The sequence below is a fragment of the Ananas comosus genome, linkage group 8 (assembly GCF_001540865.1).
Source record: "Ananas comosus cultivar F153 linkage group 8, ASM154086v1, whole genome shotgun sequence".
Taxonomy (NCBI): domain Eukaryota; kingdom Viridiplantae; phylum Streptophyta; class Magnoliopsida; order Poales; family Bromeliaceae; genus Ananas; species Ananas comosus.
In genome coordinates, this window is record NC_033628.1 from 4,872,018 (window position 1) to 4,941,883 (window position 69,866).

Consider the following 69,866-nt stretch of genomic DNA (forward strand, 5'->3'; position numbering starts at 1 on the left):
GAGATGGTGGTGTCTGGGTGGTAGAAGGCGGAGAATGGAGAGTCACGGTGGATGATTGGAATGCCGAATCCCTGGCTGCTCTTGTTGGTGGGATAAGATGCTTGGAGAGAGAGGGAACGAACAAATGTAGAGGAGAGAAAAAGCAATAATTGGAATGTTAGTAAGAATTCCATGGTTTAATTGCTAATTATCATTATTTAATTTGCGCTAGTATCGGTTGGGACTAGAAATAGATAAAGGCATTATGCGAATTAAGAAGAGCATTAATGTCTGATTTGGACCTAAATTATTAGGTCATTACCTACATGGAAGTTCGGATTCTTGAAATATTGCCAGGATGACAAATATGTAAATTTAAAAAATATGGTGTGATTCTGTAAAAATACAAAATTAATAAATTTTTTATGCAAAAATATCAAAAACTAATGACCAAACATGAATTTGTCCAAGAAATAATAGTTAACAATCAAACATAATTTTATTTTGAGGAATGCTTCAATACACTATAAATATTAAAATTTAATCTCTTAATTAGTAAAAGTATAGTTGGAATTTGCATGAAGTAACATGTTGAACACGTTACCGATTTGAATTAGTTAACATGACAATATTGGAAAAAAAATTAGTATATACCAAATTTGTCACAATCCTTTAAATATTAAATATCTTATTTATCTTAATAACTTACCAAATTAGATGATACCCAATTTGTTAAGTATCCAGCTCAAAAAAATATTGAATTTAAATTTAATTTTTGAAATTGGTATTGTAATGTAAAATTTTAATTTTGAAATTTATATTAAACTTTTAAATTTGAATCTAAATTGAACTTTTAATCTTAAAGCCAAATTTTAATTTTTGATTTAAATTGAAATTTTGAATTGGAACTAAAAGTTTTATTTTAAATCTGTGTTTTATATTTAAAAAAATTAAATTTGATTTATAAAGTTTTAAATGTTGTTTTGAATTTAAATTTACAGTTTGGTTGTAATTTGAANTGTTGTAGTGTCCATTCTATTAGAATGGTACTATATGCTGCTAGGTGTCACTGGTGGATTGTGAGACTCATGAGAATTATCTGGATAGTGATCATAATATATCTCACTATTAGATAGAATAGAACCAATGGCGTCACACATGTAAGAGGTTGCGACTGATCAAATAGCTGGAGCACGATTTTTGAATCGCCGGAGGATCTAATTGTTAATATGTTGATAATTGGACTAATTTGTAATTGTTACAAATTAGTAGTATTAAAGTGCAAATGTTGGTAGAGTGGACATACAAATAGTTAGTAAGTTGTGAGACTACTTATGTGAAAATGTTGCATTATTAATTTCATTTGATCAAATTAGGATTGAGCTCAAGCCGATTTAAATTAGGATTTAATCGATTGAACCAATTAAGGAAAGCATAAAAATAAATCTAGATTTATTCTTATTCTTAATGATAATTATATTACTAGTGTAAGCCCGCGCTTCACGGCGGAAAATTTATGTAATTTAACAATTTGAAAATTTAAATTTTAAAAAATACATTTTATCTTAATTCAGTTTGTATATTTTGAATATATGATTTTATATAGAGTTTTGTTGATTTCTAATTTTTCTAATTCTAAACTTTTATATGCATCGAATAACTCGCTATAATTTTGAATTTTTAGGAATTCAGCTAGGTAATTTGACATTTCATGATATATTTAGTAAATTAATATATGTAATTTTTAAAATTTTAAACTTTATAATTCGAATATAAAATTTAAAATCTACAATTTAGAAACTAAAATTTAAAATTTAAAATAGGGAAATTTAAAATTTAGTTTTAGTAATTAAGGAAAAATATACAATTTTAAATTTTAAGTTTTAAATTTTAAATTTCAACATTTAATATTTTAAATATTAAATTATAAATTGAATTTTAAGAAAATCAAATGTTAAATTTTAAATGGTGAAATNTGATCAAAATTTATACGGTGTATCGAAGTATTCCTCTTTTATTTTTATTCTTTCTTAAAGTTGCTCTAGAAGTAAAGAAAATCAATCTTAACACCGCCTTAAATAATTAACTAGTCACTGTTGCTTCTAGAGATTTAGCAGCTGGCGACATCTTGTATATAGAGCCTCCTGTTGATCACGTCATACCCGACGTTCTTATTCTGCTGCGCCATGCTGCCAAAGATGGACACGTCAGTAACAGACACCATGGCGAAGCACAAAACAGATTTGTCTTTCAAATTGAAGAAGTTTTCGGGCGGCAACACGACATCAAGAAGCGCGAAGTGGAACGTGAGGTTCGGTATCTTCCCTCCCTTCAAATCAGCCTTCGTCCCCTGGTAGCACAATGCCGGCGCATCGTCGCCCCCACCGATGGGCTTCAACGTTATTTTGCCTGCCAATTTCTTCACAATCAAGTCATACGCTGCAGGGAATAGATATGTGTATGTTGCGCCCGAGTCGATTAAGATGCCGCCGCTGTCATTAGTAGCTCTTTTAAACGTTCCGGGGGGCAAGTATAACCTCTCGGAGTCAACACTGATGTCCGTGAGGCTTAGGTAGTAAAAAACGACTCCGCGCGCCCGCTCTACGAGCTCCAGAGTGGTGTAGCCGCCTGCCATCAGCGCGCTGCTGCCGAAGACCAGCTGGCTGCCCTGTGACCCCGGTGGCCCTAGACAGTACGAGAACTGTTCTGAACCCACCTGGCTGGCAAACGACAACGGCCCACCGCTCAACCCGAGTATGCCGGCTTCGTTACGGGTGAAGACACCCTTGTTGTATTCCCCGCAGCCGAAGGCCACGTCGCTGAGGGAGATGTCCTTGCCGCTGTTGGACCCGACGGTGAATGTGTCATACGAGAAATAGCCTTTGCTGTAGGAGCTGTCACCATAGAAGACGCTGTACAGGCACTTCTTGTCCAAGCTGCAGATGCTTTTGGAGAGCTCATTGCAGCCAGCGGAGTTGCAGTCGTAGATCCCGTAGGTGGACGACTTGTTCGGGTCGAAGGGCGGGTAGCTTTGAGGGTAGCACTGCGGGCACGGGAGGCACTGGGTCCATATCAGGCTACTGCCGGTGTCGATGTTCAGGTAGAGTTTGTAAGGCGGCGTGCCTATTGCCAGCCGCGTCAGGTAACTGCCGCCGTCGGGGAACACTGGCGTCAGTACGTCATCAAGGGTAGCCGAGAGGATGTAGTTGTAGCGTGCGGTCGAGCGGCGGCGTTCTGAATCCCAGTGTTCGAAGATGGTGGCGTCTGGGCGGTAGAAGGGGGAGAGCGGAGAGTCACGGTGGATGATGGGAATGCCGAATCCGTGGCTGGTCGCGTTAGTCGTATAAGAAGCTTGGAGAGAGAAGGAACAAGCGAATGCAGAGGAGAGAAAAAGTAGTAATTGGAATGTTACTAATAATTCCATGCTTAATTGCTAAATTTTATTTTTATTATTTAATTTGCGTGAATATCGGTCGTGACTAGAAATAGATAAAGGCATCATGCAAATTAGGAAGATCATTAATGTCTGATGATTTGTTCCTAGATTATTTGGTCCTTACCTACATTTAATTTTGTATTCTTGAAATATTTACTCGGATGACAAAGGAGGAAGAGAGTTATTGCTTAGATTTGTAGATTATTAAACATTGATTTGCTTGCATGCAATTGAATATTGGGGTCTAGTGGATTTTCTTTCGGAGTGCATGGAAAGTAGAAGGCACCCGTTTCTATTGTCATTTATATTAGATTTGGAGTAGAGAAAATATAGAGAATTAGTTGGGTGTAGTTGAGGAATCTTAGAAATTTTTACCTTATTTTAGTCCTTATACACACTGACCAATATTAGCTATATATATTGTACTTAATCATAAATAAATATAATAGAGAAGTTATTATTTCAAACTCTCAAATTCTTGCATGGTATCTGTTGGTCGCCGTATTTTCCGACCCCTGACCCGGTCAATGATCCTCCTCGGGGAGCGTGTTAGGGTGAGGAACGGCTGTGGATAGTGACCCTCAAAGTTTGCGCCCTTCGACAGATCAAGCGATTCGGTTGACGAAGGATCGAGCCAGCCGGGTTCGAAAACCACTACTATTTGCTTCGGTTCGGCTGGAATGAGCCGAATGTACAGAGCAGGCCGGAAACTAAACCGGAAGAAGAGCCGAATGGTTAAAGCAACACGAGATTTGGTCGGCTTGAAGAGCCGAAATAACTTTCTATTAATTGACTGATGGGAAGTACAAGGATGGGTATGTAGTTTACAACGGAGTGATGCTCGTGGGGCAGACAGACTCCAGGGTTCTACTTAGCGAACTACTCCTAGAAAAAGCAGTAAAATTACAAGTAGACTACTCTTAGAAAATGCAGAAAATTGTGAGAAAATAAGGATGGTCTTTTGTTCACAGGGAAAAAGACCCCTTTTTAGGGCATTATTGACCTATTTATAGATCGCCCCTTGATCAGTTATTGCTCTTACACAATCGGCTACTATCTCCTAAAATCCCGGAACACCTCCAATCGATTGGACCCGCTTACAACTGCTTGCGGTTATTGTAACTTCCTTCAATTGGCGCGATGATTTTCTTTAAAATTTTTCCGGTGCTCCTGGTGCACGACCGGATTAATGCTTTTGAAGGGAATACCAGCATACCACCTGTCTGCGTCTAATTGGCTCAACAATTACCCCCTCATCAGCTTTCAAAGTAACACTTCGGTAGCTGACGTGATCCGAGACGCGATTACTTTTCAACTTCCTGGTATGGTTTCGTCTCAACCGTCTCTTTTTCTGCTGCCGAAATCCTGCCATCGCTTCAATAACAAGCCGATCCGAGGCGTGGTTCTCAGTCCAATTAAATTCAAATTCTCTGTACGAGTCACTGACGTGATCTGAAACATGATCCTTTGCATGGTTCAATCTTGGCCGTCCATTTTCTTTTTTACGGCCCCGATCTCGCCCTCTACTTTTGTCTTATCTGCGGCATTAATTAGGTCATCTTAATTACCGCCATCTATTCATCATTATAGCTGCTCTCGGAACTCGCTTCGATGCGACGGTTCGACACGACGGCCTTTTCTTCTTCTCCAAGCTTCTCATTCCCTTTGTCTTTTCTGTTCGTTTTTGTTTCTTCCTCGTCTTCTCCGACGAAACCTCTCCTTCGCTTCTCTTTCTTCTTCTTCGTCTTCTCTTATTTCCTTTAATCTTCATCTCTCATTCACAGCTTCTACTCATTCCATAGTTTCTTTTCACTTCGAGTAATGGTGCCACTCCCGCCTTTACCTACTCGTCTTTCGCTGGATTTTACCTTGCTTAAATCGTATCTCAAAACGGACCCTACTAGATTCATTTTGGGTCTCTCTTTTACTGAAGACCCGCTTGCTGATGACTTCCCTTATTCTGACGACGATCTTCCATTAGTGGCCAAATCCATACATCTCCATTCTTGGTACCCTTCAGCTTCAACAGAAAAAAGTATGCGAACTTGGCCTAGTGTTTCGGATGCTTATTTGGCTTGGTCAGATCGAGTGGAAGCCGCCTATGGTGATATCTGGCGGGACATTGGGGTCTATGAAGCTATTCGGCTGTCTTGGAAACCTCTGGTAGCCGGCAACCTTCTTTTGGCTTCTGCTCTCTGTTTCTGGTCCCCTGTTTTCAATATTTTTCTTTTTAAAGGAGGACCTCTTACTCCGACTCTTTTAGATGTAGCAGCCATCATTGGTCTACGGCCTCATGGTGTTACTCTTTTCATGGCCTACATTTCTGATGGCGTAACCGATTTTGAGGCCCATCTTGAACCCACTGATTTAGCCTACTCCAAATTTCTTCTTAAATTTGCAGGTGAATCCCCTGCCTCTGTCACTAAGAAAGAACACACAACATTCCTTCTATATTGGTTATGTCATAACCTCTTCTGCACTCGTTCATAGAAGATTAATCGAGATTTTGTCCCCATCGTCGTCGGTTGTCTAACAACGATAAATTAGCTCTTGGGCCTTACTTTCTTGCTTTTGTCTATAGAGAAATTTTTGATTTTCTCAAACCACTACCCTCTGGAGACGGGGTAACAATCAATTCGGGTTGTGGTGTTTTCTGATTTTTACAAATGTTTTTGCAGATTTATTTCCCTAATTTGTGCCGAACTCCTTTGAATAAAGATTCGGCTGCTCATTTTGATTCTTATGGGCTTGCTCTCAGCTGTCCTCCGTCGTTAACAGCAGGCCGTCCTTCTGACTTTATCTCTTATTTTAAAATATTTTACGAATCTCGTCTTCATTTCTCCATTCATTGATCTCCATTTGTTGACCGTGTCACCGGTCCGTCTTGGTTCTTAGCAAGATACGAAGCTCTTCAAGGCGAACTTGCTTCTTCTCGCGCCGGCGAGTATGCCGATGTTTGGTACTCTTTTTTGGCAATAAGAGATTTGCACATTGGCATGAAATCGCGCTCGAAATTGTTGCCTAGTACTGAGATTTATTCTCCTCAGCTCGTAGCGCGTCAATTTGGATTTACCCAAGCAGTCCCTGCTCCAGCCAAGTTCTTCACGGCCAATACTACTGTTGACCGACCCCCTACCAAGAGTATAGCCGATGCTGATCGGATCTCGGCTATAGGAAATCGCCTTCGGCGGTTCTTCAAATTAGCAAGCTTCAGGCCGAATTACACAGGGGTGGTAGGCTTTCGATATACCGTCACCTGGGATCATTTTGCCGATCGTATTTTCAATCGATCAGCATTACAAGCATTCCGTCAGACTATTCTTCCACTTGGTACACCTCTTTTGCTTATAGTTAGTTCTTCTTTCATTTTAAAATCTATTAAATTCTATTTGTCTCTCAGATACAGCGGTCCCTATTCCAATTGATCCCACTGCTTCATTTGTACCAAAAGAAGAACCAGAAAGGACTTCTGATATTCCAACTCCTTCTGTAATACATTTTGCTTTTCTTTGGACTTTTCTTTTCTTACTATACCCAACACTTATTTTGCCTTTATTCTTTTGCCTACAGTCAATTCCAGTTTCTCCATCGGCACCCGCCTCAGAGAAAAGGCCGATTGAAACCACACAATCTACCCCTCCGCCGCCTTCGAAACGACGCAAGTCGGTTGCCAAGAGACCACATTCACATTCTCAACAAATCGAAGGCGCTTCTTCTGCTGACGTTTTAAAAAAAAAGAACCGAAGATGTACCTTCGGTTACAATTTCAGAAAGAAGAGCCGAAAAAGCAACTTCGGCTAATGTTCCAATAGAAAGAACCGAAGTACCTTCTTCGGCTGCTGAACAAAGCTCTATTTCGGATGAGCCGATTGAGATTGAGATAAACCAATTTAGTTATCTGTACTCAATCCTTTTGTTTTTTCATTTATTTATTCTTTTCTCTTAATAAAACAGTCCTCTCCTGAAAGAGTCCATTTTGCTCCTTCTTTGAAGACGTAGATGGATAGGCAACTCCGCCGAGAGGCTCGCCTCAGAAAGAAGCAAGAAGTAGAAAAAAAGAAGGCAACTCAAGAATTGAGCCAAGAATTGCCTACAAATGATGTAGCATCACCTTTGTCTATTCCAATTCCAGTAACAGAAAGAGAAAAAGTAAATGCACCTTTGGGAGAAGATGTTGAAGGAGCACGAACAGAGCCTTATTTGACTTCTAAAACTTCTTCATCTGTTCCAGAAGATCCTTTGTCTGCAACTCTTTACTTTTTCTTAGTTTCGAGTCCAAATTCTAATGAAGGAGATGACTCAACTATCATTGTGATGTCGTTAGACACTCAACAACAATTTGATGACTGTCTACGATTATATAGTCAAGGTCTCCTATATTTGGCTAAGAATCCAGAGCAATTTGATCAGCTATGTGCTCTTTCACTTGACTTGGCCGATCGGTCAGACATCTTTTCTGCCGGTAAATGTTTTGTAGAGATCCTATTTTCTCAACTTTCTTATTTTCTAGCTCGGTAACAATCTTTGGGTGCCGAGCTTTTGTCTTAGGATCAACATTTTCACCGCGTTGATCATTTAAGAAGACTATTTCCGAGGTAGCAGCTTCCATCACCGAAGTGAGTTAAGAGGATCGTGTCTTAGCAGATCAAGAATCGGCTCTGCATCAGTGCATTTTAACTCTTGAAGAAGAATTGGCTGCAGCCAAATCGACTGTAGCCCATATTTCTGAGCGTCGGCTTCAATTGCAACAGCAATTGGAATCTAAGAAAGAAAAGGGAATAAAACTTCGAGATGAACTCTCTCAACTCTACAAAGTACATTCCTTGATGAAGCGCCGAAGAAAAGCTGCCGAAACTGCCCAAGCCAACCTGATAGCCGAATGGAATCAACTCAGAGATTTATTATCTTGAATTCGGCTTGTAAAACTCTAACTCTGATTTTGATTATCTTCCCGCATGGATGGGTAGTATTTCTTTAAATATTTGCCGTTAACTGGCCTCTCATTTTCTGACCCATATCTATTTTTCAAGTAATATACATTTCCTTTTGTGATTCTGCTTATTTGAAATGGTTCTTTCCAATTTGGAGACCATTTACCATATAATCGATTTTTTCGACCGATAGGGAATAATAGCCTAAGAACTAAATCATCAACCGCAAAGGATTTAGCTGTCACTTTTTTATTATATGCACCACACACTCGGCTTTGATAAGCTTGTAAATGATTTAATGCCATCAATCGAGTTTCATGTGTTTCCTTTATTTCTTCATTCATCAACTTACTGTATTCATTAGTCGACAACTCTTTTTGCTTTTCTACTCTTAACGAAGGAACTGTTACTTCGGCTGGAACCACTGCTTCATAACCATATACAAGTTGGAACGGCGTCATCCCGGTTGCCGTTTTCACTGAAGTCCAGTATGCCCATAATACTTCGGATAGTTTTTCATTCCATTTTCTTGGATATTTTCCAATATGTCTCTTCATAAGGTTTATAATTACTTTGTTTGCTGCTTCGGCTTGTCCATTTGCTTGAGCGTAATAAGGAGATGAATGGAGTAGCCTTATCTTCCGAGATTCAATGAACCGAAAGAACTGTCCACCCGTGAACATTATCCCTTGATCGGTCGTAATTGTCTCGAAAATTTCAAAATGATGAATTATATAATTTTCAATAAAATCGATGATTTCTTTTTGAGTGACCAACCGAGCGGGCTTTACTTCTACCCACTTAGTAAAATAATCAACGACCACTATTAAAAATTTATGGCCAGCCGAGGAATTCGGCTGAATTTCTCCAAGCAAATCCATGGCTCATCCTCTAAAAGGCCATGGTTTAATAATTGCATACATTTCAGAGGTAGGAACTCTTTGTACCGAACCATGAAACTGACAATCCTGACAACCCTTAGCATATTCTACGCAGTCTTGATGCATAGTCGGCCAATAATATCCTAAGTGTCGAATTGTCCATCTCAATCTTTTTCCTGCCAAATAGGCTCCATACAAGCCTTCATGTATTTCTCCCATCACTAATAAAGCTTTTTCAGGCCCTAAGCACTTTAATAATACTTTTTCGGCTGTTCTTTTATAAAGTTGTCCATTCAATAGACAATAGCCGAGTGCTCTTCTTCGAATATTGTAATCACACTTTTGATTGGGATCCTCTAGATATTCAATTATGGATTTTCTCCAATCCTCTTTTACTTCTATAGGGGCAATAATCGGTTCTCGCACATGAACCGAAGGTAAAAGCCTCTTTTCTACCTTTTTAGACCTTGCTTCGGCTCTCTATATCCTGAAGCCGATTGGGCTAACTCGTTCACTTGTTCATTTTTCTTCATTTTCTTGGGCTAATAAACACCCAAGATTTTCTTCTGCAGCCGAAATGTATAATTTCATCGGCTGTGTTTGCTTAGGAGGCATAAGAATCGGAGGATTTGATAAATATTTCTTTATACTTTCAAATGCTTCTTGTTATTCCTCCGTCCAAATAAATTCTTCCTTGCTTTTTAGCCGAAGCAATGGAGTAAAAACTCCTATTCTACCGGCCAAATTAGATATGAATCGCCGTAAATAATTGATTTTCCCCAATAAACTTTGCAACTCTTTTTTGCTTTTTGGAGGTGGCAATTCTAATATAGCCTTCGCCTTATTTTTATCGATTTTGATTCCCTTCTTATTTACCAAAAATCCTAAAAAATTTCCTGCTGAAACTCCAAAGGCACATTTCAAGGGATTCATCTTTAACTTGTATTTTCTCATCCTCTCAAAGGCGAGCTTTAGATCAACCCAATGTTCGGCTTGTGATTTGGATTTTACAACTATATCATCGATGTAAACTTCCAACATCTTGCCGATCAAATCATGAAAAATAAAATTTATTACTCTTTGATAAGTAGCTCCGGTATTTTTCAAGCCGAACGGCATAACTACCCATTCAAAGGTTCCAGTAGCCCCCGGGCATCTAAAAGCCGTTTTAGCTACATCATCCTCAGCAATATAAATTTGATTGTACCCAGCATGTCCGTCCATAAAGGACAGGATTTCATTACCGACAGCTGAATCTACTAACATATCGGCTATTGGCATTGGATATTTATCTTTTGGTGTAGCTAAGTTTAAGTTCCTAAAATCGATGCAAACTCTAAGTTTATCATTCTTTTTTCGTACTGGAACTATATTAGATACCCAATCAACAAAACGAGCCACTCTAATAAAATCGGCCTTCAACAGATTTTTAATTTCATTCTTAATTTGGAGTACAATACTCGGCTCAAACCTACGAGCCGGCTGTTTGTAAGGCTTGAATCCCTTTTTAATGGGTAGCTTATACTCTACTATTTCTCGACTCAACCCTGGCATTTCTTCATAACTCCAGGCGAAGCAGTTCTTGTACTCCTCCCGCAATTCTTTCAGCTTCTTCTGTTGTTGAGCCGAAAGCTTAGCACTAATGTAAGTCGGTCGCTTGTCTTCGTCGGACCCCAAGTTCACCTCGATTAGTGGATCTTGTGTCTCCAATTTCTTTTCACTGACTTTGATAGGCGATTCTTCTAAGTTCAACTTGTTGGTTCGCCTGTTTGCTTCATCCGATATACCTTCATCGGCTTCTTCTGCCGATTTCATCACCTTTTGTGAATCGGTTTTAGCAACCGATTTCATCATTTCATTATTGGCCTTTTCGGCCTTCTTGTTGTTCACCACCTCTTCGGCCTTTTGGGCTGAATTTATTACACAGCCGATCTTATCGATCGGCTCTTCTAGCCGAAGCTCCTCTAAAGCTTCGGTTCTTGGTCCTTTGCATTCCATTTTAACCATTTTGGTAGCTCCTCGGCTGCCACCAAAGCTCCTACATCTCTAGAGAGGATCAACTGGACTCCTTCTTCTGTAACTCTTACGAAGGAAATTTGATCCGGATCCGAGTCGGTCCAATTGATGTGGCCGACCTCCTCGATGTTGATGTCTACTATTTGGGGTCGTCCTTTGGCCCGAATTTCTTCAACTTTCTTCCCAATCCACTGGAATAATTTTTCATGGAGGGTAAAGGTACGCACTCATTCACATGAATCCAATCGCGCCTGAGTAGTATGTTATATTGACTATCCGCGTCAACCACAAAGAATGCAGTTCGTAAAGTTTTAGAACCTACCGTGATTTCAGTTGTGAGCACTCCTCGAGCTTGTTGACCATTTCCAGTGAAATCGGTCATAATAATGTCAGTCGGCTTCAATTCATCCTCATCCTTGCCCAACTTTTTGGAAAATGAAGTGGGCATAACGTTGTCCATCGCTCCGCCATCTACCATAACTCGGCCTACTGGCCGACCTTCAATTAAGGCCTGAATGAACAACAGCCTCACAAATCTTGTTTGCATAGCCGATAGTTTCTCAAAAACCACTGCATCGGCTAGTTTAGTGTCTTCTAATTGTAATTGGGCCACGGTGAGCCCAAACTCTTCTTCTTCTATGAATTCCTCGTATTCTGTATGCTCTGTTCTAAAAGATTGAGGCAAAGTTTAAACCATGTTGACGTCGGCTGATCCCTCATCAGCCGATTTCCCTTGGATTCTCTGCTTTTTCTCCTCAAACTCTTTGGCCGTCTCGGCTGAAGAGTCGCTTTTCATCCGAGCCTCTCTCTCCTTAGGAGGCCATCTTTCTCTTTTGATGATCATTTCAAGAGAGGCTATTTTGTCCTCTAACTCCCTCCTCTTATCTTTTCTTCATGTTCGGTCGCTATCGGCCGTTCAATCTTTGATTTTAGCCACGGGGTAGGCGATGAACCGCCTGCCTCATGATCATTTCGCATCGGGCGGAAAGGGTGTGGGGGTTCATCAGGTCGTTTCCATACGTTCAACCTTATCCCTTTCGCCTCATCAATTTGTTGTCTCACCTCGGCTTGCATCCTTTGCTGCTGACGCTTTTGTGTTTTTGTTAACATCGGCCCCTGCCATCTGGCCGATGGTTTCACTTCTACTTCATGCCATTTATCTACCGGCACATTTGTCGGTACCTTCACTGTTCTCAAATGATTTTTAATATTTCTCTCCTTTCCCAGGGTCTCGGCCAAGGCTGAATGCCGAGCGCATTGACTAATCTACGACCAAGGAATTCTATGTCTCCCTCGGTCATTCCCTCGAATTCCGATTCTGGTCTTGGCTTGGCTTGATGCTGCCAGTGTGGCCGATACCTAGGGAACCTTCGCCTCGAGCCGAATGGTTTCTCCGGATAATTCCATCGGCTCTATCGTTCTTCTCGTCGGTTGTGGTAGTAGTCATGCAGAACTTTCTGCATTAACAAATCCTTTTTATGTTGAACCGAATCGACTTCCGATTCCGTTCCGTTGGAGGCTTCATCTGAGCCTTCCTCTTCTTGATCTTCACCATTAGGAACGTCATCCCATTTCTCGGGAAACGCCATCAACTCATTCCACTCGTAGATTTCTAGGCCTGGTTCGAACTAGGATTGCAAGCTGTTGGGCTCCTCACCGAGTTCAATTGTATTGGACCCGACTGGAGGAACTGGGCATGGCTGAGCTATCGGCCCCGTCTATATAGATTCTTGCATGATTGCAAGTTAGGACTCAAAAAATAGGATTTTGTGATTTGTTCGGTATTAATCTAAATTGATCAAGTGTAAACCTAATTGCTAGGTATTTAAACGCATTGGCGAAGGCGGTTCGACGATTCGTCGAGTGGGTGCAAAGTTATTGGCGAAAAGGACTTTCCGAGCTTCGTTTCCGCCTGGGAGGCCGAGACGACGTCGTAAAATCGCCGAACTTCATTCTTAGAGTCATGACAATGCCAGAAGGTGGGTGGTGTCATCCCGAAGCAACCGGGCTCCTCTTTATGTCTTAGTGCATTTTAAATCTTGCATCTCTTGCATATATGCATTGTAGGATAAATGTGCATTTTCATTTCCTTATGCTTTCCTAGATGATATTATAGTATGAGTGGAATGCTTGATATAGTGGATAGATGAGGATTTGGTCGAGACATTGAATCCTATAGTGCTAAGATAAGAGATCGACTCGATGGTTGATAAAGACATAACGAGTGGCATGTAAATAACAATGACAACAGAACGAGTGGCATAAAACTTAGAGTAAAGTGGCACTTGACATGTGAACTTAGGAATAGGCGGATTCCCTAGTGATGAGTCATTGAACAAGAACTTAGTGTAGTTAAACACTTGCATTTGGACACTAGGATAGGTGGATTCCCGGGTGATTGTTAGCCTTAGTGGATAGAGTATCCTCGAGTTGAGAGGATTGGATCATACTCACTGTCTGTTCAGAATTTGTGGTGGTCTCTCCACCCAAGCGTGCGCTCCGGAGTTTTGTCACACGAGGGATAGCTTTATGGGGTCCTAAGTAGAACCCTGGTGTCTGTCTGCCCCACGGGCATCACTCCGTTGTAAACTACGGGATTCGAAATTCTCTGAAAAAATTCTAATCCAAGGGTTCAATTAGCATAGTCAAAAGGCGTTGGATTTTTACGTCATTTGCAGCATCGCAAGAAGAGGGGAGGGGAATCTTTGTCTTTTGAATTTGCTCATTAAGAGGCTGAGATGGCCGAACTAGAGAAGATCCTTGCTGATAAGTCGATTTTAACTGAAGTCCAACTCTCGCATTTCGAGAATTCACTTTCTTACATCCTTCCCACCTTTAAAAGAGTTTCGTCCTCGAAATGAACTCAATTCTCAACCAAAACTCGAATTCAACTCATGCCTTACTCACTCCTCAAAAAGATGAGGGTACTGCGCTTTCATCGCGTCCTCAAGTTCCCACGTAGTTTTCAACGAAGAAAAATTTGCAGAATTTGAGGCTGACAACGAAAGCCAACCGGTTGTGCCATTGGTATTTGAGGAAGCCGATGCAGTCAACCCAATCTCTTGATGGGTTGCGAGTGATCTCAATGCCGAGAAAATATTTCAGAGGGCCGAGATCCTTGATATGAAACCGGCTGGCCAAATAAGTTTTGAAACTTTGACATTGACTTGAATCATTGCATGCTAATATTAAGTCATCTACATAAACCAAAATGGCTATGAAAGTGGTGTCCTTACTATATGTGAATAAGGAATGGTTGGCCCTTGACTGAATGAACCCATAATCATGCAAGGCAGAAGTGAGCTTCGCAAACCAGTTTCTAAGGAGCTTGGTGAAGACCATAGAGTGACTTTCGAAGACGGCAAGCTTTGCCGCGCCCCGTGACATGAAAACCCGATGGAATACTCATGTATACTTCCTCTTCGAGGTCACCATGTAGAAACGCATTATGTACGTCCATTTGATGAAGTTGCCACTTTTCAAATATAGAAAAAGTCAGAAGGCAGCGTACACTCACCAATTTAGCAACTGGTGCGAATGTCTTATGAAAGTCGAGTCCCTCGATCTGAGCGAACCCCTTTGCGATGAGACGAGCCTTATAATGCTCCACACTGCCATTGGCCCTACGCTTCACCTTGTATACCTCGCAACCGATGGGTTTCTTATTTGGTGGTAGATCTTCCATGGTCCACGTACCGTTGTCTTCGAGACCATTTATCTCTTGAGCCATAGCATCTCGCCATCTAGGATCTTTCATCACCTGCGAATAATTTCTAGGCCCGATATTTTCATCAAGAGCCACTACAAATGCTTTATGAGATTGAGATAAGTTATCATGACAAATAAAATTTTCTATAGGATGGACCGTACCTGAAGTCGCCGTAGAGCGGAGTGGCATGCGGGAGGGGAGGGAGGGTTCTTTGGGTTCAATGGCATGGCTCATATAGTCTCGTAGGTGGGTTGGTGTTTTGCGCATCCTTCCAGGCTGTGTGGTTTGGATTTCTGTCAAATCCAACCCACCATAGGCTTCAAGTTCACTCCCCCTGTCCAACGTAACTTCATAAACCATAAACCAAGTTCATGAATCAAGAATCAAGTCCATAAACCAAGATTCAATACCCATCCTTGTACTTCCCATCAGTCAATTAATAGAAAGTTATTTCGGCTCTTCAAGCCGACCAAATCTCATGTTGCTTTAGCCATTCGGCTCTTCTTCCGGTTTAGTTTCCGGCTTGCTCTGTACATTTGGCTCATTCCAGCCGAACCGAAGCAAATAGTGGTTTTCGAATCCGGCTGGCTCGACCCCTCGTCAGCCGAATCACTTGATCTGTCGAAGGGTGCAAACTTCGAGGGTCACTATCCGCAGTCGTTCCTCACCCCGACACGCTCCCCGAGGAGGATTTTTGACCGGGTCAAGGGTCGGGAAATACGGTGACCAACAATTTTTGGCACGCCCGATGGGACACATTTTAAGGTAAATTTATATTTTATATAAATTATAGCTGATGATAACGCTATGAATTTACGTAATAGGGCCGTTCCTATAAATTCTGGGAGCGAACAGCCCAGTAATTCAGAGAATGCTGCAGAGCGCCAAGTAGTCTTACCTACCGAGGGTGAGACCAGTGGTCAATCTGGCCAACAAGAGCCTAGTTTGGCTTAGGCGCTTGGACAAATGACTCGGGTCCTGCAAGTTTTGGACCAAAATAGTCATACATGTACTGCACGGTTAGATCGTCTTTCTTCTTTCTCGCGAGGTACAAAATCTATCTATGAATTTCTTCAACTTATCAAGACAACAGCTGATGAGCTAGCTATAGTGGATTCTCCACTTGATGATATTGATCTTGTCATTTATACACTTAACAGACTAGGTCCAGAATTTAAAGAAATCTCAGCTGCTATGAAAGCACGAGAGAATCCAATTATTTTTGAAGAATTGCATGACAAACTAATAGAGTAAAAAAAAATTTTGAAGAAAGAAGAAATGTCACATGATGCAATAGTCCTCATAGCAAATTTCACTAGACAAGCTAGTGGCCAAGTCCAATTCCCTTGGCCGCAACTATAATCGACAAAATCCAAGATCCCACAATAGTCAAGGCAACAACAATCAACACGACCCTTCTCAGCCACCTAACTTCTATCGAAAAGCAGAATTTCCTCCATCACATATGCAGCGACGACAAGGCATCGACCAATTGCCTACCAATGTTACATGTCAATATTGTGATCGTCCAGGACATACGGGCAAGAAGTGTTGCAAACTGCATCCACCTTATGTACCCATTGTCAACTTTACATCTTCCAACCGACCTGTTGCTCAAGATTGGTTTATGGACTTGGCTGCAACGCATCATGTAACTAATGATATGCAGAACCTTTCACTTCACTCGGAGTATCATTGTCTAGACAAGATTGTAGTGGGTGATGAATCAGGTTTGCCGATTACACATACTAGTTCTTCTCTTCTATCATCACATTCTACCTCTTTTGATTTATCTAATGTTCTTTTAGTTTCTTCTATAAAGGAAAATCTTATCTCTGCTTCAAAATTTTGTAAAACTGATAAGGTCTCTATTGAATTTTTTTCCTCTCATTTTGTTGTAAAGGATTTGAGCTCAGGGGCGCCTCTCATGCACGACCCTAATGACAATGACATTTATTGATTCTCTCAGACACCTAGTGCTTTGCCGGTTGCATTTACGAGCCTCAAAACTTCTATGAACGAGTGGCATAGATGACTTGGGCATCCTTCTTCACGTGTTCTCCATTATGTCATCAAGCAAATTTCTCTTCCTCGTACGTCAAGATCTAATTCTATCGAGAATTGTGAATCTTGTCATTGTAATAAAAGCCATAAACTTCCTTTCTCTTTATCTAGTCTTACAAGTAGCAAACCTCTTGAACTTATCTTTACTGATGTTTGAGGGCCTACACCAACTGCCTCTATTGATTACTTTCCATATTATGTCATTTTTGTTGATCATTTTACTAAATATATTTGGTTCTATCCTATGCGACAAAAATCAGATGTTTTTAATATATTTTCTAACTTCAAAGCACTTGTTGAAAATTTCTTTAACACTCATATCATCTCACTTTACTCTGATGGTAGGGGGTGAATATCTAAAGCTACAATCATTTCTCTCTAAATATGGTATTTCTTATTTTCCCGCCCCACCTCACACACCTGAACACAATGGCATTTCTGAACGTCGCCATCGTCATATTGTCGAGACAGGTCTCACCCTCTTACATCAAGCATCTCTGTCCTTTATAGTTTGGTCACATGCTTTTTCTGTAGCTACTTATCTAATTAATCGCCTTCCTAGTACTCCTATTTTAGACTTCAAATCTCCTTTTGAAAAATTATTCGGTTCACCTTTTACTCTAAGCTTAAGGTCCGTCCTTGGATGCTTATGCTATCCTTGGCTTCGTCCTTACTCTGAACACAAACTTGACTCATGATCCTGTCTATGCTTTTTTATTGGCTACTCTCTTACGCAAAGTGCCTACAAATGTTTTGACCCAACTACTAATAAAGTATTTATTTCAAGGCATGTAGTATTTGATGAATCTCAATTTCCTGCTGTTTCTATTTTTTCAACAACTTCACCTTCAAATTTCGTGCCTTGTTCCACAACCTCCATACCTAAGTTGTCGTGCCACTCCAATATGCAACCAATGCACTTAGCATCACATGAGATGTTACTTGCTGAGAGCAATCCCCCAAGTTCAAACTCTTTGCCATTAGCTACCAACTCTAATTCTACGCACCAACAGAGCATACTTCTCCCAAGCAACATGATCATTCTTTAAACCTTGAACCTTCACCCACAAATGACTCCTTACCACTCTCCCCTAATCCTATTGATACGTCCTAACTTTCAGCCTCCATCATCACAACGGACCTATCATATGGTCACACGATCACAAAACAATATTTATAAACCAAAACAAGTCTTTGCCACCATCACACATCCATTACCTCCTTTTCTTGAACCCACAACTATCTCTCAGGCTATGAAGGATCCGAAATGGCGAGAGGCAACGCTTGTTGAGTTCAATGCCTTAATAAAAATTGCACATGGGAACTTGTTCCAGCAACATCATCCCAAAATCTTGTCGGTTGCAAGTGGGTATTTCACATCAAGTGACGTTCAGATGGAAGCATTGATATGTATAAAGCTAGACTCGTTGTGAAAGGATTCCATCAACACTCTGGCATCGATTTCAAGGACACTTTCAGCCCGATAAACAAACCAACAACGATTCGCTTAGTCTTGAATATTGCTCTTGCTAAGGGGTGGTGTATTCAACAAATAGATATTAACGATGCATTTCTTCATGGTACTCTTCATGTAAGATGTTGAATCCTCGTTGTAATAAACCACTTTTGGTCAAAGTGACCAAAGCATAGCGAGACGGATGCTTGGACATGATCCATTTGACATTTCAAAGATGTTGGAAGGGTCAAAGTTGAGTTCTAAAAGAGATTAACAAGTTTTAGCATTTCTCGGCATGAAATGAAGCTGGAGCAATGCTAAATTGCAGTCTGGGCATTTGTTAACCGGTGACACGTTGGGGTGGTACCGGTACCAGGCAGGCACCCGAGAGCAGCAGCTCTCAGGTTCGGGTGTTTAAGGCTGTTAAACCGGTGACACCCCTGGCGTGTACCGGTACCAAGCCGGCTACCCGAGAAGGCAGCTCTCGGGTTTGGCCTCTGCGTAGCTGTTAAACCGGTGACAAGAATCCCGCGTACCGGTACCAAGTGAAGAAAATTACAGATTTCAGTGTGTTGCAAATAGCAATTGTTGATGGGCTTTTCTGCAATTGTGGCAGCCTATAAATGGACCCTATCTCTCCCTTTCTTGTTCACTGCTAGGAAAATATCCCCTTTACTCTTTTTCTCCCTTTTTCTCTCTAAAAGCTCTCTCTCAAGGGTGGAGGTTAGAGTAAGGGTTGGTGGAGATTGAAGCTTGAAGTGGATTTTCATCTTCTTCCTCACCGTTGGAGCAAGCTTAAGAGGTAAGCTACTTGGAGCTTTAATCGTGGATTTCTAGGGTTAAGTTTTTATACCTTAGAATTTATCTTGGGTGAACCCTAGGATGCTAGGTAGATGATTATTGCTCGAATCGCTAAGCTATGCGTCAGATTCTCGTAATAATTATGCTTTAGGGTTCCAAATGGGGGTTTTGTTAAAATGAGATCTAAAGTTGGGATTGATCTCTTTTCTATCTAATTGCTACGTATTCTAACGTGCTGGTAAAGTCGGATCGGCGATCCGTCGAGTCTGCGTGAAGATATTGGGAAAAAAGGACTGTTTGAGCTTCGGTTTCGCCTGGAGGGCCGTGACGACGTCCAAAAATCTTGAAATCGGATTTCTAGCGTCGCGACATCATCTAGAGGTGGGTGGTGTCATCCCGAAGCAGTTGGGCTTCCTTCTATATCCGAGTTACATTGTTGATCACATTCTTGCATGTTAGCATTATGCATGATAGGGTGTTTGGATAGTTGCATTTCCATTCTTGCATGCTTCCATGGAGTGTAGTATTGAGGCTTGACACGTGAACTTATGATGCATGAGAATAAAGTGTTGTGACATAGAACCCTATAGTGATAAAGATAAGTAATGAACTTGATCTTGTGATGATGAAAACCAATGAATGAGTGGCATGTAAAGTAGTGAGGTTGATACACTTATAATATAATGATGTAAACGAGTGGCATTTGAAACTAGTGTAGTAGAACACTACGGCATTTGAATATAGGGATAGTTGAGTTCCCGAGTGATTGTTAACCCTAGTTGATAGGGTATCCTCAGTTGGCGAGGATTGGATCATACTCACATAGTCTGTTATGCGCTTGGTAGTAGTCGCCCCACCCAAGCAGTCCGCTTCGGAGTTGTCACGCGAGGGGCAAACGTAGTTGCCTCACAGGCGGTCTCGAGTGGGATAAGAGTGGGGTAGCTCCCCACCTATGAGACTTGAGATATGAGTCGAGGCAAACCTTTGGGTTAGCCAAGTGATTGGGTTATAACATGAATGACATAACTTCTTGAACATAGTAGCATGATAGCTGACTTCATTACTATGTAGATTTCATTCATTTGCTATTGATTAAGGCATAGTAGCATGTTAGTGGAATACATATTATGTTAGCAGTTCAATTCCATATTTTCTATCTATCTATCTGCTTATGCCTGCTTAGACCTAGTGGGGAGATCGGCGGAGTCGGCGGCCGAACCCACTAAGAACTATATTTATATAGTTCTTACCCCAGGGCCGAGTACGAGCGGACCGGGCGAGAACCGCGGTAAGGGCATAGCGCCCTAGTTAGCTAGTAGCTTTTCCTATTTGCATTAGAGTACCCTCGTGTACATAGGTGATGTATATGATGGTGAGAATTTTGGAGAGCTACTTATGTATATAGATGATGAACTTGTAAACCATGTATTACATTTTCAGAGATAAACATGTAATCAATTGTGTAAATGTTAAATGGTTGTAATATTAGAACTCTCTCTCTTTTGCTCACTTGTATGCTTGTGTAATCGCTTACTTGTTATACTCGCGTTGATCGTGTACGTTGTTCAAGTTTTTCATGGGCAACTTGATGTACATGACTTGTTGTTTAGCCTTGAGTTGACAAGGGAGATGCTGTCCGTTCGGCGTCTGTTCGACAGGCCCGCAACCGACCAAATTGGTAGTTGCGGGGCGTGACACTTCATGAAGAGGTTTACGTACATGAAACAACCTCCTGGTTTTATTGATTCGGCGCGCCCTACTCATGTGTGCCGCCTTCGAAAAATCATTTATGGGTTTAAGCAAGCACCACGTGCATGGTACGCTGAACTTAGCTCTTTTATCACTGCCAATGGGTTCGTCCAGTCTAAATCAGATGCTTCATTATTCATTTATTTTTGCGATGGCGTCATTATCTATTTGCTAGTATGTGGATGATATTTTGATCACTGGTAATAATGTCATCGTTATCTCTAAGTTTATTCATACTCTATCCAATAAACTGAAGGACCTTGGACCACCACTATTTCTTGGGTGGTGAAGTGATTCCTACTCCAAGCGGGCTATTTCTCTCGCAACATAAGTACATTCGTGACCTACTTGACCGAGCAACTATGGGCGGTGCTAAGCCGGTGTCAACACCAATTTCTTCCACTCCACTGGCTCTCAATGACAGCTCATGTCCAATTAATGCTATAGAATATAGACAACTTGGAGGAGGCCTTCAATATCTCTCTCTCACTCGACCGGATATTTCCTTTACTGTAAATAAATTATCCCAATTCATGCATGCTCCAACTCAAAATCATTGAACTGCACTAAAATGTCTACTTTGTTATCTTAAGACTACTATCTACCATGGTCTTCATGTCAAGAAAAATTCTTCACTTCATCTACAAGCCTTTTCGGATGCTGGTTGGGCTGGTAATCAAGATGATTATATCTCTACTGCTGCCTATTTGGTATTTTTGGGCTATATATATCCTCTCTCTTGGTGCTCTCGTAAGCAACGTTCCGCAGCTCGGTCACCAACAAAAGTAGAATATAAGGCTGTTGCTGCCACCACAGCTGAAATAATATGGGTACAATCCCTTCTTCATGAACTTGGTATCAAGATCAACAATCAGCCAACTATATACTGCGATAATGTTGTCTTTACTTATCTTTGTGCTAATCTAGTGTTCAACTCTCGTATAAAGCATATCTCTATCGATTATCATTTTGTTTGCGATCACATATCTAAAGGGTCACTTTGGGTTTCTCATATATCATCATGTGATCAACTAGCCGACGTGCTCATCAAGCCACTCTCCGCCAATCGATTTCATCTTTTACGATCCAAGATGGGCGTATCTGACGGATCCGCCATCTTGCGGGGGCGTATAGAAGGAAACAAATTTCAATCATATTCAATGGAGCAATCTAATCCTCAAAATCAAAAAATAAATACAGCAGTGCCATAGAAAGAAGCTTTTCTAATTAGCCCCATTTACAAGGAAATTGATTGGATCATCCTATAGAAGGAAACATATCAAGCTGATAATTATGTGCCATATGTTTTATTATTTTCTTGTAAATTAGTCTCTAGAATATTCTCTCACTAGTATAGGACCCGGCTTCACGGCGGGTAGATAATATTTCACTAAATTAATTTATATAATTTTTAAACTTTTAGCATTCATAATTTGAATATAAATTTTAAAATAAAAAATTTAGGAACTAAAATTTAAAATTTAAAATAATAAAATTTTAGTTTTAGTAATTAAGGTAAAATATAAAATTTTAAATTTTAAGTTTTAAATTTTAAATTTCAAAATTCAATATTTTAAAATATCAAATATTAAATTTTAAATCGAATATATCCTTATTTCGATGGATTACGGGCAAGCGTCTTTTTTCTTTTTTTTTTTTCTTTTCTAACTTTTTTTATTTTGTAGGATTGTGGATCACATATAAAAAAGTAAAATTAAAATTAAAATTTAATATTTGATATTTTAAAATATTGAATTTTGAAATTTAAAATTTACTAAAACTAAAATTTTACTGTTTTAAATTTTAAATTTTAGATCCTATATTTTAGATTTTAAAATTTATATTCAAATTATGAATGCTTACAGTTTAAAAATTATATATATTAATTTACTGAAATATTATCTACCCGCCGGCTCCCCGGGTTTGGGGTGCCCTGTGTGTCCCACTTCTTTTTTAAATTTTAAATAATATAAAATGTTGAAGTTTAAAATTTAAAATTAGATTTAAACATTAAAAAAATTAAACTTAAATTTAAAAATTTAAATGATAACAATGTAAACATAGAAATATATTCTTATATATACTTTTATTCTAACTTTGGTAAATAATATTAAATAGTCTATTCAAATATTTTAGAAATTCCGTAAATTTACCGCCGCGAAGCGCGGACCTTCACTAGTATATATAGAGGGAGAGAGAGTAAAGGGGGTTTGGGGGGACACGTGTCACCCTTTGGTCCCCAAACGCTCTTTTAATGTAGAGAAAATAGAAAATAGATGTTTANGAGAGAGGGGGAGAGAGAGAGAGAACCGGGTAGAGGGGCGCCCTGCCATGTGGGCGCGACTCGTGCCCGGCGCCCGCTTGCGCTCCTCGTGCACACGCGCGCGCACGCGCGCGCACGAGAGAAAGAGAGAGAGCCGGGAGGTGGGGAGAGGGAGAGAGGGGGAGAGAGAGAGAGAAAGAAAGCCGGGGGTGTGCGCTCGGCCATGTACGCGCGACCCGCGCCCCCCGGGCGCTCGCGCACGTGGGCGAGAAAGAGAGAGAGAGAGAGAGAAAGAGAGAGCCCTAGGGGGAGGCCTGCCATGTGCGCACTGCGCGTGACCCGCGCTTGCGCCTGCCCGTGCTGCCACTTGCGCGTGACCCGCGCCTCGCGCGTGCTCGCGCCCCTCCCGCGCCCGCACCCGTCTAAGAAGAAACGGTAGAGAGGGGGGCACTGAGAAGCCGACACGTCGGCCACAGTAAAACTCATGATTCATTATATCTATAGATATGTATATAAATATTTATCCTCCAGAATAATTAAGGTGTGCAAATCTTTTAGCCCAATGCCTTTGTAATAAGGGGAGCCATAAGGTGACATGCATATTCTTCTAAAGCTCCATTATCCTTATTTTTCTATTATTTTATCAATTCATTTAAATTATTTTAATAGTTTTAGCTCTAATTTTTTCACAAATATAGTTTTATAAACTAATATACTTCCTGATAATTCACTGTTACCAAGCCTTTTCAATTACTTTATTTTTACATTTTCACGTACTTTTTTCTATAAAATTATCTAATTGCTGACATGTAACATACCAGATTTTGGTATAAAAATAAAAATAAATAAAAATAGTGTGAAAAACTATTTTTATTGAATTTATAGGAGTAAAATATAAGTTAGAAATGACTTGTGCTGAAATCGGACTGGAAACAGAAGATTTAGAATTTTCTGTTGGAAACGGGACAGATAAATTAGCAGAAAATGCACAGTCTCAGAAAATTATGAAAATTGGAGGATAAGTCAGAAATATTTTTATGAGGCTAGATTTAAAGTTTCATATTTTTCTGACACCCGTAGAGTAAGAAATAAAATCCGAGAGTTATCTGATAAAGATTACAGTTCGGTACAGTTTTCGGTGACCAAATGGTGTCGAAACTGAAAACTTAAAATATATTCTTACTCCGTACGTTAAACCGAGCTTGTCTGTCAAATTTGAGCTTAAACGGATGTTCAGAAGGGCTCCAACGAAACTTATCAGATTTGAGGGACTAAACTGAAAGGTTGTGTAGTAGTGGGGCTGATTTGTAGGGATTAAATTCCTTTCTTCTTCTTCCTCCCAGCCGAACACAACCCGCACACACACACGCAACACACACGCATGGAAAGGAAAAGAGAAAACCTCGCTTTCTCTCTCTAAATCTCTCCCAAAATTAAAGAAATTGGTGGAGATTGAAGCTTGGAGATGGATCATCTTCATCTTCTTCATCTTCTCCATGGTTTGGAGCTAAATTTGAGGTGAGCTTCTTGAGCCCTCTCATGGTAGATCTTTAAAGCTTCATGTATAATCCATAGAAATGGTTTATTTGGAATTCTAGCATGCTAAATAGAGGATAAATGCTAGAATGTAGGATCAATTTAGTTAATTCTTGCATAGTTGCAACCTAGGACTCCAAAATGCAATTTTTGCTAATAGATGGGTTTGATCTAATTTGACCCTCCGTAAACCTAATTGCTAGGTAAACGAACGCGTTGGCGAAGTCGGTTCGGCAATTCGTCGAGCCGTTGCGAAGTTATTAAAGAAACGGACGTTTAAGCTTCGTTTTCGCCTGGAGGGCCGAGGCGACATCGTATACTCATGAAAACGGATTTGAAGTATCGTGGTACATAACCGAAGACCTTTAATTTCCGGATCGTGAATTGGAGGCCGTTCGGGTGGTCGCGCGAGAGATCGGGCCAAACCGGATGCCGGGTGCCGCGGGAGGCCGATTGCAAGTGTCGACAAGCAATCGGAATGCGAAATGAGGTGGATTGTGCTCACCGAAGCGACTAGGTCGCCTATATGTCTAAGAGTAATGGTTTTCTAATTGATGCATATAGTTGTGTTGGTAGGCTTACATGATGATATGAATGCTTGAAACATACTATGTAGTTGAGATTACCTACCAATGAGATGAGATGCATAATGAATTAAATGCTAAAAGAATGCATGAGATGCTAAGTATGGACTATTTTGGATAATGCCTATATGTATGATGACATATTATGAATTAACATATTGTGGATTATGTTAAATAGAAAAACATACTTGATGACATATTGTCATATTGTGGAACATAGTAGATAGAAATGTATGCATGTTGATATATCTTGAGATATGAGTTGATATATATGCACGTTGATATATTGTGGACTATGTTAAATAACATATGCATGTTGAACTTAGGTCTATAACTCTTGGATGGTTAGAAAACTCGACATTGGAAAACAATGACATATGAACTATGATATGTGACGTGGACAATCTATATATATTAGATCGAGTGGCATATGATTAGTATAGTGGAAACACTTATGGTATGTTGAACACTTAGAAAACAAGTGTGGCACGAGTCCGAGAATATAGTAGTGTATATGACACAAGTGATAGCAAAGAATGCAAAGAAAAGAATGATTGAAATATTATGACATTTCAACTCTAGAGTTAGGGTCATTTGAGCATAGTTTTCCTAAAGTTAAGGAATTGATTGAACTTGACATCCTCAAGATTTTGGATTTGATCATTGATCATACTCACCTTTAGTCCTTGCTCGAGGTTGTGGTAGCTCCCCCTCGGGCAATGTGCTCCGGAGTCGACATCACTGGGTTGTAGCGGTTATCTCCCCAGAGGACGGTCCCACCGGGTTGTAGCGGGTATCTCCCCGGTTAATGGGATTTTGGGTTGGTGAGTTTGTTGAGGGCGAAACCTTCGGGTTAGCCAAGAGATTGGGTAACAAGCACATGAGCTATAATAATATCCTAGTTGAGTGGACTTAAGGCTGAGGTGCAAGTAAGACGTCCTTCGCCTCGAGCCTGCCTTTGCGCGGTACTCCGCGAATGATTGACTCGAGACCGAGTCGGGTTGATAGTTGGTAAAGGTAAATGAGACCCTATGATCAGAATGGTAATTGATATTAGTTTAAAATAGAGAAATAACTTCGAGGTCAATTGAATGAGCTATGAATAGCAGGATTAAAGTAGTTTCGATTGAACTACTAATTGGTTGCATAAATCGCATGATTTTCATATTGCATGGTTGTGAGGCATGACATATATTTCAATTATCGCATATATATATATATATCTGTTGGATATTTGTTGGACTAACATGTTGCAGTGCCTCCCTTGGACCTATTGGTCGAGCTTTTCCCTTAGGTAGCCGTACCCATTGGAACCATCGAGTTGGTTCTCACTCCACGTTGTTTTGGGGTGTTACAGGTTCACACATGAGCAGCGCAGCGGCGCGAGGCGAGGGCGTAGCTCCATAGTTAGCACCCTACCACCGAGACCAGAGATAGCGGTACCCCGAGTCAGCCTAGTTAGGGGTGTAGAAGAAAAGAAAAGGAAAGAATGAACAATGTTGTAATAATTTTGATTGTATTTGGAAGTTAAATGTAAAATGTAATTGTGATGTAAAATATATCTAGTGAATGTGAATGCTTGTAATAACAAGTAGATTATGTTTTTGATACTTCCTTATGCAATCTTTGATTGAAATGTGTTCATAGTTGGAACTTTGTACATTGTATTGATTGCGACGCCTTGTATGTATAGGGGAGACTCTGTCCGCGGTACCGGAAAAACTCTGTCCGTTCGGCGGTCTGTCGGCGTGCCCGAAACCGGCCAAATAGGCGGGCTCGGAGCGTGACATGACAAGACCCTTTAAATTTTTCTCTCACATATATTTTAATTAAATATATTATATAAATATATATCTATAAAAAATTTCTTTGTTTCATTCTACCGTAAATAATTTTGAGTTGTGATCAAATTAATTTTCTTAGATATGATTAATTAGTTATTTACTTACACAGTTGCTAATATGCTCCTATAAAAATCTAGCATCTTACATATGCACATTTAAATTAATTAAATTAAAAACTGGCCAAATATAACTCTACAAAAGTATAGAAAACAAACTTAATATAACTGCAACAAAATTTTTATGCCCACCCGATCGTTCGCCCAATTAAGCTCCCAAAAAAGACAAAAGTTACGTAGGAAATGAAATGAGCACAAATTAAGTAGAGTGTAATAAAGTATATATTAGTCTTATATTTATGTTAGGTGCTCTAAACTGGAACCTGTATGTCTCTAAATCATTTTTCTTCTAAGAAAGGAAATGCCGTACAGAGTCCTCTACTTCAAATCGTGTTGTGGATATTTTCTAGCTAGCCTCACCCTAAAAAGAAAAGATAATCATCATTTAGATTATTGAGTATGAAACCATAGAATTTTTTGAAAACAAATTTGTGGCCTATTCTTAGAATTAGGGCCTATATCTTGCCTGCATGGAGTTAAATTTTAACAAAAGTTTTAAGAGAGTTTTTGTTAGATGTCTCGAATTCTAAAACTATAAATTTTTATAAGCCTATTCTATTTTAATCATTCTATTAAGTTATGTTTAGATTATGCCTAATTTTATTGGGATTATTCCTAATCTTATTAAATTTGTATTTCTAGTTGTATTATGATTTAGTTACTATTATAAAGAGTCTGGCTACAATGCTATTAATAGCACCCAACAGTTGGTGCTATACCATGTTTGTCACGCCCCGGATTTCTCATTTTTTCGGGCACGCTAACAGACCCGCTGTATACATAAAAAATTTTCCTGTATACGAAGCGAAACTGTACCTGTATCTGTAATCAAACAATACTATAACCAGTAGTATAGAGCTGCTAGAAAGGAATTTCTATACATACATAGCATCCAGGTACAAAAATACTCGCTCCAGCGAGGTACAATATCAGTATGTAACGAACCAAAAACTACAACTACCTGTAGCTGGTATTCCTCTTGCTCAGCAACTCGTCTGGACGAGCTTTAGCTAACTCGTAATGCCCTTGCTACGATCAGTCTCGGTAGTAGTAGCAGCCGGAACAGGAGGCTCTGCAAAAGATCCACAACTGGGCGTGAGAACTACTGCAAAAGAAGTAGTCCTCAGTGGGTACGGCTACCGACCAAAACGGCTCACCAACGAAGTCTATAGAAGGGATACACAATGATAGTAAGGAAATTGGAAACAATCTACAGCTACATGCCCTATACTATCATGATCCATACTAGCTATCAGTAGAACAAAGCCATCTCTGACCCAATCTCACTAGGGACTATAAACATACCCGTCCCAGGGACTGTGGACACACCCGTCCCGCCTGTCGAAGCTATACAGCTACCTCCATGCTAAGTAGTCCGTGGAGAGCAAGTCCAACCAGGACTAAACGACACTAACGCAAACGCATAAAGCCCGACTCTCGAGTGGCACTCGTGGGCGCTACCCAACCGAATATGCAAGCGTATCTCTATCAAGCTCAATCAGGCTCTCACAGGCTATAGTCAAGTAAACAGGGTCTAACTAGTTTAACAATCAAACTCACGTGCCCTCGGCACAATCTAATGCAAAAACAGCAATCTGGGTCCACCGTTAACCATAACGGCATCCGACAGTCCGGAACAGCCTAAACACTGCTGTAAAAATAAGCTCGGCATCCTAACACGAGCGTAAATACAATCTACACTATCCTGCGTATCCACCGCCCTCCAAACTGCGGTGATACAAACAACTACGACTCCTAGAGCTAAATCTGGTAGTTTTAACACGTGACAGTGTAGAAACGCCACTTTTTTCCTAAGTCAATTTTCAAGTCCAGCATGTATATTTAACTAACATTTAAACCCCAAAATTCAGATTCACTAAACATGCAAATCCATTAAGTTGAGCTAATTAGCATGATACATGATAACCGACATTCATGCTGACAACAATACAACTTAGGAGGAAATCCGCAAAATACGGTAAGCATAACATTATCCCACCTCTAACGCTAATCTACGGCACAACTAGAAGTCGCGAAGCCGCTGGGATACACAACCGAAACCACCCCTAGACCAGTAGCAAGGATTCTCTAAGAACTAAAACAACAATACCACTAATGTTATCAATAAACTAAAATTCAGCCCCTACGCTCAAATTCCTTCAATCTCAATGTCAATTTCACCTTTCGATCTTCAAATCTGGTGAAGCAAGGTTCCAAAACCTGTGTACTAAGATGGAGAATTACCCTCAGGTCCAAAATCTAGCTTCCTTCAAAGATTGCATTATGAAAATCCACAAAACTCAAATTTCAGTTTCAATACTGCAGCAGTCCAGAAAAATAGCAATTGACCAAACTAACCTGAATCAAATTCTCCCAAAATGGGCTCCACGAATTCCTCTTGAAGTCAAAGATCCACCAAACCAAGTTTCACAGCAAACGGAGCTTCCTACGTCGTACTCGAGCCAAAATGCCGAAGGTCGCTGCTGGAAATCTGCAGAATTAGCACTCCACAAGTTTGGAATTGTGGAGTTTGGAGTAATCTGAGGGACTTAGATGCAAAATGGAGCTTCTCTGTGAAGAAGGAACGAAAAGGCTTTACTGTGGTTGAACACAACCTATTTATAGGGTGTTGAAGGGGTGAAATAAGCCTCAAGAGCAAATATTTCCAATCTGCCGCCCCGCAGAAACGCACATTTTTGGGCGCCCAAAACCATGTTCTGGGCGTCTGAAACCTCCAGGTTGCACAAAAGATCCCCTTTAGTTCCTCTGCCCGCGGTGTGCTGCGCCCATATCCGGCTCCGGCGGACCTCACCTACCACCAGCCACATGTCAACGCAAACGATACTCACGAAGTGAATTTTCGGACCCACTTCTAGGCGCCCGAAACTAGGATCCGAATTGGCTTCCAGTTCTGCTCAGTTCTGCACTCAAGTTCTGGGCGACCCAAATCCAGTTCTGGGCGCCCGAAACTGGCAAAACTCCAGTTTTGCTTATTTGAGTGCGCCGAGTCCATTTCTGCATCCATTTCGTGCAGAAACGACTCCGACTCAGTCCGACACTCTCCAGATGTATCGACCAGTCACTAATACTATAGCCAATCCTATCAAAACCTCAGGGACACTACATCCTTCCCCACTATAAAAAGTTTCGTCCCCGAAACTTAAATTCATACGTCAATCCGGAGCATCGAACAAGTAGGGGTAGGACTCCCGCATCACCGTCTCAGGCTCCCAAGTCGCCTCTCGCTCCTTGTGATGACTCCACTGCACTTTTACATAAGAAATGACCCGGTTGCGCAATCCTTTCAATTCACGAGCCAGAATCCGCACCGGTCGCTCCTGATATCTCAAGTCCTTGCAAAGCTCAAGCGGAGTGAAGTCTATCACGTGAGACGGATCGAACACATATCTCCTCAATGCTGAGACGTGGAAAACATTATGAATACCGGCCAGTCATAGGGGTAGAGCAATCCTATAGGCAACTGGTCCAACTCGCTCCAATACCTCAAAAGGGCCAACAAAGCGTGGACTCAACTTTCAACGAACTCCAAATCTGCATATGCCTCTGGACGGCGAGACTTTCAGAAACACATGGTCTCCAACCTAGAACTCTAAGTCTTGTCTCCTGGTATCGGCGTAGGTCCTCTGGCAACTCTAAGCTATCAAAAGGTGTCGTCGCACTGCTCTAACATTTTCCTCAGCCTCTAGTAAGATCTTAGACCCTAGCGTTTTCCTTTCACCCACATCACTCCAAAACAAAAAGGATCGACATCTGCGTCCATACAATGCCTCAAACGGAGCCATCTCGATACTCGTTTGATAGCTATTGTTGTATGCAAACTCAGCCAGTCTCAAATGTCGATACTACCCTCCTCCAAAGTCCAGGACACATGCCCTCAGTATGTTCTCCAGAGTCTGAATGGTCCGCTCTGACTGACCATCCGTCTGTTGGTGAAACGCTGTACTGAAATGCAACTGTGTACACAAGGCTGTCTGAAGACTTCTCCAAAAGTATGAAACAAACCTCGGGTCTCTGTCAGATACGATCGAAATCGGCACACCATGCAGCCTAACAATCTCATCCAGATATAGCTGCGCGAGTCTCTCCCTGGACCAGGTGGTCTGTACTGGTAGGAATTGATCAGACTTAGTTAGTCTGTCTACTATCACCCAAATAGCATCGAAACCACCCTGTGCTCTAAGCAACCCCATGACGAAGTCCACCATGATCTACTCCCATTTCTACTCGGGTATTGGCAGACTCTGAAGCTTGCCAGCAGATACCTGATGCTCTGCCTTTACCTGTTGGCAAGTTAAACACTGAGCTACAAATCTGTCAATATCCCTCTTCATTCCATTCCACCAGAACTATGCCTTCAAATCCTTATACATCTTGGTTCCACCAGGGTGAACCGTATAAGGTGAACAATGAGCCTCTCTCAATATATCCTCTCGGATCTCTAAATCTATAGGCACACACAGTCGGTCCCTGTACCGCAGTACTCCCGAACTGTCCACAGCAAAACCCTATGCTTGTCCCCTCTCTAACTGCTCTCGAATTCTTAATAAGTACGGGTCTCCACTCTGTTTCTCTCGGATCCTATCGAACTGAGTAGGCTGCAAGACCATAGACATCGGTCTTGCAGTAGACACAGGGGACACAACCTCGAGCCTCAACCGCTATAGCTCCTCAAGTAACAGCCTCTGCTGAGTGATCAACATGCTCAAGCTCTACAATGACTTCCTGCTCAACGCATCTGCCACCACATTCGCCTTACCGGGGTGATACTGAATACTAATATCATAGTCCTTCAATAACTCCAACTACCGGCGTTGTCTCAAATTCAACTCTTTTCGGGTGAAGAGATACTTGAGACTCTTATGATCAGTAAACACCTCGCATTGCTCGCCATACAAGTATTGCCGCCACAACTTTAATGCAAAAACCACTATGGCAAGCTCCAAGTCATGCGTAGGGTAATTCTTTTCGTAATTCTTTAATTGCCGTGAAGCATAAGCAATTACCCTACCATGCTGCCTCAACACACAGCCCAAACCACTGTGCAATGCATCACTGTAGATCACAAATCCTTCCCCCATCACTAGAAGGGCAAGGATAGGAGTCAAGGTCAACCTCTGTCTTAACTGATCAAAGCTCCTCTGATAATCCTCACTCCAGATGAACTTAATTCCTTTACAGTCAATCGAGTGAGGGGTGTGGAAAGCTTCGCAAAGCCTTCCACAAACCGACGGTAATAACCAGCAAGTCCAAGGAAACTCCTCACCTCTATCACCGTCGTCGGTCTAGGCCAACCCCGAATAGCATCAATCTTCTTCAGGTCCACTGCTACCCCAACTGCAGAAATCACATGACCCAAGAAAGCAACCTCCCGTAACCAGAACTCGCACTTCTTCAACTTGGCATACAACTTCTTATCTCTCAGAAGCTGTAGCACAATCCTCAAGTGCTCCTCATGCTCGGCATCACTCCGGAAGTATATCAAAATATCATCAATGAAGACTACCACAAATCTATTCAAGAACGGCTTGAACACTCTGTTTATCAAATCCATAAATGCGGCATGAGCATTTGTCAATCCAAAAGGTATCACAGTAAACTCATAATGCCCGTACCGAGTCCGAAAAGCAGTCTTGGGAATATCCTCGGCCCTCACCCTCAACTGGTGGTAACATGACTGAAGATCAATCTTCGAGAGGACACAAGATCCTTGCAGCTGATCAAACAGATCATCAATGCGCTGCAAAGGATACTTGTTCTTGATGGTCACTTTATTCAGCTCCCGGTAATCCACACACAATCTAAGTGAACCATCCTTCTTCTTCACAAATAACACCGGCGCTCCCCAAGGCGATACACTGGGTCTCACATACCCCTTATCCATCAGATCCTGAAGCTGCACCTTTAGCTCTCTCAGCTCTGCCGGTGCCATTCGATAAGGTGCCTTCGAGATTGGTGCAGTTTCAGGAACTACATCAATCACAAACTCGATCTCCCTCTCCGGCGGCATCGTCGTCAACTCTGGGGGAAACACATCCGAAAACACGCGGACTATAGGAATATCCTCGAGTGCCGGTGCCGCCATAGGCACCTCCACAACCGTGGCCAGAAAAGCAATACATCCCCTACTCATCAGCTGTTTGCCCTCGCCGAAGAAATCCAAGTGGCAAACAACATACTCCTACAGCCTCTGAAAGTGAACTCCTCCTGGCCTGACTCGCGGAACGTCACAGTCCTTGCTCCACAGTCAATAATAGCATAGTACCGCGCAAACCAATCCATGCCGAGCACAATGTCAAAGTCCAACAGCTGCCCTAAAACTAATAGTTCTGCGGGCATGATCCACGAATCTAACAACACCGGACACGACCAACAGTACTCTGCAACCTGTAAAACATAGTCGGGGATTTGCACCTTTTGTACCTGTGATAATGACCCTAACTCTAGACCATGCAACAATACAAATGCTCGGCTAACAAAAGAATACGATGCACCGGTATCAAAAAGTGTACGAGCTCTAATGCCGGAAATCAAAATGATACCTTCCACCACTCAGTCGGCTGCTGTAGAGTCCTCCACCTTAGCTGCATATATCCTGCCACTCGGAGCCTGCTATCGCTGCTCACCCTGACGCGGCACAGATACTCTATCCTCCTCGCGGTAACTCGGTGGTGCTCCGTAAGACTGCTGAGGCGCTGGCTGCGCTGATGTTGTCGATGGTGCTGGTAATGCTGCTCGGGGACAAGCTGACCTCATGTGTCCAGGCTGACCACAAGTAAAACAACGGCCCTCTCTCTGCTTACACTGTCGGGGCCAGTGTGGTCCCCCATAGATCATACATTGCGAAGTCCGCTGTGCTTGTCCTTGCTGAAGGGATCCCCTGGAACGCTGACGCCCCGAAGACCCACCACCCTAGAACGTGATCGTGGAGGCCTCGGCAGAGGCCTCCTGCTCGACTGTCCTCCATCATCTGGAAAGGGCCGCTTCCTGTCCTGACTCTGCCCTGGGACGTGAGTCCTCTCTCGAATTGATGCATCACCTCTCTCTACCCACAAGGCCTGCTCCATAGATGCGTCCAAGGCCCTCAACCTTGGCGCCTGCACCAACCTGAAAATCTCAGACCTCAATCATCACTGAAAAAGATATACTCTGTGCGCCTCATCTCTAGCTACAAAAGGGACAGTTCAGGAATCGAGTAAACTCACGGATGTACTCCTGAACCGGTCGCTCGCCCTGCTGGAGTATCTTCAAATCCTCCTCGAGCTTCTGCTTTATACTGTTCGGAAAATATATCCCATATAGCATACCACAGAACTCATCCCATCTCATCTGCGAAGCCACCAACCTATAGTCTCGCCTTACCCTCCTCCACCAAGTATGTGCATCACCGGCCAAACAGTGAACTCCAAGATGTACCTGCTCCCGCTCAGGAATAAACAGATCCTCAAACAGTTTCTCCATCGTGCTGACCTAGCCCTCGACAACCCAAGCCTCCGTACAGCTGCCATCATAAGTCGACAGATCAAAACGACGAAATCGGGCAAGTCTCTCACCAATACGCTCCAGCTTAGCCTCAGTCATCTGTGCTGCCTCACCAAAAGATGCAACTGGCGCTGTGTGAACTGCCACTGGTGGGGGTACAGCTCTGGCTGATGTGGCCGCTGGAGTAGTCGGGGGTGGAACTGGCTGCTCTGGTACTGTGCTCTACGGCGGAGCTAACCTCTCACACATCCTCTGTAACAACGCCCCATGCTGCCTCGTCACCTCTGTCAAGGCAGCCAATTGCTCACTCAGATCGGGGGGTGCACTCGCCTTTGGTCGTGTACTCGGCTCTGCCTGCTCAGGCATCACAGGAGGTGCGGCACGATCCCGCGTCGACGGTCGGCCTCGACGTGGATACATAGCTGCATGAAAAGAAAAAGGGTCAGATAAAACACAAACACTCTCGGCCCAATCAAACGAAAGTCTAGAAGGCAGCCCCTGTTTCTCCTCAAAATTATTTCGTCTGCAGCCAACATAATTTTTCTGGGCCCAAATAGGCACTCCTTCAATCACTCACTCCACTCTAGGAGGAGTAAGAACAAAACAATCACTGACTTTCGTGACCAATCACGCCTTTCGCGTCTTACCCTCTCCTACGGTTTGCCAAACTTAGGGCTCCTAGGTCCCAATGACCTAATACTAAGCTCTGATACCAACTTAATCTGTCACGCCCGGATTTCTCATTTTCACGAGCACGCTAACAGACCCGCTGTATACATAAAAATTTTTTCTGTATACGAAGCGAAGCTGTACCTGTACCTGTAATCAAACAACACTACAACCAGTAGTATAGAGCTGCTAGAAAGGAATAAAACATATATAATAACAGTGGTTCTATACATATATAGCATCTAGGTACAAAAATACTTGCTCCAGCGAGGTACAACATCAGTATGTAACGAACCAAAAACTATAACTACCTGTAACTGGTACTCCTCTAGCTCAGCAACTCATCTGGAAGGGCTCTAGCTAACTCACAATGCCCTTGCCACGATCAGTCTCGGTAGTAGCAGCAGCCGGAACAGGAGGCTATGCAAAAGATCCACAACTGGGCGTGAGAACTACTGCAAAAGTAGTCTTCAGTGGGTACGGCTACCGACCACAACGGCTCACCCACTAAGTCTACATAAGGGATACACAATGATAGTAAGAAAATTGGAAACAATCTACAGCTACATGCCCCTATACTATCATGATCTACACTAGCTATCAGTAGAACAAAGCCATCTCTGACCCAATCTCACTAGGGACTGTAAACATACTCGTCCCACGGACTGTGGACACACTCGTCCCGCCTGTCGAAACTATACAGCTACCTCCACGCTAAACAGTCCGTGGAGAGCAAGTCCAACCAAGACTAAACGAAACCAACGCAAATACACAAAACCCGACTCTGGAGTGGCACTCGTGGGCGCTACCCAACCGAGTATGCAAGCGTATCTCTGTCGAGCTCAATCAGGCTCTCACATGTTAGAGTCAAGTAAACAGGGTCTAACTAGTTTAACAACCAAACTTACGTGCCCTCGGCACAATCTGATGCAAAAACAGCAATCTGGGTCCACCGTTCACCACAACGGCACCCGACAGTCCGGAACAGCCTAAACACTGCTGTAAAAATAAGCTTGGCATCCCAACACGAGCGTAAATACAATCTACACTATCCTGCATATCCACCGCCCTCCAAACTGCGGTCATATAAACAACTACAACTCCTAGAGCTAAATCTGGTAGTTTTAACATGTGACAGTGTAGAAACACCACTTTTTTCCTAAGTCACTTTTCAAGTCCAGCATGTATATTTAACTAACATTTAAGCCCCAAAATTCAGATTCACTAAACATGCAAATCCATTAAGTTGAGCTAATTAGCATGATACATGATAACCAACATTCATGCTGACAACAATACAACTTAGGAGGAAATCCGCGAAATACGGTAAGCATAACATTATCCCACCTCTAACGCTAATCCAGGGCACAGCTAGAAGTCGCGAAGCCGCTGGGATACACAACCGAAACCACCCCTGGACCAGCAGCAAGGATTCTCCAAGAACTAAAACAACAATACCACTAATGTTATCAATAAAACTAAAATTCAGCCCCTACGCTCAAATTCCTTTAATCTCAATGTCAATTCCACCTTTCGATCTTCAAATCTGGTGAAGCAAGGTTCCAAAACCTGTGTACTAAGATGGAGAATTACCCTCAGGTCCAAAATCCAGCTTCCTCCAAAGATTGCATTATGAAAATCCACAAAACTCAAATTTCAGTTTCAATACTGCAGCAGTCCAGAAAAACAGCAATTAACCAAACTAACCTGAATCAAATTATGCCAAAATGGGCTCCACGAATTCCTCTTGAAGTCTAGGATCCTCCAAATCAAATTTTACAGCAAACGGAGCTTCCTACGTCGTACACGAGCCAAAACGCCAAAGGTCGCTGCTGGAAATCTGCAGAATTAGCACTCCTTAAGCTTGAAATTGTGGAATTTGGAATAATTTGAGAGACTTAGATGCAAAATGGAGCTTCTCTGTGAAGAAGGAACGAAAAGGCTTTACTGTGGTCGAACACTACCTATTTATAGGGTGTTGAAGGGGTGAAATAAGCCTCAAGAGCCAACATTTCCAATCTGCCGCCCCTGCAGAAATGCATATTTTCGGGCGCCCGAAACCATGTTCTGGGCATCCGAAACCTCCAGGCTGCATAAAAGATCCCCTTCGGTTCCTCCGCCCGCTGTGTGCTGTGCCCATATCCGGCTCCGGCGGACCTCACCTACCACCAGCCACATGTCAGCGCAAACGATACTCACGAAGTGAATTTTCGGACCCACTTCTAGGCGCCCGAAACTAGGATCCAAATTGGCTTCCAGTTCTGTTCAGTTCTGCACTCAAGTTTTGGGTGACCTAAATCCAGTTCTGGGCGCTCGAAACTGGCAAAACTCCAGTTTTGCTTATTTGAGTGCGCCGAGTCCATTTCTGCATCTGTTTCGTGCAGAAACGACTCTGACTCAGTCCGACACTCTCCAAATGTGTCGACCAGTCACTAATGCTGTAGCCAATCCTATCCAAACCTCAGGGACACTACAATGTTTTCCACCATTAGATCTACCCCGTTGATCATTTCCACCCCTAGATCATAGTATTCCACCAACCACCCACTAAACCCTAGGGAGCACTATCATCCTATCCACACATCCCTTCATCCAAAAAACAAAAACCTAATAACACTAATAACTTGGTGCTATTAATAGTAGTTTCTATTATAAATGTACCTTTTATTGTATTAATTTGGTGCTGCAGAAGAGAGGAAGTATGGTGTATTTTTAGGATTAGGATTTTACGATAATTAAAAATATATTTTATAGACCATTTTGATTATAATGAAAATCTTCACTATGTCTTCGCCTGTGGATATAGGCCAGTGGCCAAACCACATAAATATTTGTGTGCTTTATTTTAATTTCTTCTCTTTTTGAAATTTTCTTTTGGTATTTTAGCGCTCGACAAACAAAATCTTTTTCACTTTTATAATAACAAACTTGTATTAGAGAACATCCAATATCGGCATAAGTTGCAAATTTCTAATAAACTGGTATTAGAGATTGTTTTTTTTTTGGGTATTTAAGGTGTCGACAAATTAAGTTTGAGATCGAGAAGTTTTATCGCTCCAGAAGTTTCACTCTACGACAAGTTGTCACTCTAATGCAATAGAGGTTGTAAAATACATATGTGGAGAAAGAGAAGATGGCACTTCAGAAAACTTTGCTGATTTGCTCGTCAAGTCTTTTCGGTGATGAAGTTTAAGTATTCTGCAAACTTGGTTTGCACGTTTAGTAGCACTTCAGAAGCGTTTTGCAGTTTTGATGGAGAAGTCAGAGAATTCAGGCCAAGATATAGATTATTAGATGTCTTGAATTCTGAATCCACAAGATTTTTTTAACCCTATTCTACTTGGTTAACTCATGAAGTTATGTTTAAATTATGCCTAATCTTATTAAGATTATTTCTAGCCTTAGTAGATTTGTATTCTTAGTTATATTAGTATTTATTCACTATTATAAATGTCTTTTATTCCATTAATATGGTGCGGCCATGAGAGAGAGTATGAGTGTATTTTTGGGACTAGTATTTTGTAAAAGAAACATATTTTGTACACCATTTTAATTGTAATGAAGATATTCACTGTCTTTTCTCGTGAAAGTAAGCAAGTGGCCAAACCATGCACGTAAATATTTGTTTGTTTTATTTTTGTTCTCTCTTTCTTGATTTTCTTTTAGTACTTTCGCGGCCGACTAACTAAATCTTTTTTGCTTTTGATCGCCTCACCCTTCGGTTCATTCCTTTCCTATCGATTTGAAACAGGCTGTCTTAGTGTAGCCTTTCTTTTTGCAATAACTACAAACCAAATTTTTTATGCTTAAATTTCGACCTAGCCTTTTCTTTACTGTCATCAAAATTTCTCTACTTAGATCTTCCTCTAGTAAACAGATCCTCTGCCTTATAGTCTTACCTTCTGTCAGATGATGAGAGTACAACTTCTGTTTCAAATGGAGTTGTTGGTAAGACTTTTCATCATACACAACACAACAATTGTAGTTTTAGGCATAAGCTTTCAACATTACTCTCCTTGGTAACGCATTGTAAAATCTCATTCGAAAGATGTAGCTGGTTTACATAAGAGAATTTCGAGGCACATGATCTAACAGTTTTCTTTTTTTTTTGGCCATGGAGTTGGGATGTTGCTAACTATTCTCATAATAAATAACTCAAAGACTTTTATACATTGCAATAGAAGAAAAGACTCATATTGAGTTTGCAATATCCAGGAGGTACGTACTCTGAACCTTCGTTTTTTTATTTACAAACAGGAGTACCCTTTGTTATTGCTCTCAAGGTGAGCGAATTATTCTGAAACATATGTTAAACACGCACCTGTGAGGTTATTGAAAAGGTCATAAAAGCTAGGTTAAATAAGCACATGCCGGTTAATTACTGAAAGGATTTGAATGGTTGTTGTAAACATCCAGTTTCTTGTTAACTACAATTTTCTTCAAGGAAAAATATTTTGGACTTGCATAACCATCCATCTGTTGCAATGTTTTTGACGGTTTTAGAGGCATATAAATGTTTTTAAACATTGTGCAGGTATATCACATATTTATGGTATTTTCTAGCTAGGGATATATTTGTGTGTGTCTTTTCTAGCTAGGGATATATTTGTGTGTGTGTGTGTGTGTGTGTGTGTGTGTGTATAAAAGTAACTTTTCCTGCCCTTCTCATTTCGATGACTTCGTTTGAACTATATATATATTGTTTTCTGGCCAATCTCTAAAATATTTTCAACAAACCTACATTTTTAAATGTTAGCTTGTAGCTTTACTAATTAAGAGGCATTGGATGGGGGACATATTTGGTCTATTTTGGCAGAAAATTATTAAGAAGGAAGAGTTTATAGATGGCATTAGAATCCAAGATAGACCCACTGAGTGCGTGCTTTGGTTAAATTATTTTCAATCATTTTTTGTGCCATTTAAATATTGGAGCTTTGCTGTTCTTTTCTATCAACATAGACCTGATCTATATATACTTTGCAACATCCAATCAGCACCTTTCATCTTAATCTTAAATAGTAGACATGTCAAGAAATAATAACTTAGTGGTGGATTAAAAAAAAAAAACCATCATATTGCAAATAAGAAAAATTCGAAGTACGTAAACGGTTTTGATAACTCAAAGTACATAAACTTTATCTTTTGGACATTAAGTGTGCATTTTCTATCTTAATTACAGCCCTACCCATCTCCCTTAATCAATTTGTTGGGACGCGTAGGGCATAATTAATAAAAGAAGAGAGAAAGCTAACATGCATATGCCTCTTTGTTAGCTGATGTTGGGATTACAAAACAACCGTCCTACGCCCGCATCAATATATTACGAATTTTAATGCGAATCTAATCTTAGTTACAAACTATACATGCTATTAAAATATGTATCATCGACAGACACGACATGTTTCTTCGGGTACACCCCCGGTCACTCTTTCCATGTGCCAATATTAAACCCTAGCTAAGCACAGCACACTTTGTCTTACCAACCAATAATAGTTCAAGCTTGGAACATTACCAATATACAATACAAAGTTGGTATTGAAAAATTTCGTAGCATATAATTTTCGAGTGCCCAAACTAGCTATAGAGATCTAGATCATGCGTGAACTTAGCTTAGGTGCACGGCGCCCTAACAAACTGAGCTTTGAAGGCTCAATTCCATAATGCTTCTACATGTATGCTAAAATCAATGATCTAATAATTAACCATTAGCTTCTTTTAAGCCCTCAAAGCTTAGTTTGTTAGTGCATCTTGCACCTGAGCCGAACTGGATATGCATATATGTGTACATTTAAGTACTGTGTAATGATGTATCTTGCAGACCTAATTAACAATGCATGTACATAGATATATGATGTCCATCTTTCGAATGCCCAAGTATAAATGGTAAATGTATGCTACAGCCGAAAAAGGGAATTAAGGCGCCGCACAAATCTGATGACCAGACCACCAAATGCGTGAAGGGACTCAGAAGCTGTCAAAGTCTTCATCAGATCACGCCGACCAAAAACCTACTCAAAATAAGCTTTGTAGCTCCCTTTTGTTGCATTTCTTGTTTCAGGGTCATCCACAATAAAGAAGCTGTTGCTACTGCCGTTGTTGTTGTTGTTGTTGTTGTTGTTGCTGCTGTTGTTGCATCCACTGTTAGAACTTACAAGGAGTTGCTTTATCTCCTCGTAGTTGTACTCCAATGGAGCGTCCCAGAAAAGCCCATTACTCCTTTCCACCTCACCTTCTCCTCCTCCTCCTCCTCCTCCTCCTCCAGTGAAGCACTTTTGGTTCTCCTCAAAACTGCCATAGAAAAAGCTCTCAAAGCCCAAGCGCTCCCCTCCACCACCTCCGCCGCCGTAACTTATCTGCGTGCAGCTCCCATCTGAGGAGCTGCAGCTTTGCTCACCCCCAAACATGATCATGTTTCTAGTATTCTCCTTTAGTTGGAATTGGTAATTTGGACTTGTAAAAGTTGAAGTAGTGGAAGGAACAATGTTACCATCCTGGGATAGCGTAGGCAAGTGGTCGTGAAGGCCTGTGAGGAGGGAACCTTGGGTAGTATAGTAGTTATCTTGAGACGATAATAAGGATTGTGAAGAGAATAAGAGTTGGTGCTGCTGCTGCTGCTGCTGCAGCTGTTGTTGGTGTTGTTGTTGGTTTGGCCTCTTCTGAGGAGAGATGCCCAAGAGCTTCCTTTTTAGCTTCGTGTTCCAATAATTCTTGATATCATTGTCCGTCCTGCCAGGGAGATGGGAGGCTATGATGGACCACCTGTATTTATGGAAATAGAGAGTAGTAACATAATTTCTATTTGGGCTCGGACATATGGACCATGGAGGTGCATGTTATTTCTGGTTACTTATTTGTAATGAATTAATATTGATGAGATATATATATAGTTCTCAGTAGCTAGCTTGCATAGGAAACTAAGCATCAATAAAGAGTCCCTAGATATATATGTTTCTATGTTTAGATAGCATTCATAAGAAAACATGCAAGATAGAGAGAGAAAGAGCCAAGATCTGTCCAAAATTAACATCCTTCGGCATTAGGCTCTCAGGCTCTTAATTAGCGAAAAAAGATAAGACATGCTCTGCGGAGATACATCTCTTTTCTGATTAATTGTTGTGGATATTGGTAAGAATAGTTCTCAGTAGCATACGGATGCGCAGAACAAGTATCTACAAGTAGAAATCTGTAGATATCTTCTTGTTAATTTAGAAGGCGCGCACGCATCCGTACGTATCACAAATGATAGATGTAGAGGGAGAGAGAGAGAGAGAGAGAGAGAGAGAGAGAGGATCTCGATCTATATCCTTATTCCTTCCAGAAAGGGAAGACTGTAGATAGCTTGTGTTTTAATTTCCACGGGAGAGAACAAAAAAGAAGAGCTAAATTATAGATCCTTGAATGAGTTGTGTATGTATATATTTCCTTCTCACCTGCTTCCTATGCTGGCAAAGAGGGTGCAGATGATTCTATCCTCATCATCTGTGAAGTCGCCATGCTTTAAGTTGGGCCTAAGGTAGTTCAGCCATCTAAGCCTGCAACTCTTCCCACACCTCTTCAAACCTATAACAAATTGATCAATTAAGAGGAGTTGATGATACTAAACCAATGGTAGGTACACCCAGGCCAACTGGAGAAAAACCACCCAGGCCATGCATGAGAGGAAGGAAAATTAATTAAGAAACTATATAAGGAAGGAAATTAATTGATGAGAAGAGGATCGATCAGATCAGGAGAGAATTAAACCAAATTAAGCAAGCATGTGTGTGCATGTCTCATGCACATATATATATATATATATATATACCTGCTTTTTGAGGGAGGGCAATCCAATTACCGCCGGTGCCATACTTGTCTATGAACTCCTTAAGCTTGGCATCCTCCTCCGGAGACCAAGGACCCTTCTTCACACTCGCCTTGTCACAGCATGGAGCCCTTCCCATTACTCGATCGCAATATTAGTACTTACTAATTAATATAATTAAACCCCGGCCGGCTCGAATATATGGCGTCCCTCCTACTAGCTTCTTTTTGTCCCTTTGATGGTTTAATTGGGCCTATTTTGATTTGATGGTGGCGAGGCGATGGAAAGCCAGCCTAGCTAGCTGCTACTTCTCTTCTCTTCTCTTCTCTTCTCTGGGACAGGACGCCGGCTGCTGCCTTTTGGGAGATATTATTATTGCACAGAAAGCAATATTGAGAGACAGAGAGCAGAAAGAGAGCGATCGAGCGAGCGAGACATCATAATGCACTACACTCTAATATTATTATTATTATTATACTATTCTGGGGAGGTTGTAGTAAGTCAAAAGGATAGCCTGTTTGGTTTCCATCACTTCCGACCTCCTCGCTGGCCCTCCCAACAAAATCTCTTCGCCAGAAAAACTTGGCCTTTCCAATTAACTAAGCCATCCTGCTGTACCTACGAGAGGTCCCCTCTCTCTCTCTCTCTCAAATAAATAATATATTTTTTAAAAAAAAATTAAAAGAGATAGGAGTGGTCGTCTCTCTCTCTCTCTCTAGAACATATAATATTATGAAAATGAATTATTGTCACGAATATTATTATCTAAACAATTTCGAATTTTAGAAAGAAAGAATTATTTTGCTCTAGCTAATTTAGCATCTACAGTCGCCATTCCGAGTTTAAATTCAATCTGACTTCCAATTTTTATTATTTTTTCTATTTAACTTAAATTTACTTCGCGCACTTATCAATATATTTATAGCACGAATTTAAGAAAGGGCGCAGAATATATATGAAATGATTTAAATATCATCGTTCGTCTAGCAACTCAACTTTTTAAAACTATTATATATATATATTTATATATATATGTATATGTATATATATATATGTATATATATATATATATATATGTATATATATATATATATATATATATATATATATATGTATATGTATATATATATATATATATATTCACATTATTTGACAACCTCTTATTAGAGGCCTCTCTCTCTCTTATGTGGTTTTCTATGTTGGCTCTTAAATTTCCTTTTCCTTGCATCAGAAAGTCTATTGGGAAGTGTAAAAAATAAGTGAAAGAGATGGATGGTTAAGTGTGTGGGCCCTGCATGTAGGTATATATGATGGACTCCAAACCACGGTCTATATGGAGCAAACTTTCCTGATGGAGACTAAGCATCGTTGGCTTAATTATCTAGCTGCAAGTGTGCATGCATGTGACCTGTCCACCACTGATCCCTGGTTTCTACTGTGCAATCTAATCTACAATTAAAAATATTTATTTGTGATCTGTTTGGTTGAAATTAAACTCTGCAAAAACTTAATGCATTGTGCATATCAAGGGACTAACTAATTAACTAGACAAAGCTTTGATACATAAAGAAGAGTAATGAATGATATGAGAAAGTTATATAGAATATCCCCAAACGTAGTAGTGCTACTTAAGTACTATTAAGTACTGCAAATGAGTTGGTAATTTCAATAAAATAAGTTTAGTTAAACCAGCGTCTAAAAGATGAGAGCCAATGATATTATAATAAACAAAAATACTGATTAATGAATAATATTTAAGAGGATCTTTGAAGGTACCCGTTACAGCACTACAAATAAAGGATTAAGTGCATGTATGACCCGAAAACTAGCCGGTCAAGTCCTTAATTTTTTGTCTTGATTTGGCATATATCAGACAAGATTTAATCATTTAACATAGCGGTCTTAATTAATGTGCTCCCTTAATTTCTTACGAAAGGTCAATGTCGAGGGGTATTCTTCTTCTTCTCAAATGAAACATACATGCATGGTGGAACTCCGAAGGAGTATCACATCCTTAATTGTAATATTAGTCCAATGTAATCTCTCAAAATATTTGGAAACCAAGAAGTTGAAGTAATATGTTAGTAACTTAGGCTTTTGCAAATTTGAAAGCACGGTCAAATATATATTAATTCCTTTTCTTAAATTGGTAATGCAAAAGTAATATGTATTTTGCCTTTCTTTATAGATACGGTACATCAAAGTCAGTGTACGACGTACGTATTATTGTGTACAAACATCACAAGGAGAACGCCTACGATTTTGTTACCCAACTATAATCATATAATCATTTTTTCGCAATGCGTATTCAGCAGATTCTTGATTGCCATGGCTGTGGAAGGTGTTCAGGTTGGGGACTTGGGTGATGATGTAAGGTACGTATGGGATAAGTGGATGGCAAGGGATTTGTTCTCAATCGGTTGGAAACATAATGACTAGACTGACAGCCAGTTGGTCGGTCATCTGGAAGTTAAGGAATGTCGTTATTTTTAGGATGGCGAACGCTGACCCCTTGCTAGCTGTCAACTCGATCATACGTTTGAAGCTTCAGTGGGAAGAGAACAGCGTGTTTAAACGAGCATACCTTGGCCCCGAAATTTAATGGAATTTAAATATTTTTTTTTCTTTTTTTAATTATTGTTATTATTATTATTATTATTTATTTTTTTTATTTTGGTATCATTCAGAGATTGTTCTACCTCACTCTTGTAGCTTAATTCATTCTTTAATGAATGAAGCAGCTAACATGCTATCTTTTTCTCAAAAAAGAAAACTATAATCATATAATATATAATTGAAACATGTTGGTAAAGCTTTCTAAAATATTCGATAAATCATATTTGATCCAGATCCTATCCGGCCCAAACCGAACCTGATAAAATATAGATAGCTAACGGGTAAAAAAAAATTATCCATTAAAGTTTCGAGTATGAATACGGATATTTTATACCCATACCTGATTTGGACCCGATCCAAACCCAACTTTTAAATGGGTAGGATCCGAAATAGTTTTCAAATCTAGACCCAGACTCAAATCTGATGATATATCCGATAGTAAATAAAAAAGATTTGAACTTTTGAAGTTGAGAGATCAATTTTAATAGGACTTATAAATGAAGGGTCTCTAAATATTTTTATTCTAATAAAACACTAAAATCCTAGCCGCTCTTTTACTCTTTTTTAAATTTTTTTTTAATTTTTTATTTTTTACTCTTTATTTTTTTGTTTCATTTCCGCCTAAGAGTTTTTTATGAAACAATATTTCTATCATTGTCATCATCAACAATATTAATCTTATATAGGCGTGGCACAAATGAGTTTTTTCCAAATCCCTTCTCCAATCATAGTCAACAACCTAGTTTTTTTTTAATAAATATTCTATTTAGTAAATTTTCTGATTCCTCTTTATTTTTTTTCCTTTTTTTTTAATATTAATATATAAATATTAGTAATTATTACAACTTATATTCTCTTTATCTATATCATGGTATCATAATTTTCTTATTTTTGCGTGCTTATATATGAAATTGTTTTAAATTTTAGGCTTTTAATTAATCAATCAATATAATGGCCGAAATAAGTTCTGTCCAGATAATTTAATAAAGTCTATAAAAAAATATATATGTATATGAATATCCGTACCCGATTTAGACTCGACCTATATCCGGTCATGAATGGGTAATGTACGGGTAGGGTAGTCACTACCCATACCCACTCAAATAGACCCAATGGGTATATTAATAACTTAAAATATCCAGACCCGAATTCGACCCGAAGTTAAATGGATAGAGTTTTTTTTTTTTTGTAACCATTTTTTTTAGGGTATGGATACCGACCGTTCCTAGAGTAAGTGGCAAAGGGCTTGATGGTTGGTACCCGAGACCCAAGTTTGAATCCTAGTTGATTCACATTTCTAGCTAAGTTTATTTCTAAATGAAATAAACGAAGCGGATAGCGTGCTATCTATCTCTCTCACAAAAAAAAAAAAAAAAAAAAAAAAAAAAAAAAAAAAAAAACTACCCAACGATCCATGGACACCTTTACATGTTGGCAATGTAACTTGGTTAATTTGTAGAAGGGGATTAGCATATATGTTGTTAGTAACTCGGGGCCCATAGGTATAACGTAGAGAGTAGCCTTGTTAAGTTATTAGGTTATAACGGAAGATTACTCAAATCCCGAATACTATATTTGTGTGTGTGTGATTATTTTCACACCCACCAATCATTTTCCTTGATATAGCTTTTGAATTGATGATTCATGCACCGCTACATATTATTCATAGAATTTAAAATTCTTAAGAGTTGATTTTTATAATATTTTGGCATCATCTATTTTACGAGTAAAAGATCTCAAATGTAAGAATTTTAACGGCCAATATAACACATTTTCTCATTTAACAGTGTGGAACAATTAAATTTGATTAAAGTTTTGATAGAAAATTCGATAAGCTATGCATCTAGGCCAAGATTAATAACTCCAATCTTGAATTAAAAAGAAAAAGAAAAAGAAAAAGAAAAATCTAATCCTCTACGTACTTTTGGAAGATTGTTCAACTTTAACCATTTATTTTATATCCTCCTAATGGACTTGATAAAAGTGAAGAAAATACAATTCTATTCGTTGTTATTTAAAGGCTATAATGTATAGACATCCTCTAAACTTTAACTTGTTTCGAAATTAGCTTTTTGAAACTTTTTAATTTAGTTACACCCCTTCTACTTACTGACCATTAGATTTAACTCCTACTAGAAATTCTGTTGCTTCTGTTATATGCAATGCTCGTGAGAGATGCTCTTGATCTCACTCGTGCATCTCTCGTGAGCGTTTGTTTTGATTCTGGTAGAATCACGAAAGGACAAATAAAACGATTAGGCACCATTTGGTTCGGGGGATAAGCGGGAATAACGAAAGTTATCCCCGCTATTCCGCCAAACGGGATCATTTTTTACCGGAATATTTTATTCCGGTCAAAACTTGCTATTCCCGGTTATTCCGGAATAGCAAGCTTTTTACTATTCCACCATTTTGGTGGAATAGTGCTATTCCCATGCTTAATTTCAAACTTAATTAAAATTATAAAATAAATTAAAACTAAATTATATAAATATAATATATTATATATTATAATACATTATTTTTATTATAAAATTATTAATTGTGCTATATTAATACATATTATTTATATTTAAATATTATAATAAATTTTATAATAAATTATATTTAAATATTAAAATAAATTAAAATTTAAAATTTAAATAAATTTAAAATTTAAAATATTATAATAAATTATATTTAAAATTTAAAATTTGTAATCTCAAAATTAAAGTTTATAATTTTAAATTCCACATTTTAAATTTTAAATTTAAATTTTAAAATTTTAAATTTTTGAAATTTTAAATTTGAATTTTATTTTTTTTCAAATTTAAATTTGATCTTAAATTTAAAGTTAGAAATTTAAAATTTAAATTTTGAATTTAAAATTTGAGATTTTAAATTTTAAATTTTAATTTCAAAATTTGAAATTTAAAAGTTAAAATTTTAAATTTTAAAATATAAATATAAAATATAAAAATTTAAATTCTAATATAAATAAAAAAGTGATAATATTATTAATTTTTATTTATAACTACCCACTTTAAATCTTATTCCATCTTACCTAACCAAACGTTATTTTTCTTATTCCCAGGAATAACCCAATTTTCATCCAAACGCAAAATTGATTTAATCCCCGCTTATATCTCAATTTATACCTATTCCTGGAATACCTACTTTTTGCTTATCCCCGAACCAAACGATACCTTAGTAAATAGAGAAGAAAAAAGAAGTTCACATGATCAATCTTAGAACAGGATAAAGTTTAGGTGGGTGTCTATACATTAGTAGATTATATTTAATTGTATGGATTGTTGATTTTAATACTCTTTCCCTCTCTTTTTATATATAGCCTGGTGTTACTATTGGTTAAAGATAAGGTTAAATAATATAAAATATAGTATGACAAAGGTTCTTTTCTTGTGGGATACTTAAATCCTATTATGAGTTTTACTTTCGCTTTATTAGATTAATTCTAATCAAACAAATTAATTGTCTATAAAAATATTATTATTCTTCCCTATAATGTGAGGATGTATGCAGTACAGTGAGGCATCGACAAGGCACTTCATCTGCAACCCAACAGTTATAGTGAAAAAAACCAATTTGGTTGAACCAAAATATTGACAATTTCAGTCTTGTTCGCTTTGTTGTACTGTAGAAAACTAATAGATATATAAAAATTGCTATTATGTAGCACTATCCCTTAGTCCCAAAGACCAATTAATTCAGAGGGGAAAATTGCATGCATCCCCTTTTAATTAATTTTGAGTGGTGTTCTTGTTGTTGTTTAAGTTGATGATCACTATTAGAACGGCTGCTATGGAAGGTCTAATTAATTAAACCAATTACAAATGGTCTAAAAGAAAATTATGTCCTTTCGTGTCAATCAAGATCATTGTTGACTCACGCTAAACAAGTTGGTACTAGTCCTTGGCCTCGGGAGTACTTGTTCAAATTTTAGTGGGCGCCTTTTTTGGCCCGGGTACATTGTTAGTTGCTGCTATGCTGTTGCTACAGTTCGAATCCTGTGCAGGGGGGGTCGAAACCGTGGATTGCCGATAGGCCACTAATAAAACAATATCCGTATTCCTTGAAAGATGTTTAATTATCTAGACTAGACTAGATGCGCGTTTGATTCGATTTATATAATATTACAGTTTATCTCAACATAATTAAATATCTAAAATTTCTGATTCAAATTATTACTTTGATTGGATTAGTACGTTTAGCTCAATCCAGTAATGTAATACCGAATTATAGCGTATATTGTATTAATATGTTTGGTTCATTTTATTAAATTCAATAATTCTTACCGTAAATCGTAGGCCAGTCCAAAATTTTCTTTGGCAGCAGCGTCGACGGTAGAGAGGCAGCTGAGGTGGCCGAGATTGGTAGTTGGGAAGGGTTCGTGAAAATGGAAATAGAAGAAGAGAGAGAGAATAATGACATGTTGAAGGGGTTGGAGAGGTTGGATGGGTAAAATTAGAATTTCACATAATATATATATGATTAACCGCCATCAGTAATATGAGATACCTATCCACTCGGTAATATGTCAGAGTAATCTTGCACCATTTGTAATTAATGCTCAATTATTGACCGAATTACAAATTAGATGAATCAAATACAGCAATACTGATAAAATTGTCTGTAATCATGACAAGATAAGCTGAATCAAATACGCTCTTAGGCATATTATATATTATTTTTAAGTTTTTTATTTCGAGAAAAAACACTCATCTTGAATACGGAAGGTACGTTGCTGAATAATCATTGCTGTTATGATCATGCAATCGAGTGAAAGCATGTTCCAAAATTGCAATTACAAAAAAATAAAAATTATTTATTGGTTGACAGCAGTCCACGGATGATTGGTTTTCTCTATATCAATTGGTCAAAGTGCATCAAGTGATCATCCCGTCTGACTACTCGTTTCCTTCTGGACCACTAATTTTCACCGCATAATCAATCCGTGTCCATGAAATTCGCTAACCGAATAAATTGTTATTGTAAATATAAGTGTTTATCTCAAAATTTTAAAAAGAGCAAAACTTCTATACAATATACTTGCAATACTTTTAAAAGGCAAGAGAGTTCAAAAGTTTAAATTAAAGTATAATTTCTTAATTTGTCCGAGTATTGTTGGAATACAATAAAGTAACGGGTTGGTAGGTCCTGTCAACAGAACTACAGGAGAGAGAAAAACCAGGTCGGTAAAAATGTACCGAGGCCCCTCCACTATAGGACGGATTGAATGCAGTCCTTAACCTTTTTTAAGTTAAAATTTTATGAATTTTTTTTTATTTTCATTACAAATATTTAAGGCAATTTCACAAATATTTTACATCTGGGATCCGTTTCAATACCGCTTGTAGTTGGGGGTAGGGGTGGCAACCCAACTCGCCGTTCGCGAGTCAGTTCGTGTTCGGCTCAAAATGAGCTCGAGATCGAATCGCTCGTTTAGTAAACGAGCCTGACACGAGCTGAATTTTTCAGCTCATTTAATAAACGAGCCGAACACCAGCTAGGGTCAGCTCGCTCATGTTCGGCTCGATAACAGCTCGAATACATATATTTTATATTTATATAATTTATTTAATTTATATTTATATATATAAATAAATAACTACATATATAATATATATTTTTATTATTTAATTTTTAGCAAAATAAAAATATAAATGTGAACTCAATTATAAACGACTCATTTATATGTAAAGTTTCAAACTATTATATAAAATTTAATGGATNTGAACGAGCCGAATACGAGCTGAATTTTTGGGCTCGATACTTTAATGAACCAGCTCGTGTGTTCACCTCGTTTAATAAATGAGCCGAACACGAGCCGGCCCAGCTCGCTCGTGTTCAGCTTGTTAATTTACACCCCTAGTTGGGGGTTATCGATCGCCGTACGTTTTTACATTTCTGCTCTAGTGAAAATGTGTAACAAACCCTTCAACTATATTCTTAAAATAGGGCCTTTAACTATCTAGTTCTATTTATACACATTTTTTTAATTTTTTTTGACTGAGTTATTTTCACTAATTAAACTGAAATTTTTATTAAATTAAATAGTTACTCTTAAGCCTGATTATTTTTAACACATTTTCAACCTTTCACTTTAATCACTAACTTGGATTAAAAATAATTACTTGCATCTAATTTATGTATTGTCCGTATATTATGAATCTGTTGATCTTTCATCCATTTCATAATGTTAATTCAATAGTCCAATATTTAAAAGAACATTATCTTAATGGGACAGCTCATTGAAACACAAGATTAAAAAAATTAATAATTAAATATGTGGTAGATAACTATACTAATACACTGGGTATAGGCAAATAATTTGTCATTAAATACTAAATGTGTATGGGACAAGTAAAATTTTGATAAGATTTTAAAACCTTTAATATCAAATTTAAAAGTTATATATGGGACAAAAATAAAACTAAACTCAAGTTGAGGGAATAGTGGTGCAATTTTTACTAGAAATTAAGCATCAATTCTATCTATTTATAGGCTTTGTTCTTCTATTTTTAACCCTTCACAAAGATAGGGATGACAATTTTTTCTGCAGACCTAGATCCCCGCGAGGATCTATCCCCAGTTGAGCGAGGATGGGGAGAATTTTGTCTCCGCCGAGACTGGAAAAGAAAAAATTTTCTCCCCGCTCCTAGGGAAGGGGCAGGGACGGGGGAGGGGCCGGATACCACTCCTGCTTTACGAAATAGTATTATACTTAGTTAGTTAATTCGCGTTTAATACGCGAATTAAACGGCTATTTTTTTACATACGAATTAAAGGCGATTTTCGTATTTTTTCGGAAAATTCGAAAAAAAACGCGATTTCTTTCTCAAAAATCATTATTCGCGAATTATTCGCGATTCGCGAATAATTCGCCCAAAAAATTGGCGATCGCGGTCACGGACTTGCGGCCGAGGGTCGCGTCGTCGCCTCTCTCGTCGCCGCTCGTGTCNAAAATTTTATTTATAAATATATATTCATTTATTATATATATTATTTTATTTTTATATAGAAATATTTATATAATATTTTGTTTATAAATTTGTAATTATTTATTAATATTTTTAAATATATAAATTTTATGTATTATTAATAAGGTTTATTATTAATATATGAATATATTTAATCTATATATAAAAATTATAATAATAATATATATAGTATATTAATTATTATATATTTATTATATAGCCGAATTTTTGACCCCGAATTTTTAATTATCCGTATAAATCACGTATCCGAATAATTACCGAACCCGTTTTTTAGCCGTATTTTTCAACGAATTTAAAAATTTAAAAACGAATTTTATCCGAATTATACCCGTACCAAATTTTTGCTGAATCCGAATTAACTAACTATGGTTTTATATCATTATATAATGTTAACATATTTATATTAATAAAGAAAACTAATTTTAATATTTTTAATATATTCTAATTAAATTAAATATTTTAAACATATTTAGTTTTTTATATAATATATTAGTTAAATAATACTTGATATCTATACGCTTAAGTAATTTGATAAGTCACACTTAATAACTTTGATATTTAAAAAAAATAAATTTAATAACTAAGTAAAATTTTATTAAATTTTAAAGAAAGAATTAATTTAGCTATTTTTTAAAAAAATTTGCGGAGTTCCAGCAAGGATCGCCATCCCAACGGGAACGGAAACGAAAACTGGAGAAATCTTTTCCCCCCATTTGCAGAGATTTGGGGGGGAGGGGAATTCTAAAAGCTCACGGGAACAGAGACGGGGAAGGGAAAGGATATATGCTCCGCTCCGCTCCGTTGCCATCCCTACTCAGAGAACAAGTAGACTCACAGAGAACAAAATAAGTATATTTTTAATCCTCTAATTATTGACTAATTAATTTACCCTTCTAGAGAGCACCGAGTTATAAAAAAAAAAGACATGATAACAATGACAATGGGAAGAGTCGTTTATTAATTTTATTTTGTGACACTTCTACAATTCAAACGGATCCAAAATGACAAAATAAAAAATAAATAAATAGAAAAAAAAAACAATCTTCCTACTAACATGTGAGAATTTAATAAAGTTTCTCAGAAAAAAGAAGTTCACATTGGATTCTCTAATCTTCTTTTCAAATTATAGGCACAATTATGATACTTGACTGTTAAATGCACCGAGTCATGCTCATGCCAAACTTTTTGTATTTTTTCCATGTCTCCGGCCAAAATTTTCTACATACAAATAAAGAGTATGCATCCTTGACCAAGGATTAGATTATATTAATTGGACCTTCCCTATATTTATAGTGATCAGCCTTAATTAGAAAGTGAAAACAAAGAATTGACCCATGTTTTGGGGGTCTTCATCACATAATAATAATAAAAAATCTATACATAAACGTCGGAGCATGCATCAAAATATTATATGGGTAAAAATACATATATAGATAGTCCCTGTGCTATCCTAATATTTCTAGTTATTTGCATACTTTAGCCTCAGAACTTATAAAGATACTGCTCCTATGGTTCCCGAACAATAAAAAAATTAAAATTTTATTACAATATAATATTTAAAAATATTTTTAAATAGCTGAATGTTTAATTTTAGGATAGAAAAGTTTAGTCATTTCATGAGAAAAATTATGTCTTTCGTTTCATGTTAAATGACTGGGGCGAGTTCGGAATATCAGGATAGTATATAGGGACTATCCCTATATCTTAGTCTTATTTATCAGAGAAAAATGCTAGCTAGCTATGTGGACAACCAAAAAAGATTATAATCTTTACAACCCTTAATTTAATAGCTTAATTAAAACGAGTTTAAACAACTCATTTTAAATTTTAGTTAACTTTATCTGGGCTAAGTTGGAAGATCATTAGAGTCGTACGTAAGACCACCAACACTCTATTTACTAAGGACGCTACTACAGATTATCCCAAATATGGTAGAAGGTATTCTACTATGCTGTAGATGACATAAAACAATGTCATTATTATCCCTAAACATTAATTACTAAATCCTAAAAACTATTATTGAAGCCTATGCATCATCATTATACCCTAAACTCTAAACCGCATGTCTATATATATGGAAACATTAACAATATATTGAAGTATATACTCCAAAGTGGGAGATCCAAAGCATTTCTGATTAAACTAATCTATCCACATGCACGGTGCCTAACAAAGGATGCATTTATTTGCACACCTCAATTTGTTGGTCGCCAATGATTGCCTCGGTTCGGTATTTTGAAAACGCCGATTCAAGCTAATGATTAAGTAATAGAAATGTGGTATGCAAGTCAATATACTACTACCTCTGTTTGGCTTTCTTTGCCTTTTATTTTAAGGATCGGCGTTGAATGATAAGCAAGTTGTCTTAAGTACATTGGAACAATTTTTTAACTTTTCGGTGGCCCCATTACTAAATTTATATAGTATAGGCAACTAACACTACAACAAAATTAAATTATAGGGACACATGTTTGGGACACTTTTGAGTAAGTATCCCATTTATGCTAAAACTTAAAAAAACATCTACTAATGCCTAAATATAAAGCCCAATTCAACCAAAAATAAAAGATTACTCTACTCAACTCACCACACCCAGTCCATTTGGTCCGATTACAAACAAAAAAGAAAAAAAAAAGAAAAATCAATTACCATATTTTCTTCTCTCTTCACTCAATCTATTGAAATTCTAGAGGAAGAGCCTTTCTTGTCGTCCTCCTCCGCCACCGTAGCCAACGAGATTGAGTTTCGACGGTTGCTAAATGCTTAAATAAGTGTTGGTAAATTAGCAGCACTCTTTTAGGTTATAGCGACACTCTTTAACTGTCACTATATACCTAGCGACCCCACATATAGCAACACTTTTTAAAAGTGTCGATAATTTTAGCTAGCAGCACTTTTTTGACATGTACCTACATTTAAAAGTGTCGCTATAGACCGTTTTTGTTATAGTGTAATTAATTAAATAGCATACGCGTAAGGGACTATTATAACAAGGACCTAATGAATATTAATAAAAGGGAAAATTTAAAATAAAAATGCATGTGCGAAGAGGCCTTTTAAACCTAATTTAGCACTTGTATAAATAAATCTCTTAGCTTTTAAATTTAGTAATGAAATTTTCTATGTTTTATGATCATATGATTTAATAGATTTCTCTCCTCAAACGATAGTCATTTCAACCGCATGTCTCGAACATAATTTTGTGCAGCTTCAAAATATGAAAAAAATGTATAATCTCTATATATCAGTTATGATAATCATGTATTGGAGTTTAAAAATAGGATAAACCTTACTTCACCTTTTATTATTCTTTTTTTATGTGTTAGAACGTAAACGAAAATGTATAGATTTCTTTGTGTTTTAAAGCTTTAATATAAAATGTGCAATATAAGAAACCAAAATGACAATATATATAATTTGCTAACTCTGATTGAGGGCATGGACCTATTGAACTACTAAATAATGTTTAGAGAACTAATTATTAAAAGTAAAAGTTTAGGCGTCTATTTGTGAATGTGTTAAATTAATGTTAGAGGATATTGTGCATTTTCTATCCCGGCCAGTAGAACTTATTATTATTATTATTATTATTTATTATTGATAGGGCGAAATTAATAGTCCTTGCATTGGCAAGATAGATTGCATGCATCTAGCCTGTAAATAGCTAGTGAGAATTGATATTAAAATAATTAACTAGTTGTTTTTTAATTGATAGGGCAAAATAGTCCGAATCTTGGCAAGATATATATGTTTTACCTACTCAAAAAAGAACTTAATTATCCATGCATGCACTTCTCCGGCTTTTCCGTTAACCTCCCATTTAATAAACAATTGTCTAGTTTAAGTGTAAAAATTGGTGGATTTATTTATAGTGCAATTTAGTAGGCCTTAATTCGCAGGTAAAGAATGTCTTTCATTAAAATTGTGTTGAAATTAATTTCCCACTCTCCTACATCTTTGGGCTTTTGCTTGTGATGAAGCTAATGTATCTTGTCCTTGCATCAATTAATGATGCAGCGAACAATTAAGATAGGGAACGAATATATATATAGGAGGGCCAAATTTTGTAGAAGATATCTATAACTCTATATGAATCCCCAATAAAAATGATGACATAGTAAGCCCTCCTTCTTTTAGATTTTTTATATTTTTTTGTTCTCTTTGAACCGACCTCTCCTCTTCCTTCAACCGTTTCTCTTTTTCATATGACATTTTATCTTTTGCTCTCTTTGAAACGACCTCTCCTCTTCCTTCAACCGTTTCTCTATTTCATATGACATTTTATCTTTCCAATGTGACCGTTTCTCTTTCCCATATGGAAGTTATCTTCTCCATGCGACCGTTTCTCTTTTCCATATGACAATTTATTTTTCCGATCATGCAACCGTTTCTCTTCGCCATAATTTCATATGATATTTTATCTTTCCAATGTGACCGTTTCTCTTTCCCATATGAAAGTTATCTTCTCCATACGACCGTTTCTCTTTTTCATATGACAATTTATTTTTTCGGCATGCAACCATTTCTCTTCACCATAAGTTGTGGTTTCTTCTCCTGCTTCTTCATTGCCATTTTCTTTACCATCTTGCCTTTTTTAGTACAGATTAACCAATTCTCTACTTTTATTTATCTATAGAATTCTTCAGCATATTTAATAATATAATCTGTACATTCTTTCATGTTGGATTTGCATAATTGTATTGATTTTTATTTTTTATTTTTTCAGTATCATCCTGATGTCGATAAACAGCCTGGAGTTACTAAAAAAGTTCAAGATGATAAGCGTGCGGGTATATATATATATAGAGTTGAGCTGGAATGCTATCGGTAGCAAACTGGCTCCGTTGCCACCCATTTGTTTTCGATGATGGAGCCTTTAAATTGATGATCAGCACCGTTGAACATGATCTATACTACTTGAAGTATCTAGAAACCAAATTTCAAATCATTTCGACATCATTGACCTAATGATCAAAGGGTTTCAAAATTTATAATTTTAATGGTAGATATGGGGCGTTTTCTCGTTTAACGTTGTAAAACTAACCAAATCAATTGAATTTTGGTTAGAAAATTCTTTAAACTATTTAGAATAAAATCTATACTCTCAATCTTGATTACAAAATTCCTATCGTCACTTTTTAGAGGATATTCATTTTCAGCCGTTCATTTTTACGCCCACTTGATGGACAAGAGAACAATATCGGAAAAACATGAAATTTGATTTCTAGATACTTCAAGTGGTATAGATCATATTCAACGGTGTCGATCATCAATTTGGATGCTCCATCATCGAAAACAAATGGGTGGCAACGAAGCCCGTTTACTACCGATAGTATTCTAGCTCAACTATATATATATATATATATATATAATTTAGATGTTTTATGATATGAAATTTTTTATTAAAAAATTTATTTCATTTTTTTTGTTTTTTAGTTTTTCGAGCTGTCTTAGTGCCTCCTTTTACATGAAAAGTTTTTACTTCTTTGGAGAACAAGATTTAATAGTCAATTTGAAGACCATTAAATCATCTCAATGCAAGTTGTTGTTCCATTTGAATATGATTTTCTTTTTCTCTAAAATTATTTATCAATTATTGTTTTGCAAGTTTTGAATTAGATTCCGATAATATTCAGTATCGGAGAAAGATCATTTTCAATTAGTTGTTTCACTTTGAGAATGAAAAATAATTCTTTTTATTACTATTCTTATTACATTATTCCTTATTATTAATTATTATTAAAATTAAAATTATATATATATATATATATATATATCTAATTGTTTTTGTGATAAGTTTTATTTTTCTTTTTTTTATTGATGGATACTTTTTATTTTTCATTGGTAGCTTTTATAGTTTCCGTCCGCTGCGAAGCGCGGGTCTCTTCACTAGTATTTAACTTATTCCTTGGTGATCATACTACCAGAACTTCATTTCCTCCATAATTTTTTACTAGGGATAATTGCGTATATACCCCTCAAAACTTCAAAAATATCTGATTTATCCCCACTTTTTTTTTTTTTCTTTCTAATATACCCCTCATATGTTCCTCCGTTATTCTAAAATACCCCTGTAGTTACCACCCGTTAAGTTAACTTGGGTTAAACGTGAGTTAAATATCTACTACAGTTAAAAAAAATTAAAATGCCACTTTTGTCCTTAACTTAAGGGCAAATAAGAAATGTTGGTGATGATAGAAGGGAAAAAACAAAATACCTTTTGTGCCCATAACTTAAGGGCAAATAAAAAAAAGGGATAATTGCCTATATACCCCTCATGCGTATGGAAATATCCGATCTACCCCTACTTTTTTTTTTCTTTCTAAAATGCCCCTCGTGCGTTTCACCGTTATTCCAAATTACCCCCGCGGTTATCCCCTGTTAGCTTAACTCGGGTTAAACATTGGTTAAATGTATACTAGAGTTAAAACCTATCTAAAATACATATTTTGCCCCTACCTCTTTATCCTAATCCCTTAAGTTATCCTTTCATTCTCTCCCTCCCATCTTTACTCTCCTACGCCCAACTTGGCGCCATTCGCAACCGTCGTCTTCAACCTAGATGACAGCCTTGTTGGAGAGAAAATTGTTGCTTCTCCTCTACCATTTCTCTGTTGTCCTTGGTAAAAAGTACTTCCTCCTTCTCCGCTGCCTCTTTCTCCGCTGTCTCCGTTGATCTTCGCCACCATTTTCATTATTTAGGGTTTTGGGGTATCCGAATATTGTGCTATGTTGGCAGGAGAACAGGGTCAACATTGTGTTCTTACAACTTTCTACGTAAAGAAAAAGATAAGATTCATGAAATTTTGTAATTTTTTACATCTAGGATTTTTTAATCTGCTATATAAATTAACTTCTTATCATTTTATTCTATGAATTAATTTTTTGTGATTTGATCTTTAATATCTTTTGCATGCATCGAAATGTTGCATTATATTTGGTGTTATTTAAATTTAGCTATTAATTTGCAATTGCAGCATGGTACCAGATTATAGATTGAAAGTTATGTATGGGGGAGTGTTTAAACCAGTAAAGACAAAGTTAGGCAGAAAATATGTGTATGGAATGCAAACTTGCTACACAGTGCTTAGTGATACATATACTTTAAAAGAATTTTTTAAAGATATCAAGAAAATGTGGGATTGGGGAGAAAAAGAATATGTGTAAGTGGCTTATAAATCAAAGAAGACCAAAGGAGAATCCAATTATGTGCAAGTGGCTTATTTAGTTTTTAATTCCACTGAAGATGACTCAAGTGAGAATGAGTTAGTTTATGACAAGGAGAATTCAATTATAGACTATGGTGTGAAATATCTTGATGTCAACTCATTCCAAAGTACTCTTCTTCAATTTGCTGTCCAAAATCAATTTCAATACACGGTTATAAAAAGTGATCAATCTAGAGTGATAGCAAGATGAATGACAAAAGATTGTGGGTGGAGAATACATGTAGCAAGGATTTGAGGAAAGCTACCTTTTAGGTAAAGAAGTAAATTTCAATTGCTATTATGTCTAATATTACTTTACTCTAATATAATTATTTCTTTCAATCTATTATATCGACAGGTCAAAACTTTCCAATCAGAGCATACGTGTGAAGTTGTCAATAGGTGTGGAAACAAGAATGTTACAAAAGGATGGATTGCAAAAAGAATCACTAATTGGCTAAAAATTAAAGGTGATATACCTGTGACTGAATTATTTAGAAGACTTAAAGAGCAGTTGTAACGACCCGACCCGCTGGCAATAATAACTTGTTGAACCCAAACAACCAGCCCAAAATGCTTAAGCCCAGTTATTATTACTAGGGTGGAGTCATCTCATATACCCAATGACAACTCCATTTTCATCCGATGTGGAATATTAGGGTGTCACAAATTCCCCCTATTTAGGCTCTAACGTCCTCGTCAGTTCTAAACACACACACAATCCAAGATCACCAGATGATGTGAAACTGATCTCGTTAGCTTTGTCATTCCGACCATGGCTTAGTCTGTCATTCCGAACCTGGCTCAGACAAGACTCATTTCACACTTCCGGCTAGTGAGCCCTAATTATTATTATTAGGTTGGAATCCTTTTATATATTGTGAGACCCCAATTAGTCCTATATATAAAATATAGTAGGACTAAATTTCTTAATCTGGTTATAACATTTGGGACAGTGGTTAAGCCCAAGAGGTTAAGAGAGTTAAATATGCCAAGACTAGAGTAGTCCTAGGATGGGTGACCCCCTAGAAAGTTGGGACGTGACAATTAGTATCAGAGCTAATTATCAGCCGGAAAGCAGTTGTTAGGCCCAAGAGGTTAAGAGAGTTAAGTATGTTAGGACTAGAGTAGTCCTAGGATGGATGACTCCCAGAAAAGTGGGACGTCACAGGTAACATTGTTTGACCCAATAGTTGATCACACATGGGGAAGGTAATGGAAAAACCTTATATGAGTGGGATATAAAATTTACATCTAAGTTTAGATATATGAGCAGCATTGCTCCTTAATGTAAAGATGATGAGACCCCCTCCTCAACTATCGGCCATGCTGGAATAGACCTCTGAATTTTATTTTATTTTATTTTATTTGTAGAAACCTCTTAAAATCGTAATTTTAATTTGCATTAGGATAAACTTAAAATTGTTCCCGCCGGTCAAGCGCATTTTTTATTTAGCTCAGAAAGTTATATTTAATTATTCAGTAATTTTATTTTATTTCGTATTCTTAAACAAAGAAATAAAACAATACTTTTCGAAATCATAAGATAATAAAGTGTTGATTTTAAAATTATAAAATGCTGTATTATACCTCTCCGTAGTTCGCAAAGTGTTCAGTATATATATATTGTCATATTTTAGGTCCTTGCGATAAATAAAATAAAATTATATAATATTTAAATTTGTAACTACTTAAATTAGAGAGTCGCAATATAAAAAATGCGTTAAACCGCATAAGAGCAAATCAGAGTTTGTCCATTGCATTATTATAATACGAGTTAAAAATTAGGTAAAATTTAATCATTTTCTATTAGCCAACTAATTATTAACTGTTTTAATTTAATTTATTTGCTACAAAGTTATTATTAAAATTATCGGATCTAATAAACTCGCAAACAAATTTTAAAAACTTCTAATTAAATTAATTAAAAATACTTAATTTTAAATTATTACAAATTATGGAAGGTATTAATAAGAAAAAATGGATTTAAGAGTGCCTTCAAATATTTCTCCGAAAAAGTTGAGAGGTCAATTTCAAAATACCTGATAGTTGAGGGGGTCTCCTTACATATTTACTAACAAAAAGTATTGGCAAGTGATAGGTCACTGTTGGTTGACATCATGAAAGCTATCTACTACAGACAGCTTCTCGGGCCGAGTTTGCAGGGCATTGAAAGCAAAATTGTCCATCACAATAATTGGAGAAACACAGCAGGCATCAAATCACAATACAAAAACCATTTTAACTGCAAACTGCACATTTGGGGCATGTTTGTTTCACGAAAACTGAACTTTGGATTAAAATGGACTTTGGGTTGAACTGGAGTTCGGTGAAAATTACTTCTTTTTCGTTATTTGTTTCGTAGTTATGAAAGTGAAGTTCCATTAGTTCTGGTGTTTGTTTAGTANGGTTCCAAAACAGCTGAACCGGTCGAAACGAGCTATTGGACTGATATGAACGGAGTCCGATACGCGCCAGAAGCCAACTCTACTCCGTGGCTTCTCCGGAAAATCGGAGTTACTATTCACTTAAGTGAAAACTAAAAGTCGCGTATCTTCTCCATTTTAGCTCATTTTCGCCCGAAACTTGACGAGTGCTTATGTAATTAAATTACACACATAAACATCATCAACAGAGAGTTTAGTAGCACTGTCAAAAATCTCAGTCCTTACATGTAGTTACCACCCGTTAAGTTAACTTGGGTTAAACGTGAGTTAAATATCTACTACAGTTAAAAAAATTAAAATGTCACTTTTGTCCTTAACTTAAGGGCAAATAAGAAATGTTGGTGATGGTAGAAGGGTATATTTGAAAAGATCAAAAAACAAAATACCTTTTGTGCCCATAACTTAAGGGCAAATAAAAAAAAGGGATAATTGCCTATATACCATCATGCGTATGGAAATATCCGATCTACCCCTACTTTTTTTTTCTTTCTAAAATGCCCCTCGTGCGTTTCACCGTTATTCCAAATTACCCCCGCGGTTATCCCCTGTTAGCTTAACTCGGGTTAAACATGGGTTAAATGTATACTAGAGTTAAAACCTATCTAAAATACATATTTTGCCTCTACCTCTTTATCCTAATCCCTTAAGTTATCCTTTCATTCTCTCCCTCCCATCTTTCCTCTCCTACGCGCGACTTGGCCCCATTCGCAAACCGTCGTCTTCAACCTAGATGACAGCCTTGTTGGAGAGAAAACTGTTGCTTCTCCTCTGCCATTTCTCTGTTGTCCTTGGTAAAAAGTACTTCCTCTTTCTCCGCTGCCTCTTTCTCCGCTGTCTCCGCTGATCTTCGCCACCATTTTCATTATTTAGGGTTTTGGGGTATCCGAATATTGTGCTATGTTGGCAGGAGAACATGGTCAACATTGTATTCTTACAACTTTCTACGTAAAAAAAAAGATAAGATTCATGAAATTTTATAATTTTTTACATCTAGGATTTTTTAATTTGCTCTATAAATTAACTTCTTGTCATTTTATTTTATGAATTAATTTTTTGTAATTTGATCTTTAATATCTTTTGCATGCATCGAAATTCATTATATATGGTGTTATTTTAATCTAGCTGTTGATTTACAATTTCAGCATGGCACCAGATTATAGAAAATCACTTTCAGCATGGCATTAGATTATAGAAAATCACTTTAATTTTTTGTGATTTGATCTTTAATATCTTTTGCATGCATCGAAATTCATTACATATGGTGTTATTTAAATCTAGCTGTTGATTTATAATTTCAGCATGGCACTAGATTATAGATTGAAAGTTATGTATGGGGGAGTGTTTAAACCAGTTAAGACAAAGTTAGGCAGAAAATATGTGTATGAAATGCAAACTTGCTACATAGTGCTTAGTGATACATATACTTTAAAAGAATTTTTTGAAGATATCAAAAAAAAAAGTGGGATTGGGGAAAAACAGAATATGTGCGAGTGGCTTATAAATCAAAGAAGTCCAAATGAGAAGCTCAAAAGTTTATTGATATTAAAGATGAAAGTGATTTTCTATATATGTTAGACCAATTCACAGATGGTACAGAGATAAAAATATTTGTTACTATTAGTTCCGATGGCATCGCTTTTAATTTCAATGTTCAGGATGTAGTTGAGGATATAGTTGAGGGTGAAGTTGAGGGTGAAGTTGAGGTTGAAGATGATGTTAGAATTGAGAATGTAGCTGAGGAAGAAGATGATGTTAGAATTGAGAATGTAGCTGTGGAAGAAGATAATGTTGGAGATGAATATGCTGATTATAATGGTGTAGAAGATGCTGTTGGAGATGAAGGTGTAGATGAGGAAGAATATAGTGTTGAAGATGAAGGTGGAGCTAATCTAGAGACTGATTATGATGCTGTAGATGAAGGTGTTGGAGACAAGGAAGCATATGGTGTTGAAGATGAAGGTGGAACTCATCTAGAGGCTGATTATGATGCTGTAGATGAAGGTGTTGGAGATGAAGGTGTAGCTGAGGGAGTAGATGAATCAGATAAATCCTCTACTAAAAATTTTGAAAAGAATTTAGGCTTTAGTTCCATTGAAACTGACTCAGGTGAAGATGAGTTAGTTTATGACAATGAGAATCCAATTGTGGACTATGGTGTGAAGTATCCTGATGTCAATTCATTTAGAAGTGCTCTTCTTCAATTCGCTGTCCAAAATCAATTCCAATACAAGGTTATTAAAAGTGATCAATCTAGAGTGACTGCAAGATGTATGACAGAAGGTTGTAGGTGGAGAATACACGGAGCAAGGATTCGAGGAGAAGCTACCTTTTAGGTAAATAAGTAAATTATAATTGCTACTATGTCTAATATTACTTTACTCTAATTATTTCTTTCAATCTATTGTGTCGACAGATCAAAACTCTCCAATCAGAGCATACGTGTGAAGTTGTCAATAGGTGTGGAAACAAGAATGCTACAAAAGGATGGATTGCAGAAAGAATCATTAATTGGCTGAAAAATGAAGGTGATATATCTGTGAGTGAATTGTCTAGAAGACTTAAAGAGCAGTATGCAAGGTTAGAGTTGCCCTATTTAAGGCTGTGGAAGGGCAAGGAGCTCGCTATGACCCAATTACATGGAAAGTAGGATCTATCATTTTTAAGAGTTTTTGATTTTTGTGATGAGATTAGAAGAAGAAATGTAGCAAGTCATATACAGATTAAATTGATAGAGTTGGAGGGTAAACAACATCTTCAGCGAATGTTTATTGCTTTTGGGGCTAGTATACAAGGTTTTCTAACAGGGTGTAGGCCATATGTCGGTTTAGATGGAGCTCATCTTAAGGGTAAATTCAAAGGGATTATTGTTTCAGCAATTACATTGGATGGAGACAACTCAATGTTTCCGGTTGCATATGGTGTGGTTGAGTCAGAATATGCAGAAAGTTGGAAATGGTTCCTAGTAGCTCTCAAGGAAGCTATAGATTGTCCTAATGGTTTGGTTCTATCCAGTGATAGGCAAAAAGGCTTAGATAAGGCCCTTCTAGCTGTCTATCCTACTGCTGAACATCGTGAATGCATGCGTCACTTATATAGTAACTTCAAGAAACGATTTCGAGGAGATATTTTGAAGAAACATCTATGGGGAGCAGCTAGGGGATATACAAGTTCAGCATTTCAGTACCATATGGAAAGGGTGGAGATGGCAGATAGTAGAGTGGTTGATTACTTAAGAGAGAATCATGGTCATGTATGGAGCCGCTCTTTATTTGGAATAGATGCTAAGTGCGAACAAGAAACCAATAATATCTCTGAGACTTTTAATTCTTGGATCAGTAAAGAAAGGAATAGACCAGTGATAGATATGATGGATGCCATACGACAGAAAATAATGATTATGATGAACAAAAGAAGAAGAGATGGAGCAAAATGGTCAACAAAGCTTGTACCAGGAGCAACTAAGCATATCAACAATTTGACCAAGGTAAATATAAAAACCTGCTCATTGTTTCTTACTATAAATTATTTCTAAACAAGCAAACTTACAAACTTGTATTGTGTTAATGCTAGGATCTTGAAAATTATAAAGTGTTGAGGTGTAGTGATGAGCAAGTGGAGATAGAATGGCCGAATTCAAGATGTGATGTAAGGTTGGATGAGAGGACATGCACATGTAGAACATGGCAAGTCTCCAGATTGCCCTGTGTACATGCAATTGCTTTTATAGCTAAGATGAAACTCAATGCTGAAGATTATGCATCATCATACTTCACTGTGGAGAGGTATCGAGATGCCTATTCATTAAATATTAAGCCATTGCCTGCCCAAGAGGAATGGAAAAAGAGTGATATAGGTTTTAGTGTATTGCCACCTATATTAGCAAGACCTGTTGGCAGGCCACGAAAAAAAAGAATAAGGGGAGCAGGAGAGATGATTAAGAGAAAACACAAATGTGCTAGATGTGGTGGTTTTGACCATCATGCAAGAACTTGGTAAGAATACTGTTCCAGTAGCAGGTTCTAGCCAACAATCTAGAAGGTAATTTATTTCTTTCAACCTACTATATTATCTTTCATATTTTTCACTAGTTTCAATATCTAGATATAGTAATCGTGAATTTCTTTTCCAGCAACATAAGAAGAAAAAATAGTGGATCGCAACAACAAGAGCACGATTTTGAACATGCGGCAGCAGCGAGATCACAGCAGCAAAAAGGGTTATTTCATAATGCTACATCTTTCCATCAAGCTATTATCTTATCTTTCATTTTTCTTATAATCTTAATTTATATAATTAGTGACTTTAAACTTCGATTTCAGTAAGAAAAAGAAGAGAAATAGTGGATCGCAGCAGCGAGAGCTAGCTCAAGATGTAGCAGCAGGGGCAGTACAGCAGCAAAAGGGCAATACAGCATCTTCAAGGTAAATATATTTCCATACAGCATCTTAGTCTTAAGTGCTAAATTCAGTGACTGTAAACTTCATTTTTAGAAAGAAAAGAAGGAAAATTAGCGGATCGCAGCAGCGGGAGTTAGATTCTCAAGTTGCAGCAGAAACATCACAGCAAAATGCGGCAATTCTCTATTCACAACAGGGTTCAACCATTTTTAGCATTGATGCAAATAGATTGCTAGGTTGAGAATGCTCTGTTATTTTTTCAATGAATGCTCTGTTATTTTTTGAATGAATGCTTTGTTATTTTTTGGATGAGGTTGACCCTATTTTTTTTGGATAATGATGGATGATGATGGCTTGTAATTTTTTGGATGCTGATGGCCTGTAATTTTTTGACTGATGATGACCCTGTTATATTTTGGATGTGATGACTTATATTTTGGAGCTTGAATGATATTATTGTTATTCATGATACAATTGTTATTCATGATGACTTATATTTTTGGATGATGATGGAATTGTTGGTCTACAATTGTTATTCATGAAAGTTCTGCTATGATGTAATCCAAGTAATTGCAAATATTGAATGAATGCTTAAATAAGACATCCTACATAATAATACTTCTTTAACAGAGATAAACTATTGTAATTGCATCCTGCAAACCAACCCAATTACATGAAAATTATATAATACTCCATCACATCCTGTATTATATAGTCCATCATATCTAAAATACTCCCCTTATCAGTATATCAAGGATTACAATACAGAAAAGTAATTTAAGCCAGAATAGAACTTTCACTTCCATCCTTTGAATTTTTTGCTCAGTGGCTTCTCCAATTGCTTTTAACTGATATTTTAGATCTAAAGTGCTGTGTTGCACATCGTCGGTCCATAAAAAATAATTGCAATGTCCAACTCCTTCAACCTGCAAAGAGAAAAAAAAAAATTCTTATATATTATTCGTAAGATATAGTCCATGCAGTTAGAATATACAATAGCTTATCTTACCCCACAATTTAGGTAGCGGTAGAATCGACGTCCTTGGCTTGTTGGCTGCTTCGATACCCATATTCTACAAGATCTTTCGCAGTCGCACACATGAATTTGTGCGCCAGGAGTTGATGCAGATCTCTCACTTAGATGGCTCATTATGGCTAGAAGTGAGGCAAATAAGAGAAAAAAAAAAGCTAATAGATGGAGAAGTAAGCTTGACTTATTTTTGAGCTATGGATGTGCTTTTATAATGTTAGAAAAGAAGGCTACCGTTGAAATGACCGTTGGAGGGTAAATAGGAAACGATTTTGATATTTGAAGGGCAAATAAGAAAAGTATTTGCTACATGAAGGGTATATAAGAAAAGTTAGTTACGGTATAAGGGTATATTGGAATGGGCAAAATGGTAATTTTTCAGGGATAACGACAACTGTTAACACCTCACTAACGGAATTTAACTCCAGGGGTAAATTAAAAAGAACTTGGAACATAAGAAGGGTATTTTCAATATTAGTCTTCTAAGAGGGGTAAATAAGAAAATCGGAAACTTTCAGGGGTATATAGGCAATTGCCCCTAAAAACAATTAGAAGGACAAAATAGTAATTTCATAGAGATAATAGAGTTCATTAACAGATTTTAACTCTAGGTATATTTGAAATATATTGGAACGTAAAAAGGATATTTTCAATATTAGCCTTCTAAGAGGGGTAAATCAAAAAGTTTCCGCTAAGAAGGTTAAATCAAAAGGTCGAAAACTTTTTAGAAGTATATAAGCAATTGCCCCTTTTTACTATTACAATTGCCATCTTGGGTAAATTGATAAGGCATGCGAGTACCACACAAAAGTTTTTAAAAAAACTGGGCCATCTATAGATGGAGCTATAATTTTTTTTTGTTGTATAGAAATTAGACCATTAAATTGAACGTACGAAGTAGACGAAAAGCTGATACGTCTACTTCAGCATGGTCATTTACGGATAGTAGGTGCAAGCTTTTCAATAATTTTTATTCTAAGATAGGAACAAATAAAGCTACGAAACAAATGTTTGCCTCTAAACATTTAAGCTAAAAGACCAACTGTCTCTAGTGCAAGTGGCAAAGAGCTTGCTGCTTGGTACCCGAGGTCCCAATTTCGAATCCTAATTGATTCATATTTTTAGCTAAGTTTATTTCTAAAAAAAATAAACGAAGCAGGTAGCATGCTACCTTTCTCTCTCTCTAAAAAAAAAAAAAAGGCTAAAAGATAGAGATCCACATCACATTATATATAGGTTAGGATTCTAATTTATTTCTAATATGACACGAAGCTAGTATGTTTATATGAGAATCAGACAAATTATTTTTGAAAGATCTGGTCTACGCCAAATGGGAATGAGATGAAATTGGGTTGAAAGAATGCGAAGCTAGTTTGAAGTAACTAGATAAACTAGTTGAGAATCACATGAAATCTGTTGAAAGAGGACTAAACCAAAAATTACAGGGCCACAAGGGAAGTCTGAATCGAGCTTTGATAGTATATTAAAAGGGTTGGAGCTCAACCCACCACGAGCTTAATTAATTAATTAATTAATTAAACTGCCAGTTGGAGAAACCCTTCACAATATATGTATGTCATGATTCAAAATTTCTATTAAATAAAAGACTACTATACTTTAACAAGAGTACTATCAAAAGTGTAGATAGATTAGGGGATGATTGGAGCACGTCAATCAAGTTCGCAAGTTTATACACTAAATTGACTTGGTATTCGAACTATTCAAAGTTTGGAGTCTGAATGATGCAGGAGGATCTAGGTGGCCAAGTTTGGTTTGGGTTAAGACACCAATATTGTCCCGTTTTAGTATATCTTCCACATATGGACTCTGGT

General features: G+C 37.9%; 3 protein-coding genes across 3 annotated transcripts; 1 reads left to right on the forward strand and 2 right to left on the reverse strand.

Moving 5' to 3' along the window:
• LOC109713976 (aspartic proteinase CDR1-like) lies at nt 2,090-3,632 on the reverse strand. Its single transcript, XM_020238309.1, has one exon. The coding sequence runs from the start codon at nt 3,401-3,403 to the stop codon at nt 2,090-2,092; it is 1,314 nt and encodes a 437-aa protein (XP_020093898.1). The 5' UTR covers nt 3,404-3,632.
• On the reverse strand, nt 41,008-43,760 carry LOC109713839 (transcription factor RAX2-like). The gene is made up of 3 exons (XM_020238073.1): nt 43,339-43,760; nt 42,965-43,094; nt 41,008-42,293 (listed from the first exon to the last, which is right to left on the reverse strand). The coding sequence occupies exons 1-3, from the start codon at nt 43,472-43,474 to the stop codon at nt 41,543-41,545; spliced, it is 1,017 nt and encodes a 338-aa protein (XP_020093662.1). The 5' UTR covers nt 43,475-43,760; the 3' UTR covers nt 41,008-41,542.
• On the forward strand, nt 65,369-67,245 carry LOC109714111. The gene is made up of 6 exons (XM_020238548.1): nt 65,369-66,091; nt 66,178-66,460; nt 66,567-66,645; nt 66,737-66,823; nt 66,927-67,028; nt 67,098-67,245. The coding sequence occupies exons 1-6, from the start codon at nt 65,369-65,371 to the stop codon at nt 67,243-67,245; spliced, it is 1,422 nt and encodes a 473-aa protein (XP_020094137.1).

What these genes read in the sequence shown, in the direction of transcription:
- LOC109714111 (XM_020238548.1), top strand. Translation starts at nt 65,369, where the DNA reads ATGTTTATTGCTTTTGGGGCTAGTATACAAGGTTTTCTAACAGGGTGT. An exon ending in ATATCAACAATTTGACCAAG is followed by an intron (nt 66,092 to 66,177) that starts GTAAATATAAAA and finishes TGTTAATGCTAG; the next exon opens with GATCTTGAAAATTATAAAGT. An exon ending in TCTAGCCAACAATCTAGAAG is followed by an intron (nt 66,646 to 66,736) that starts GTAATTTATTTC and finishes TTTCTTTTCCAG; the next exon opens with CAACATAAGAAGAAAAAATA.
- LOC109713976 (XM_020238309.1), bottom strand. Translation starts at nt 3,403, where the DNA reads ATGGAATTATTAGTAACATTCCAATTACTACTTTTTCTCTCCTCTGCA.
- LOC109713839 (XM_020238073.1), bottom strand. Translation starts at nt 43,474, where the DNA reads ATGGGAAGGGCTCCATGCTGTGACAAGGCGAGTGTGAAGAAGGGTCCT. An exon ending in TGCCCTCCCTCAAAAAGCAG is followed by an intron (nt 43,095 to 43,338) that starts GTATATATATAT and finishes AATTTGTTATAG; the next exon opens with GTTTGAAGAGGTGTGGGAAG. An exon ending in TTTGCCAGCATAGGAAGCAG is followed by an intron (nt 42,294 to 42,964) that starts GTGAGAAGGAAA and finishes CCATAAATACAG; the next exon opens with GTGGTCCATCATAGCCTCCC.